Source organism: Cottoperca gobio, chromosome 18 (assembly GCF_900634415.1).
Source record: "Cottoperca gobio chromosome 18, fCotGob3.1, whole genome shotgun sequence".
Taxonomy (NCBI): Eukaryota; Metazoa; Chordata; class Actinopteri; order Perciformes; family Bovichtidae; genus Cottoperca; species Cottoperca gobio.
In genome coordinates this window covers 12813821-12885909 of record NC_041372.1, presented here as the reverse complement: position 1 = coordinate 12885909, position 72089 = coordinate 12813821, and the positions used below count along the sequence as shown (strand labels likewise).

General features: G+C 40.1%; 4 protein-coding genes and 2 pseudogenes across 4 annotated transcripts; all 6 read left to right on the top strand.

Moving 5' to 3' along the window:
* Positions 1-8791: 8791 nt before the first annotated feature.
* LOC115024028 (E3 ubiquitin-protein ligase TRIM21-like) lies at positions 8792-13713 on the top strand. Its single transcript, XM_029455406.1, has 9 exons — positions 8792-9018; positions 9126-9492; positions 9598-9693; positions 10381-10614; positions 10744-10891; positions 11156-11182; positions 12431-12495; positions 12595-12717; positions 13339-13713. Exons 1-9 carry the CDS (start codon positions 8792-8794, stop codon positions 13711-13713), a joined length of 1662 nt encoding a protein of 553 aa, XP_029311266.1.
* Positions 13714-29320: 15607 nt separating this feature from the next.
* LOC115023662 (E3 ubiquitin-protein ligase TRIM39-like) lies at positions 29321-32637 on the top strand. The gene is made up of 9 exons (XM_029454848.1): positions 29321-29550; positions 29639-30002; positions 30123-30218; positions 30305-30538; positions 30628-30775; positions 30870-30896; positions 31005-31069; positions 31282-31404; positions 31984-32637. Exons 1-9 carry the CDS (start codon positions 29321-29323, stop codon positions 32383-32385), a joined length of 1689 nt encoding a protein of 562 aa, XP_029310708.1. The 3' UTR covers positions 32386-32637.
* Positions 32638-42702: 10065 nt separating this feature from the next.
* LOC115024027 (E3 ubiquitin-protein ligase TRIM39-like) lies at positions 42703-46495 on the top strand (annotated as a pseudogene).
* Positions 46496-51066: 4571 nt separating this feature from the next.
* LOC115023640 (nuclear factor 7, brain-like) lies at positions 51067-55004 on the top strand (annotated as a pseudogene).
* An 8347-nt stretch (positions 55005-63351) lies between these two features.
* On the top strand, positions 63352-66518 carry LOC115023641 (nuclear factor 7, brain-like). The gene is made up of 9 exons (XM_029454821.1): positions 63352-63581; positions 63670-64033; positions 64154-64249; positions 64336-64569; positions 64659-64806; positions 64901-64927; positions 65036-65100; positions 65319-65441; positions 66021-66518. Exons 1-9 carry the CDS (start codon positions 63352-63354, stop codon positions 66420-66422), a joined length of 1689 nt encoding a protein of 562 aa, XP_029310681.1. The 3' UTR covers positions 66423-66518.
* A 1038-nt stretch (positions 66519-67556) lies between these two features.
* LOC115023657 (cerebellin-1) lies at positions 67557-71821 on the top strand. The gene is made up of 4 exons (XM_029454842.1): positions 67557-67667; positions 68486-69136; positions 70181-70300; positions 71111-71821. The coding sequence occupies exons 2-4, from the start codon at positions 68831-68833 to the stop codon at positions 71306-71308; spliced, it is 624 nt and encodes a 207-aa protein (XP_029310702.1). The 5' UTR covers positions 67557-67667; positions 68486-68830; the 3' UTR covers positions 71309-71821.
* Positions 71822-72089: the final 268 nt, after the last annotated feature.

Genomic DNA, 72089 nt, shown 5'->3' with positions numbered 1-72089 from the left:
GGAAAGAAACTCTAATAGTAATGCTAAAGTTAAAAATAATGTTATTATGATTGCTTGCTTACAAAAATAAATCCTCTTGTGAGAATATAAATATCTGGATTTGGTTGTACTAGTTATTTGTAAATCAATTACTAAATTTGTGTGTAAAGTTCTTTATAGTTAATAAAAGCAAGTGAGTCACTAAGTCAGGTCACGAGTAAAACTTAAGAAACACATTAGCAATAAACAAATTGTTAGACAACATTTTGTACGTAAACACGAAGCATCACAAGCTGTGACTTAACTGACAAAAATGGTTTAAGGTGATTTAACAACATATTAAACTTAACTTACCATCCTTTGTTTTTATTCACATATGCATTTCAGAGTTGATAGCATGTATTTTAGAAAGAGAGGGAAATATCCACTATGCTAACGTAGCCGACACTGTTGATTCATTACATTATTAGCATTTGATGTGCGTTTCCTTTTTGTCTTCTCATCGTAGGTAATTAAACAGCATTTTGTGGAACAGGTCAGATATGTCTCTTTATCTTGTCAATCTAAGCAGGCCCTATATTAGCATGCTAACATAACTTTTGTCAGTTGGCTACAAATAACTGTCCGCTCAATATGAAGCTACTATTTACAGTCAGCAGCTGGCTAGCTTAGCTTAGCATAAAGACTGGAAGGGGGGGGGGGAAATAGCTAGCCTGGCTCTGTCCGAAAGAAAAGGAAATCCTTCTACTGTACCAGCGTCTCTAAAACTCACTGATTAACATGTTTTATCTTCCTTTTTTAAATACTAAAATAACCAGGAAATATGATTCTCACAGTCACATCAGTGTAACTATTGGTTCAAAACTGCTATAGATGAAGAAAAACAGCACAAAATAAAGTAAAACTCTAAATCTCCTTTAAACCACACTGAATGTTAAGTAACATTTCAAAAACAACATACGTTTCAACCGACAGTTTACACTTTCATTCACCTGATCAGAATATTTCACAACAAAACATCTCTTATTGAATATTTGTTATACATACAGCTGCTTCTCTTTGGTGGAGCTGGTCAGTCACACTTCTGTCCTCAGTGACAGAACAGGTGACTCTCCAGCTGTATGAATGAGTATGACTACATTACAGGGCTAGCTGTGAAACAGGAAAAAGTAACGTCAACACAGTTATTCATCAGCCCCAACCCTCCCTCTGCTGAGCTCAGCACTGGTTTCTCTGTCTGCATGTCTGTAACTACCTAATCCTACAAAAAACAGCATTTACGGCACAACCCACTATTAGTTACTGTTTCCATTATACTCACAAGTTGTGGCATGACATTTGTGTACATCTGTGTGAGCATATGTGATCATGGGAATACATAATATCAGCTCTCATACAGAAAAGTTGTGTGTTTGCCTCATGGGTGTGGTGGTGTTTGAGTCCAATGGTTAACATTTTCCACTTTTGACACACCTGAAACGCATACAGTTGAAACCTCAGTCTAATCCGAGGAATGCTGCAGCTCTGTAGTTACAAGTTAAATACTTCCTTATTTACGCTTGAATGAAGGCCAAGAAGAAGAACACAATGGTTAATAACAAAGGCCTTTAACCATATAATTTAATAAAGGAGGAGTGTTTGTGAGACACCCAGGTGTTTTCGGACTAGTGGCTCATTTACAGATTCCAGACCATGTGACAGGAGTGTGACGGGACCTTTAACAAGCACATAAAGTACAGGATGTGCTATAATTGACTTTAGTACAAGACAACAACACACATTTAATTACAAAGGTCATTCCAGAATTGGAGGACATTTCATGTCCCACATATAAAAAAATCTAATAATCCATGCCCAAAAAGTTAAACCATGCACTTGTTGTGTTAAATATACTTGTCTTGAGACAAAATGTATATAAAGTTTTATATATTATTTAAAATATCAAACACCCTACAAACACCCCTAAAATAGCATTTTTCTCTTGGTGACCAACTTGCATGTCAAATATAACATTTAATATAGGGTTTTTATTTACTTTTTATGCCATTATTCTATTGATATGTCTCTTGTAATGGTGAAATATTATTTTAAAATCATAAACATTTTAAATAACAGTAATTCTACACCGTTAACGCCACAGTTTTGTCTCCATTCACTTTAAGCTACAGGCGCCCGCACTGTTGATTCTGAAGGCCTCAGGGCAGATTTCTTGGACCCTGGCAACACATCATGGCTGAAATATGATTGAATAAAAGCTCTAACATAAAGGCCAGCCCTCCAAATCTCTATCTGAGGCTGGAAGCAAGCGCAACCAAGAGGAAAGCTATGAAATGAAGAGAATAGACTATGGGGAATAATTTAATACATATTTGTGGAAAGAATATATCAAAATTACATTTATATTCTGATGATGTTTAGGCCAGCAGAGAAGGCCTTAATGTTCCTGACGGCCCACCACTGCTGAAAGTGTGTCCCACAACATGCGTGCTACCCTGTTACCGAAACCTTTTTAGCTTGACAGAGGAAGTGAAAACACTGTTAGTCACATGACACAGAGGAAATTACATCAGCAAGTCATGTGCTACTGCCATGGGTAGACCAAAGTTAAGTCCTCCCTTTTATTTTTTATATATCTTTTCACTCTTGATGGAGTGTGGCACTCACATTATGAGACTAAAACAAATTAATTTCAAACATATTTTTCTTTAGTTAGATATCTAAGTGTGCCCATTCCTTGACAGTAGCATTACATTGTGCAGCTAGCATCAATTCCTGAGGTAAAAGCTAAAATTAGCATTGATTTGCAACCCTGTTACTATAATTAGAGTAACAGGGTTGACATTCAGTAACAGGGTTGCATTTCCTTCAGTTTACTCTATTTATAGTAAAATGTCATGTGTTTGTATAATTTGGCATAATATAATGTTTTAAAGGGTTAGGGTTAGGGTTAGTATTACTGGGTTAGGGTTAGGGTTGTATTACTGTATTTTCCATCTATCCATCGTCTACCACTTATCCGGGGTCGGGCCACAGGGACAGCCGCTACAGTAAGGAACCCCAAACACCTTTTCCGGGCCACATCCACCAGCTCCGACTGGGGGATCCTGAGGAATTCCCAGGTCAGTGAGGAGATATAATCTTTCAACCGAGTCCTGGGTTTTGCCAAGGGTTTCCTCCCAGCTGGACGTGCCTGGAACACCTCCCTAGGGAGGCGCCCAGGTGGAATCCTTACTAGATGCCCGAACCACCTCAACTGGCTCCTTTCAACGCAAATGAGCAGCGGCTCTACACGGATGGCTGAGCTTCTCATCCCTATCTCTAAGGGATACGCCAGCCACCCGTCTGAGAATTTTGGCCGCTTTTACCCGCAATCTCGTTCTTTCGGTCATGACCCAGCCTTCATGACCATAGGTGAGGGTAGGAACGAAGATCAACCGGTAGATTGAGAGCTCTGCCTTCTGACTCAGCTCTCTTTTCGTCACAATGGTGCGGTAAAGCGAATGCAATACCGCCCCCGCTGCTCAGATTCTCCGGCCGATCTCTCGCTCCATTGTCCCCTCACTCACGAACAAGACCCCGAGGTACTTGAACTCCTTCACTTGGGGTAATGGCTCATTCCCTACTCGGAGTAGGCAATCCACCGGTTTCCTGCTGAGAGCCCTGGCCTCAGATTACGAGGTGCTGATCCTCATCCCAACCGCTTCACACTCGGCTGCAAACCGATTCAGTGACTGCTGAAGGTCACAGACCGATGATGCCATCAGGACCACATCATCTGCAAAGAGCAGAGATGAGATCCTCAGGCCACCGAACTGCAACCCCTGTCCTCCACGACTACGCCTCGATATCCTGGCCATGAATATCACAAACAGGATTGGTGATAAAGCGCAGCCCTGTCGGAGGCCAACATGCCACCCCCTAGGTACTGTTCCAGACTTTCACACAATGTTGACGAGGCGTGTACACCAAGACAGCCCCTCCACACCCAAAGCCTTCAGCATTTCTGGATGCATCTCATCAACCCCTGGGGCCTTTCCTCTGTGGAGTTGTTTGACTACCTCAATGACTTCCATGTTTTACATTTGTCCAGTATATATTATTATATCCAGTTTGTAGTTGTGTTGACATGTTTGTTATGTATCAGTGATACTCTTCCTGTTCATCCTTCATTCAAAAATATATATAGAATATTATCAAACAACATTTCTGTGGTCCTGAGTATTTATTTGTCACATTTATGTCATGATCGCTGAGTGTGTTTCAGGAAGTGACAGTTAAAGTAATGTAGCCATTCAACCCTGTTACTTTACGCAACCCTGTTACTATATAATATTCTGTTAAAATAACCTTAAATAATTTTCTGAGCTCACAAAAGTTTAAACTAATGTCCTTGTTTGAATAATTATATGCATAATGTATTTGAGCAAATATTTCAAATTAAATACTGAAATTGGTAAAAAGAAACGTGTGACAATTGGAAAGGTGGGCAAGATCGATTTAAAAAGTTACTTTAAATGCGCAGTTGTGCATAAGAGCCAGGTTGATGTCTGACAAAGTCAAGATGGTTTTGGGCAAGGTTAGAAAGGTCTTGTGAGAGTTTTCGCAAAGTTTTGCACTTACAGCGTCACCATCTAAACACGACCCTCGTTCAGCGACCGAACCCAGTAGCACAAAGTACACCCACTTCTAATCGGAACGAGTACAAACCCAAACTGAGTCGTGAAGACACTAGGTGCGTTATCATGGAACCTAATATTCCACTTTTAATCGGAACAAGGCAAAGTTGCTCAAGAATAGGTCCAATGCGACAATAAACCCGAGCTGTTTGACAATTAGACAAGCCAAACATATTTGGAAGAGAAAGTGAACATTAGAATAATTTTTCACACTGTCCATTGTAAACATAAACAGTTTACAGACCTTCCAGGTTCAAGTTTGAATTTTGAAATGGAGGAAATACCAATGTACAGTCATGTGCTGTGTATGAATGTGCAGTATCACACACAAACTACACACACAAAGTGAACATGTTGTACTCAGTTTATGGCATGCGAACAGTATGGCTTAAAGCCTTTTGTCATTATACAAAAAGTACAACGAGATTCAGAGTGCCACTCTGTCTCAGTGTGCAAAAAATACAAAGACATACATAACATTAAAAACACGGCAGTAAGACAGACAACATAAGCAATCATTCGGGGAATAAATAGTTAAAAATATTGATCTAAAAATAGTTTATACTTTTTAAAAGTGCATTCAGGGTGTGTATATGTGTGAAGATGGTTGTGGTTATTGCATTAGGTGTGGTGGTTAAGCAGCCTGACGGCCCAGGGGTAGACACTGTTTTAAAGAGCTGTGTACATATATCAATTAAACCATGCTTGACTGTGAAAGAAAAGCAAAAAAGCAACACAAATCTACACGGGAATGTCATCACTTGAAATTATTTTATTGAAAATTATCAAAAGAATAAAGAAGTTGCTCGATCCTCTGGATGAAGGATATAATTATTGTACATCTAGTCATAGCATGTGATGAGAGCACAGATGCCACAGATACCGTACAGCTGTTAATTTTTTTGCGGGGAGTTGATGATAACTTTTACGTTACGGAAGAGCTGCTTGGTCTTATGAGTCTAAAGGGCACAACATAATTCGAGCACGAGGACTTTACCACAGAGAATTTCAAGCTTTCCTGTCTGATGTCGATGCTGAATACGGGGACGTGCTCCACAGTTCTGTGCTGGCTGAGTTGCGGCTCCGTGCTGCAGCGGTTTTAATCCCTGAGATCAGAAATTAACATGATTTTGAAAGAGAAGGACCGACCTCTAGAGCCGAGTGACCCTCCATGGTTGGCAGACCTGGCATTTTTAGTTGATCTTACTGGTCATCTCAACACTGAACAAGAGCCCACTGCGCTCATGAAAGCATTCTGTGTGAAGCTCCATCTCTTTGAGACACAACCTCAATGTTGCACACTTCCCCACGCTGTCCGAAATCAAATGTGCTTTTCCAAAGGCCAACTTTTCTGATAACAAGGGGAAATATGTGTCTGTGATCACGTCTCTCATCTCATGTCACATCTCATGACAGAATTCAGTCAGCACTTCCAAGATTTTTCTATCATTGAGAAAGAAATCGAGCTGTTCGATAATTCCCTGAAGAATCAACATCAGCTTCTCTCCCTCCCCGACTTCTACTGGAGCTTGGAAAAGTTTCCTCTGATGAGACGTCACACACAAAGAATGATGAGTCTGTTCGGCTCAACATCTGAGCAAACATTTTCTCTGTTAACAAAAGCAGATTGAGAACCAAAATGACCGACAGCATCTCTGTGATGTCCTTCGTATCTCAAACATCAAACTTACTCCTAACCTGCAGCATCCTTCAGTCCAAAGCGCAGCATCACTGCTCCCACTGAGTGCAACGCTGCTCCCATTATAGGAGAGTTAACACATATATTACACAGTATTTATGTAAGGTACATTTTTCAATAAATTCAGTCAATTAAAGTTGATAAAATGTTCTAACTAACGTTAGTTGAAGTGTTAACAAGCACAATAACTTATTTGTGCAACAAGCTTGAGATACACCCCCCTATATACAGGGCTGTGAAGGGGATCACCATCCTGACTAAGAAGCAATCTGATGCTTCTGTTTTGAGAATGAGCTGCAAACCCTTATTGTAACAAATTAAATGAAACCTCATTAATAGAAAGCTGTGATGGAGGCTGCTTAACCCCCCCCCATTCCTTGAGCATATTCAATTATCAAGCATAATCTACCTACATTTGATATATATTTTTTAAGGCAATATACCTCACCTCGAGCGAGTGGCCCAGCCCTTCGTATATTTTTCTGTATGTGGCCTTCAGTGAAAAAAGTTAGGACACCCCTGGTTTACACAGAAGGGAAAACGTCCCACTCTGCAGCAATGTTTTGCTCACAGTAGTTAAGTTATAACGTAAGTAGGGATGATGTTACCGAACAAAGTGGTCAAACTAACTAGTTACAACGTGGCACACTCGAATATATAGTAACATCCATTTGCAAACAACAGACCAAACCCTGACACAGTATGTGTAGGAATATATATATATATATATATATATATATATATATATATATATATATATATATATATATATATGCGTTCAATGCAAAGGTGCTGTGCCAACACAGGAAGAAGAGAGCCCTTCAAATAGTACGTTTGGAGCGGTGGATGCTTGTGTAGTGAGTCAGTGTGCTTATTGATGAAACTGCAGTTCACACACACTACAATTAACTTTAATTAAATGACATACCCATATAAAATCTTAACCATAGTTTAATTACCATAATTATGTATTTTCCTGACCTTAACCTACCTTCAGTTGCTATGTGCAGATATTGTAAGAACTTTAGCATTGGACATTAAAAGAAACCTTTTCATTTAATGTTTCACAACACTTCCTTTACCCAACAGATGATAATTAACACCATGATCTTCAAATACAAATCATTCTGAAGATGCTGTTAGTCAACTATAGTTGACACTTATGTAAGTGTCTTCTACGACTGACGTGGAGAACCAGAAATACCCGTTTTGACAATGGGAGGAACTTTCAATTTTTATAAGGAGTCATTATTGAAAACACTCATTCAACTGCTGTCAACACACAAGGAGTATCCGTCTGTCGACCTACACAGGTAAAGCATTATTTCTATATCGCAGATAGTGTACAGAGTAAGAACATATACATTGAGATATCAGTAGTCTATGCTTCAAGTTAAACTGACTTCTGCCATGAATGTTAACACTGTCATATAATGGAAATTGCATGTAAGATGTAATCAGATTTTATGTGAAGCAAAATATTTTAAATTAAATCAAAAATGCCCTTTTAACCAGTGTATGGGACAAATAATACAGGACCAGAAATGTACCAAACAGCTATTTGGTATGTAAAGCTATAGTGAAGTAATGGCTGAGCATAGAATGAAGTTGCGCTCACTCTGTGTGTTGAAATCGCCTCATGCCTAGCTAATAGCCACCGCTCTGCACTTTCTGAGATTGATGGGAAGGCATATTACAGCCTGGATAGCAGTTTTGGATGATTTCTTTTTTGGTTGACACATAAAGCAGATTGTCGTCTGCATATCAGAATACAGAGACGTTTTATTTGGACTTATAGCAAATTCTTTTCAAAGGCTTTTTTACATTATAATATGTACAAGAAACCCATACTGTTATGAACGTGACACAATAGGTTGAACTCAAAAGCAACAACTCAAGACGAGGTTTCAAAAGTAAAAAGGTCTTTACTCAAGATCGTTTAAAGACAAAAAACAAAAAAATCCCTTACTGAGGAAAAAACATAGAAAAAAGGAATTGCAAAAAACATGAACAAAACTAAACTTGACTAAGGCAAAATTCTTCAATGGTTCTGGATTCAAAAACGATGGCTCTCTTGGTGACAAGACACAAGAAGAACAGGACAGAAGGAGACAAGGACTATTTATACACACACGAGGTAATGGGGAACAGGTGGCAACAATCAAACAGGCGGGAAAACTCAAACAGGAAGTGCTCTGAAACGAGAAGAACAGGTAATTACTAAATAAAACAGGAAGTGCAATGACAGACAGTGCATGACGAGACTAGACATGAGTGACTGTAACATAAGTGAGCAATGAGACAAGACTAAACATGGACTATAAACTAAACATGAAACATATAACATAAATACATTAACACACATGATGGGACGTTACACACACAATTGTTGCATATGCATGTGTAAGTAAATTAATGTTATTCTTCTGTCAGAAACATGGCCTTTAAGTTGTCTGAAGACCAGTTTCGGTGCAGCATCTGTCTGGATATCTTCCACAACCCTGTGTCCATCCCATGTGGACACAACTATTGCCTGGGATGCATCAAACGCTTCTGGGACACGAGACGTAACTCGGAGTGTCCGCTGTGCAAAGAAGCCTTCGAAACCCGTCCAAATCTCAGGGTCAACCTCGGCTTAAAAGACATCACCGACCAATTTAAAAAGTATGTATACATTTTTAAACAATGTCTGGTAAAATCAAATGCATCTTTTTTAGCACAATTTTTTCTATGTTTGACTTTAATTAATCAGATCTGTATTAAATCAAAAGGTCTCTAAATGGCCGGCCACAACACAAGCCAGCCCCACCAAAGAGATCTGTGGAGGGACGATCTTTTGATGAGGTTACCTGTGACATCTGCACGGGAAATAATGTAATAGCAGACAAGTCATGCCTCGTGTGCCAGGTGTCTTACTGTGAAATTCACCTGACGCCTCATCTGAAGGATCCAGTATTGACGCAGCACAGCCTGATGGATCCGGCCACCTTCGTCACCAGTCACCTCTGCAGAAGTCACAACAAGCTCCTGGATATGTTTTGCAAGACGGAACAGACACCGATTTGTGTGAAATGCAGAGAGCGAGACCACAGACACCATGAGATCGTTCCAATAGAGAAGGAGAGCAAGAGGGTCAGGGTAAGGACACTTAAGTACATTATTCTTTTACCCAAAGATTTCATAATAATGCTGCTGAGTCTGCATTCTTGATGATGTATTTGCGTTCACCTTCAACTTTTGCAGACTCAGATGAAGAAGATCCAAACAGACTATCATCACATGGTCCAGGACAGAGTCAGAAAGGTTAAGGAGATCAACACTTCAGTGGAGTTAAGCACAGTAAGTTTGTTTTTACAATTAGAAACATGAACATTTATGAGACAGAAACTTGTATGTCCCCACTAGATGTTAACAAGAGCTGTCATTGTTGTCTCCTTGCACTTTGATTATCTCAACCTGTTTAAGAATAAAGAAACCAAAACCCCATTCCCATCTGCCCCCTTTCCTATGCTCTGGCATAAAGCTGGAGTTGTAGGAACAAAAACAATAGTTTTAGGTAAAGCACACAAAGGTTACTACAATGATGACATTTTTGTTCGATGTCGGATATCAGGCCTGTTTGTCCATCACTTTGGACACACCGATTGTTTGATATATGGTGTATGACCAAAAACATGCATAATCATAATGGCATTACCCTGAGCCTCAGCTGCACTGTGTGTTTAGAACTGACTGGTAAGATGGAACATGGAAAACATTGTACCCAATGAACGTCAGCATGTTAGCATGCTGGGGTTAGCATTCAAAGTACAGCTTCACATTGCTGTAAACTCTTTTTAATAAAACCCAACAAGATCTCTGAAGCTACATTAGTAAATCTATTTTGTGCTGCCCAACAGTGTCACTAAAAGTAAAAGAGGACCCTAACCCTAACCCCCCTAACCCTAACCCTACTTTAGAGTATTAATGTGAACTGGCAATGCCAGTAATCCAACCAAACGATAAACTCTGGTTTAACATCTGCAGATAAATAAAGAAAGGCAGATACAAGAAAGCATTCATGTTGTCACCACGATGATAAGCGTCATTGAGAAAAACCAGTCTTCGCTCATCGAGGAGATGGAGCAGAAGCAAGGAGCAGCTGAGAGGACAGAGGAGGAGCTTCTCAAAGAGCTCAGGCAGGAAATCAACGAACTGCAGAGAAGACGAAGTGAGCTGCAGCACCTGGAGCACACCAAGGACCATCTTCATCTCCTACAGGTGAGAATGTGCCGTGGAAATTACCTCTATTGATGATTTCATCCATGCTATCCAAAGTATCAAATAAATACAATCCCTGATACGTTTCAGTATTCACAAGCTTTGTCTGACACTGTCTTCTTGTTTTAGAGTTTCCCCTCTCTGAGTGCTGCACTGCCCACCAGGGACTGGTCCCAGATCAGAGTCCACTCGGACAACTACATAGGGACAGTGCGGAGATCTTTCACCAAGCTGGTGGACGTGTGCCATACACTTGAAAATAAACTGTCTGCAGATGGTCAGTAACTTTAGTTGTGATATCGTTGTTGTTTTGCTTGTTTGAGATTAATACCCTCAAGAAATGCTCAGTTAAATCCTCATATATATATATACATCTTATAACTGTCTACCAATAAGCATATCCTATTTTATTATCTGTACATCTCAAAATGATCTGTTAAAACCACAATAAATCAACAGTACATATACATAATTTAGAAGCAGGAATGTTTCATGAAGCAAAATCAAAAAACTAACAATTGTTTTTCTTCTTTTTTTGTAGAGATGAGAAAGACAAGTCAATATGCAGGTATGCTTCTGAAAATATATAATCATTAGCTTGTCACTGTTGTCTAATCTAGTTTGTAGCTAATTCGTAGTTAATGTCATCCTCCTCCATAGAAACAGAAGTGCCTTGGTAATGGAGAGAAAGTAACCATAAAATGATTTCGCATACAACGTAATCCAGAGTGCATATACATTAAAATGCCCATGTAAACATATCAGTTACGAAACCGATTTAAGTTCTGTAGGCCAGTGGTCCCCAACCACCGGTCCGTGGACTGGTATTGGTCTGTGTCATTTGATACCGGGCCGCACAGAAAGATTGAATAAAAAAATATTTTATTTTGATAGAGGTTTTATTTTGAAATATCACCGGATACATCCGTCTGTATGTCCGTGTCTCGTGACACATGTCAAGACCATAGGTCAAGATGCTCGTCTGTCACGTGATACTTCAAAAATGAAGCCCACAAGCAACAATGAGTGGAAAACAAACGTCTTTAAAGAGCTTTTTTAGAAAAGGGAAAAGACCCAATGAGGAGACATTTAAAAGACAATATCAGGAGTCACTTAAAATACGTGTTTATCGCTACAGGTGATTCTCATGCGCCGCTCTGCATAATATACAGGCTCGCAAATGAGGCAACGTAGCCTTCATAACGGCTTCACCGGCAATAAAAGACAAGCCCTTGAAAGAAAAAAACATGAACAAGAAGGACATAAACAATTATTGATGGTCACCACTTCAACACAATGCGAATGCACGGAGAGCGTCATACTTAGTGACTAACTGTATTGCTAAGAGAAGAAACCTTTTACTATTGGTGAAGAATTTATACTCCTATATTGGACCGGCTCGTTGCAGAGACACAAGCTCAGGGCTCCCACTAACTCAGCGTAATGGTGAGTTTTCTTATGCACTTTATATTTGTTTTTATGCCGGTCGTATACTTTTATTTCGTCCTATTTATCCCCCCCCCCCCCCCCCACACACTTTGAAGGGCGGTCCGTGAAGATATTGTCTTACATGAAACCGGTCCGTGGCGCTAAAAAGGTTGGGGACCGCTGCTGTAGGCTACCACTTCTAAACAGCTCACCAAAAAGACGCTTTTGCTATTTTCTGGATTCATTTTGTTTTGACTGAAAAGTTGATGTGTGTATATGCAAAGAGGGCTCCAGAATATTTAGGAAATAACAAGAGAAATAGTGAAATTTTAAAGCCATCCTTTAATTATATCTCACTCACTCATAACTTCTTTATTTCCGTCTCCAGTGGATGTGACTCTGGATCCAGTGACGGCTTCAGCTTGGCTGTCTCTGTCCCCTGATGGGAAACAGGTGACGACTTGATCACTGACTGAAATATGAGACAAATTTGGGATATATATTTTAGATAGTGTTGTGGTAGTAACTGATGTTGCTGTTGTTGATCCACAGGTGAGCCTCAGCGTCCAGCAGAAGAAACCCTGTACCCCTAACGACCCCCGCAGGTTCGACTCCTGTGTCTCCGTTCTGGGGAAACAAAGCTTCACCTCCGGGAGACATTACTGGGTGGTTCAGGTAAGAGCTCAGACAATCAGTTACACTTTTGACTCAACATCAGCTCATCCATCCTTGTGCTGTGCTTACATACATTATTAAAATCTTAAAAAAATTTTTAATTAAAGTTTCCCAAAACGTCATACTGAATCAGAACAGGTTTATTGCCAAGTGTAATCTACCTTGATGTTTTGGTGTTTAACAATAAACAAATGTACAATCAAAATATGTACAATACAATCAAGCGTCGAAAGTTACAATAATGTTTTTCTACTTGGATGGATTAGCTGTATATCAAAGTGAAGGTGGCCAATGGAAGTCATCTAAAAAATAAAAGAAATATCACCTGCAGATCTACTTTATTCGCCCTTGATTTGAAGAAATTACTCTTAGACACCCCCTTGTGGCTGTAAGGATGTTCTTGGTAAATTACAGGTAAAGTCCAACAGTGACAGGAATACATTTAGATCCAACCTTGTCGTCAATTTCCAATTTTGCAGGAAGACCAACGTTATGTCCTGTTAAAGCTTCTGTGTCTTTTGTTTACAGGCCGTGGTGAGCTTGTATTTAGGCAAAGTGAGCATTGTTGCATCATTAATTTGCTTATTTGTCCAATTCTCTATTCTGTACATTGGGTTTCAGGTTGGAGATAAAACAGACTGGGATCTTGGCGTGGCTAGGGAGTCTATCAACAGGAAAGGGGCCATCACGGTGCGTCCTGACAGCGGTTACTGGGCCATCTGCCGGCGGAAAGGCAGCAGTCTCAGCGCCTGCACCGGCCCCTCCAGCACCCTCTCCTTCCTAGAACCTCCCCAGAAAGTCGCTGTGTTCCTGAACTACGAGGAAGGGTCGGTGTCCTTCTACAACGCAGATGCGAAGACCCACATTTACACTTACACCGAGTGTCTATTCACCGAGCCTCTATACCCATACTTAAACCCCTGTCTTCATGACAACGGGAAGAACACCGCCCCGTTGATTATCTGTCCTGTTGAGGTTGGGGATGATGCAGATTGATTATCTGTCCTTGTTTTGATTGGGAGACTCAGGGCACACTTGTTTAGACGGCAAAGTCTGTGTATATTTTCTTATCCATCATGAGAAAGTTTAAATTAGCACCACATACTAGTAAATAAGGTCTTAACAGTGCTTTTATAGGCTACATGTTATTGCTGCACCCCATCACAGTCGTCCACACGTCACTCAGAAACCCTCCTTCCCTGACAGCCCACTAAACAAAAGTGCCGTCTTGCTGAGACTTAACCTCCAGGTCTGGAAAGTGAAACCAATGTGGAAGTGCCTAAAACCTGCATTCTTTCAAATTTCCAGCAGGTGTTGACACCTCTAGTTGCAAAAAGAAGTCCTGTTGTATAGAAGTCTGTGAGAAAATGACCCTTCTTCTCACTTGTTGTTTTAAATTAGGGAACTTTTTCCGGATGAGTGTGAAAATGTTCATTTTGTAAATGATGTTCCCATTTAGAGTAAAATACCTTTAATTTGACTACCACTATGTTTTACAATTTGGGTGTTTTCGTATTTTCGTCTTAGAACGTTAACTCTTTCACAGTGTGTTTTCAGATCATGAAAGTTAATTGTAACATTTCGGTCGTCCAAAGATGTCTTGTTTAGTGTCCGGTTGTACTTTGCTCCACCCTCTGGTTGTTACGACCAAGACATAGCCATGACAAAGAGAACTCGACGCTTCAGAACCGTAGTCCACAAACCCATGGGTGACGTCACAGTGACAGTGTCCACTTCTATACTAAGACACCATTCACATCCCCACCAATCTGCTCATTGTCTTCTTTAAATGTACTCTTCCTGATGTTGGTTGTACCTACTTGTACATACTTGATTATATATATATATATTATACTGTTCTGGAATATGGGGAACTGTTCATTTTATTTCTTTATCCATTTGTAAAAGAATCCTTACTTTATCTTCAATCACTTTAATGCACTACACATATTTGTAGTTTTTTAAAATAAATATATATATAATTTTCCACACTATTCTGCATGAAATTGACTGCAATGCATTTCCAGTTTGGGAACAGATAATTGGGCTTCTTTGGATGGTCATCTGTTGATTGCCAGACCTCAGTCATAGCTGACAGGTGCTGCTAATTAACAATCCTCTTAATATAAAACAGCGGTGAAGGATTGTTTGTCATTGTAATAAAGTTACTTCAGAGTTCAAGTCTGTATCTGAGGTTTCATAGATTATTTCTTATATTGAACCCCTTGTATATGTAAAAGTGACAGTTTCTTACATATTTGTACAACACGTGACAGGGTGTGGGTCTATATCTTTGGCATTTATTATTTAAAGGTTTATTGTTTTTTGCTTTGGGATCGAGGGTGTGCGCCGAACGGAGGATCACAGATCACTGAGCCAGCAACGCTAATTATCGGCGACTCTACTGTATCAGGCATTAACATTAACGGTAAGAAAGTGTGAAGTAAATAAACTCCTGATTGTATTGTGTCACATTTAATGATTATCACATGTACTCGTCCACCTCAATCAAATGTATTATTGCACAACATGTATTTCTGCACAAATGTATAATGAGCACTATATTAGTTATGAATGTGAAGCACTGTAGGTTCTCTTCAAAGAGTTTCAGGTCTACCTCCATCTCGCCACAACAAGACTGCCCACCAAGGGGCATAACCGCGCCAACATGGACCAATGAGGGACGACGACACCCTTCTGTAGAGAATATAGCAAAATGTTTATGATGTTTTTGTACCACTTTCACTTTTACCAACAGACAGCTAACTGGCTCTTTATTGATTCGGACTGTGGACTTGGTGTGTGAAAGTGTCCTCGGCTGAGGGTATTTTTGAAATGCTGTCATCATCACTTTAAATAAATAAGTATCTTGATCAACTAGAAGTTTACTGGATTCATTTGAAAGACAATCACAGCGCCCTTTGGGCTTCAAAACCCAACAAAAGATACCAAAACATACTGCTTCCCTGATGAAATGATATGTGACATAACAGAAAAACTTCCAGAAATGCTGTCTGTCCACAAATATGTGAACAAGGTTATTATTCATGCGGGGAATAATGATATCTCAAGGGGAGAAACGGAAACACTAAAACGTGACTTTACTGAACTGCTAAAAGTTGTAGGCTCTAAAGACATACATCAGTGGTCCCATCCCACCAGCCAGGTCAGGAGTGAATCGTTTTAGCAGAATTTTGGGGCTCAGCAGGTGGCTATCAGTGGCCTGTCCCCTGCACAAAGTTAACTTTATTGACAACTTCAATCTGTTCTGGCAGCGTAGAGGCCTTTTTTGGAAGAAATGGACTTTCTCTCAACAGATCTGGAGAAAAACTGTTCGCTTCCAATATAGATCATGCCATTAGCCACCCGAATTTGGCTAAATGCAAGGAGACATCATCCCCCACACCACCAGATAACCACCATGATGACGTCCAAACAACTGGAGCGAGTGACCTTGCTGCAGTACCAACCACAACAAGCCTGCACACCATGGACCCCAGTCCCTCAACTCATGCCATGGATGAAGTTGAAATTTTGTGGAGTAGCATTGAGACACCCTCCCCCTCTTCCTCATCTTCCTCTCCCTTCCTCCTTTTTAACGACAGGATGAACACATAGGTGAAAGGTGGTCTTAAACTGACACCTCAAATAACCCCCCGCTCTAAACCATCATGCCCCACCATCATCCCCCATTCTTCTCCACCCTCCTGCACCTCCCCCTCGGCTTATACCATAAGCCTGCTCATCTCATGGACTCAAGGACATCACCCCCCCCCCGAACTAGTCATGCCGTTCCTGTCTTGACTACTACCAGACTAAATAATCAGCGCTCAGCACGCACTGCGTCTGGTTATCTTAGATATATATATATATATATATATATATATATATATATATATATATATATATATATATATATATAGTGCATAGCCAGGACCGGCTTTGACTCCTGTCGCAGACTCCCTGCAGCTGAAAGTGGCTCTTCTGAATGTCAGATCACTGGCTACCAAATCTTTTTTGATTAATGATATGATAGTTCAAAAGAACTTGCACTGTATATTTCTAGTTGAGACCTGGTCAAACAATATTACTGGTGTGGCAACACTGACTGAGACGTGTTCTCCAAACTATAAATACTATCAGGCAGTCAGGCAAAATAGGAAAGGTGGAGGGATTGCCGCTATCTTATCAGCGTCGCTTGTATGTAATGAGATTGACCTGGGTGAATTTACATCATTTGAATATCTTGCTATTGAGCTCAAAGCTGAATTATCTTTGCTCATCATCACATTGTACAGGCCACCTAAATGTTCAGCACTATTTCTACAGGAATTCTCAGAGCTGATTTCACTCAGCATCACTAGATGTGAAAGAATAATCCTGCATGGAGACCTAAATATTCACGTAAATAAGAAGAATGATCCCAAGACTATTGAACTTGAAAAGTTACTAGACAGCAATGATCTAAAACAAAATATCAGTGAACCCACTCATCAGCATGGTAACACGCTAGACTTAGTGATAATGACAAGGCTGGACATCGATAAGGTCTCAGTAATCGAATTACCAATATCTGACCATCACTGTGTTTTTTGATGCTAGCCTACTCTTAACAAAGAACAAAAGAGAGACAGTGGTCAAAAAAAGAATACTAGATGACACAGCAGAGGAAACATTCTCTAACATCATGAGATCATTTGAGCCATGCTCAGACTGCTCCTTAAATCTCATGGTTGAAAATCTAAACAACACCTTGTCATCTACCCTGGATAATGTTGTTATGTTATAATGTTGCTCCATTAAAGGTAAAAAAGAAATTCACTGACAGAATCTCCCCATGGTTAAACAACAGCAATGTTACTCAGACTAAGAGGACTTGTAGAGCAGCTGAACGAAGATGGAGGAAAACGAAGCTCACAGTTAACTATGATATCTACAAAGAATCCATGGATGCCTATGGTAAAGCAATGCAGTTGTCAAGAAAGGATTACTTTTCTAAGATTATCACAGAGAATGTTGGAAATTCTAGAATACTATTCTCGACTATTAACCAACTACTGAACACAGCCCCCACCCCTCTGCAGTCCTCTGCATCAAAGTGTGAAGAACTAGCATTATTCCTCAATAATAAAATAACTTCATTCAGAGCCAGCATCACTTACGATGCAGACACAGAGAACATCTGCAAACATTGTGATGTAACCATGGGAACATTCACCTGCATCACATTAACTGAGCTTCATAAAACTGTGATGGCATGTAACTCCTCCACCTCTTGTGTTGACCTGATACCTACAGCATTCTTTAAGCGGATATTCGACAGCATTTCAATTCACGTCCTACATATTATAAACACGTCTCTAACAGGCATCTTCCCAGACGTCTTCAAAACAGCCGTTATAAAACCCTTGCTAAAGAAACCTACAGGTCAATATCTAACCTTCCATTCATCAGCATAATACTAGAAAAAATAGTCTATATACTATATATATATATACACCAAAATTGTTATATATTGTATAATTGTATATATATAGTTTTACACACATATATATATATATATATATATATATATATATATATATATAGTTTTATATATATATATATATATATATATATATATATATATATATATATATCCATCCATCCATCCATCGTCTACCGCTTATCCGGGATCGGGTCGCGGGGGCAGCAGCTCCAGTAAGGAACCCCAATCTTCCCTTCTCCGGGCCACTTCCTCCAGCTCCGACTGGGGGATCCTGAGGCGTTCCCAGTGAGGAGATATAATCTCTCCACCGAGTCCTGGGTCTTCCCCGGGGTCTCCTCCCAGCTGGACGTGCCTGGAACACCTCCCTAGGGAAGCGCCCAGGTGGCATCCTTACTAGATGCCCGAACCACCTCAACTGGCTCCTTTCAACGTAAAGACATAACGTATATATATATATATATATATATATATATATATATATATGTATATAGTTTTAATATATACCGATTTGTGCAGATAAATAAAGACAAGCAGATACAAGAAAGCATTCATGTTGTCACCACATTAATATATATATATATATATATATATATATATATAACACTATATATATAAAACTATATATATATATATATATAAATATATATTTATATATATATATATATATATAGTTATTATATATATATATTATATATATATATATATATATTTTATTTATATATATATAACTATATATATAGTTTACAGATACAAGAAGCATTCATGTTGTCACCACATAATATATACAACTATAATGTATATATATATATATTATAATATATATATATATTATAAATAAATAAATAACTATATATATAAATAACTATATATATATAAATAAAACTATATCTATATATATAAATACAACTATATATATATATAAATAAAACTATATATACATATATATAAAAGTTTCAATCATTTAAACACTTTTTTAGAAACTAGCTTAATTTTCTCAGAACTCTAAACCCAAAAAGGACCATATCTAATCTACAGGGTGTAGGGTGTATCAGGCCAGTGCTTTCCAGGTGAACACAGTGTGTTAAATCATCAGAGTTATAGCCATACCTTTGCATAAATGTTGTGTGACAAATGGTGTTTAGCAGTCTGGATCTTTGTTGTTAAGACATGAGCTCCTGGTTCACAATTGTATGCATAATACAATTTGTGTGTATTCAATGGAGACAAACTAAGAACCTAATAAATTACACTAAGGGTGTATTTATTTTTATTTTTTTAGATGACCACTAGGAGCCACTAAAGTCAGAGGTTTCTGTTTAAACTTTACAACCAACGTGTCTGAACTGAAGCTGCTTTTAATCAAAACCCCCACCAGGTGGTGTGTGTCATTACTAAATGTTAGCCATTTAAAGTGAACGTGCCCGAAGCTTTTACGGCTGCACTCACTCTGCTGAAGTATGTGGGTGAGGCCGGGAACCAGCTGTGCAGCATTAACACGGGAGCCTTGTGCTGTCAGTGCTTCATGATTTATTGCATTTGTAGCTCTTGTCCAAACATTGAGCATCTTGACACCTTGAACAACATGTTGGATTTCATTTCTAAATGACAGGGAGTTTCATCTTAACTGCACCTATTTCCATCCTGTGTGACATGTGATATACTTACTTTACGAGTTGACATGGATCACCAGACTGCACACAATACATTGTAAGTTACTGAGGGCTGCAAACTGACACATCTGATGTGATAAATTTGGACAAAAGACGGCTGCATTTGGAGGGGCCGTTGAAATAGGACAGGCCTCATGAGACCCTGAATTTGGATGTATCTTGATTAGCCAGGATGCAAGTCCAGGCTGGCATCACTTATGAAAACATTTGTGTTGTACAGGAGCTGTTGAGGTACAAAGCACAAATATACAGAACTATAAATATGCTTCAATTTTTAGCCATGCTGCGTTCAGGGATGGCAGTGTCGGCCTGCTGACCACTTTAGTACAGATTTAAATATCTCAACATCCATTCGATGTTATATATATATATATATATATATATATATATATATATATATATATATATATATATATATATATATAGAAAGAAAGATAAGAATACCCAGCAAACATATACAGCAAACTCTCAATAAACAACAAAGCTAAGTATTCTAATGTTTTTTCTTTTTCTTTTTTTACATGTTTGAAATAAAATCTAAAAATAAAGGTTTTGCATTTTGACGATCACCATCTTGTTTTTTTGGAACCAGCAGTGGCACGAGAGGGTGGAGCAAAGAACGACTGAACGCTGGACAAGACTTCTTTAGGCAACCAAAATGTTACAATTAACTTTGATTATAAGTAGGGCTGTCAAGCGATTAAAAATGTAATCTAATTAATTACAAGGTTGGGCTGTCAGAGCTCCGTGCTCCGTGCTGTCGGACCAAAAGTCAGGGGCATCTAGGAGCCGGATTAATCTGCGTTAATATTTTCTGCAAGTAATTAATCGAAATTAACGTGTTAATTCGACAGCCCTAATTATAAGTTATATATGAACTGAAAAACGCTGAGAAAGGGTTAAAGTTCAAAGCCAAACCTGACAACACTGCGTTGGCTACTTTTCAGTCACAAGCAGCCCCGCCCTAATGCATACGCTGCTTTAACGTCTATTTTACTCTAAATGCGACCATAATTCACTGCTCTGTGTCCTCCCCACATCAGGCTCTTTGTCAGCTCCAGACTGCTTTTAACATTGTAGAATGTAATTTGTGTGATTTGAAACTTGTTTTAAATGCTGGAAAGACGAAGCTCATGATGATCTCGAAAGCAAAACCCAAACACTTGAACCGCCCTCCTGTCACCACTTCACAGGGTTCTGAGATTGAATCTGTGTCTCAGTTCAGATATCTTGTTATTATCATTGACGATTCTCTTTCTTTTAAACCTCACATTTTAGAACTTTTGAAAAAATTAAGAAATAAATGAGGTTTTTATTTTAGAAAGAAGTCCTGTTTCTCTGCAACGTTTCTGTCTGTGCTGGACTATGGAGATGTTGTTTATATGAATGCATCGTCTCAGAGCCTCAGCTCTCTGGAGACCGTCTACCACGGGGCACTGAGATTCATAACAAACCTCAAAACCCTGACGCACCACTGCACCTTATATGCTCGTGTTGGATGGTCTTCCCTGACCACCCGTAGACTGAAACACTGGCACATCCTTATTTATAAAGCTATTCTGGGTACTCTTCCACAATACCTAAGGATCTACATTAGTAGGAAATGTAGTGAACCGTATCGGCTTCGCTCCGAGGACTTGTTTCTTTTAACTGTCCCAAAAGTCCGTACACTTTTAGTTACGCTGCTCCGGCTGCCTGGAACCAGCTGCAGAATGAGCTGAAGCTCAGAGAGCTGGTCTCTCTGAACAGACTTAAAGCAACTCTTAAAGACATTGAAGCAGACCGCTGTGTCTGTAAATGTTTTAATTAATGTTGTGATTGTGATTGTTTTTTTTGTCTGTAACTGTGCTGCTGCCTATCTCGGCCAGGACACTCTTGAAAAATAGATTTTTAATCTCAATGAGGCCATATTCTGGTTAAGTAAGGGTTATAAATAAATAAATAAATGTAACAAATTTGCAGATAAAAATGTACATACAAAATACATGATAAGCTTATAAAATATGATGCACTATTACGATCATGAGATCGGAATGTAGTACGACAGGGCGTCAGTCTCAATGCGTCTCTGATCACCTACAATGAGGCAAAACTAATTTGGCGCTCTTCTTTCTATACTATGCAGGTTATGTTTTGTGCAATACAAACCTTTCCTCTGACATGTAACACTTCTTTGTGTGAAGTGTCTATTGTTCATTCTTCTAAAATAAAAATAAAACAGGTTTGTCTTCCTTGAAAGACTTTTGTTATTCCTCAGTTCTTCTTTCAATTTACTGAAAATGAGAAAAAGTTTCATCTGGCCTACCCAGCGCAGTTTACTCTGCAGCCCGAGAACTGACCAGGACGAGAAGAAGAGAACACATTCCTCCGGTTTTAAAGTCCTTACATTGGCTACTTGTTTTTAAAGTACTTTATGGTCTTGTTTTGACGTATGTCTCACATTCTTACAGTGTATGAACCGGTGCTGTCCTCTGGCACGAGTCTGTCACTTGCTCCAAAGTGCCGGACTAAAGCCTTATTTCTTTAAACCCCAAGCTGCTAGAAGTGTTGAAATCTTTAAACGTAACTTTAAAACCTACCTATTCAGTCAGCCCTTTGATTAAGAATGGTATATTCATCTACATTATTCACATTATTTTATTCATGTATTTATTGTAGTTATAATATTTTATTCTATTTAAATGTTATTGTATTAATCACTTCTTTTATCATATTTAAGATGTAGATATTTATTCAATTTTATTGTTTTTTTAAGAAGCACATTTTTATTTTACGCTGTTAAACTTCTATTACTGTTATTATAGCTTTTAACTCTATTTTATTTATTTTTTATTTGCTATACAAACAAAGTTTGATTGACTGATTGTTTGATTGTTTTATTCTTCCACTGCTAAGGCGTATCTGGACAATAACATACATGAGATGCATGCGCTTATATTTATATCTTAAAAAACAACAACAACAAAACAGACTTACTGGCATCTGTGAATCATAGGTTTTGCAGTTACATCTTGTTTACCTACAAGCCCAAGATCATGAGTTGCAGGGTTACTTGTAGTTCCTAGAGTCTCTAAGAGCACAATGGGAACCAGAGCCTTCAGCTATCAAGCTCCTCTCTGGTGGAACCAGCTTCCAGTTTGTGTTCGGGAGGCAGACACACTCTCCACATTTAAGAGCAGGCTAAAGACTTTCCTTTTTGATAAAGCTTATAGTTAGGGCTGGCTCAGGTTTGCCTTGGATCAGCCCCTAGTTATGCTGCTATAGGCTTAGACTGCTGGGGGACACCTCCCTGCTCTCCTTCTCTTCCTCTCTCCTCCCCTCCCTCTCTTCTTCTCCCTCTCTATCTGTATGCATTTATGTAAATGTATGTTACTAACTCATCATCCGGGGCATCATCCCCGGAGTTTCTGTGTCTCTCATGTGGCAGGTTGCCACTGATAAAGTTTACGTCAGGATCAGGAATCGTGGCTGCGCCTGCTGCCCTGGTCCTGCTGGACACCGGGAAGCCTATTTGACATTTTCCTGGATTCATCCAAACTTTCTTTTTTTCAACACAACATCATTTCTGACAAATGTATAAATTGTGATATTGGGCTATATAAATAAATTTGATTTGATTTGATGAGTTGCACAGTTGGGAGCTGGCATTGTGCCTCAGTCTGTTGAACCAGATTCAACAATGATTGTGTGAGTGCTGTGGGGTTTTGGGGAGAGTTGAGTTCTGCTTTCTTGTGTTTGATAGAAACTATGATGATTGAAAGCATCCTGACACGAGGGAACCTTGACTGGAAGTCATCAACGCACATCTGCTAACTCCCCTCACGGCGCCCATCTCTTGTTTGTCCTTCTGCCCTCAGGAAAGCGAAAGGTCCATCAAAGACTTACCAACAGTTTCTCCACTAAGCCGTCACCACACTGAACTCTTATTAATATTTATACTGTACAATACTCTGTGCAACACTAATGTATTTATTCTAGGGCTGTCAAATTAATAGTTAATAGTTAATTTCGATTAATTAATCACAGAAAAAATTCTGTCTGGACTATGGAACAGTTGTTTATATGAATGCATCGTCTCAGAGCCTCAGCTCTCTGGATACCGTCTACCACGGGGCACTGAGATATATAAAAAACCTCAAAACCCTGACGCACCACTGCACCTTATATGCTCGTGTTGGATGGTCTTCCCTGACCACCCGTAGACTGAAACACTGGCACATCCTTATTTATAAAGCTATTCTGGGTACTCTTCCACAATACCTAAGGATCTACATTAGTAGGAAATGTAGTGGACCGTATCGGCTTCGCTCCGAGGACTTGTTTCTTTTAACTGTCCCAGAAGTCCGTACAGAACTTGGGAAAAGGGCTTTTAGTTGCTCTGCTCCGGCTGCCTGGAACCAGCTGCAGAATGAGTTGAAGCTCAGAGAACTGGTCTCTCTGAACAGACTTAAAGCAACTCTTAAAGACATTGAAGCAGACCGCTGTGTCTGTAAATGTTTTAATTAATGTTGTGATTGTGATTGTTTTTTTTGTCTGTAACTGTGCTGCTGCCTATCTCGGCCAGGACACTCTTGAAAAATAGATTTTTAATCTCAATGAGGCCATATTCTGGTTAAATAAGGGTTATAAATAAATAAATAAATGTAACAAATTTGCAGATAAAAATGTACATACAAAATACATGATAAGCTTATAAAATATGATGCACTATTACGATCATGAGATCGGAATGTAGTACGACAGGGCGTCAGTCTCAATGCGTCTCTGATCACCTACAATGAGGCAAAACTAATTTGGCGCTCTTCTTTCTATACTATGCAGGTTATGTTTTGTGCAATACAAACCTTTCCTCTGACATGTAACACTTCTTTGTGTGAAGTGTCTATTGTTCATTCTTCTAAAATAAAAATAAAACAGGTTTGTCTTCCTTGAAAGACTTTTTGTTATTCCTCAGTTCTTCTTTCAATTTACTGAAAATGAGAAAAAGTTTCATCTGGCCTACCCAGCGCAGTTTACTCTGCAGCCCGAGAACTGACCAGGACGAGAAGAAGAGAACACATTCCTCCGGTTTTAAAGTCCTTACATTGGCTACTTGTTTTTAAAGCACTTTATGGTCTTGTTTTGACGTATGTCTCACATTCTTACAGTGTATGAACGGGTGCTGTCCTCTGGCACGAGTCTGTCACTTGCTCCAAAGTGCCGGACTAAAGCCTTATTTCTTTAAACCCCAAGCTGCTAGAAGTGTTGAAATCTTTAAACGTAACTTTCAAACCTACCTATTCAGTCAGCCCTTTGATTAAGAATGGTATATTTATCTACATTATTTACATTATTTTATTCATGTATTTATTGTAGTTGTAATATTTTATTCTATTTAAATGTTATTGTATTAATCACTTCTTTTATCATATTTAAGATGTAGATATTTATTCAATTTTATTGTTTTTTTAAGAAGCACATTTTTATTTTACGCTGTTAAACTTCTATTACTGTTATTATAGCTTTTAACTCTATTTTATTTATTTTTTATTTGCTATACAAACAAAGTTTGATTGACTGATTGTTTGATTGTTTTATTCTTCCACTGCTAAGGCGTATCTGGACAATAACATACATGAGATGCATGCGCTTATATTTATATCTTAAAAAACAACAACAACAAAACAGACTTACTGGCATCTGTGCATCATAGGTTTTGCAGTTACATCTTGTTTACCTACAAGCCCAAGATCATGAGTTGCAGGGTTACTTGTAGTTCCTAGAGTCTCTAAGAGCACAATGGGAACCAGAGCCTTCAGCTATCAAGCTCCTCTCCAGTGGAACCAGCTTCCAGTTTGTGTTCGGGAGGCAGACACACTCTCCACATTTAAGAGTAGGCTAAAGACTTTCCTTTTTGATAAAGCTTATAGTTAGGGCTTGCTCAGGTTTGCCTTGGATCAGCCCCTAGTTATGCTGCTATAGGCTTAGACTGCTGGGGGACACCTCCCTGCTCTCCTTCTCTTCCTCTCTCCTCCCCTCCCTCTCTTCTTCTCCCTCTCTATCTGTATACATTTATGTAAATGTATGTTACTAACTCATCATCCGGGACATCATCCCCGGAGTTTCTGTGTCTCTCATGTGGCAGGTTGCCACATGATAAAGTTTACGTCAGGATCAGGAATCGTGGCTGCGCCTGCTGCCCTGGTCCTGCTGGACACCAGGGAAGCCTTTTTGACATTTCCTGGATTCATCCAAACTTTCTCTTTTTCAACACAACATCACTTCTGTCAAATGTTGTATTTGTACTGTGTTGTTTATCCTGTACACACGACATCTATTGCACGTCTGTCCTGTCCTGGGAGAGGGATCCCTCCTCAGTCTCTCCCTGAGGTTTCTTACATTTTTCCCCCTTTAATTTTAGGGTTTCTTTTAGGAAGTTTTTCCTTGTGCGATGCGAGGGTCTAAAGACAGAGGGTGTCGTAACCTGTACAGTCTGTAAAGCACACTGAGACAAATGTATAAATTGTGATATTGGGCTATATAAATAAATTTGATTTGATGAGTTGCACAGTTGGGAGCTGGCATTGTGCCTCAGGCTGTTGAACCAGATTCAACAATGATTGTGTGAGTGCTGTGGGGTTTTGGGGGGAGTTGAGTTCTGCTTTCTTGTGTATGATAGAAACTATGATGATTGAAAGCATCCTGACACGAGGGAACCTTGACTGGAAGTCATCAACGCACATCTGCTAACTCCCCTCACGGCGCCCATCTCTTGTTTGTCCTTCTGCCCTCAGGAAAGCGAAAGGTCCATCAAAGACTTACCAACAGTTTCTCCACTTAGCCGTCACCACACATACTCTTATTAATATTTATACTGTACAATACTCTGTGCAACACTAATGTATTTATTCTAGGGCTGTCAAATTAATAGTTAATAGTTAATTTCGATTAATTAATCACAGAAAAAATTCTGTCTGTGCTGGACTATGGAAATGTTGTTTATATGAATGCATCGTCTCAGAGCCTCAGCTCTCTGGAGACCGTCTACCACGGGGCACTGAGATTCATAACAAACCTCAAAACCCTGACGCACCACTGCACCTTATATGCTCGTGTTGGATGGTCTTCCCTGACCACCCGTAGACTGAAACACTGGCACATCCTTATTTATAAAGCTATTCTGGGTACTCTTCCACAATACCGAAGGATCTACATTAGTAGGAAATGTAGTGGACCGTATCGGCTTCGCTCCGAGGACTTGTTTCTTTTAACTGTCCCAGAAGTCCGTACAGAACTTGGGAAAAGGGCTTTTAGTTGCTCTGCTCCGGCTGCCTGGAACCAGCTGCAGAATGAGCTGAAGCTCAGAGAGCTGGTCTCTCTGAACAGACTTAAAGCAACTCTTAAAGACATTGAAGCAGACCGCTGTGTCTGTAAATGTTTTAATTAATGTTGTGATTGTGATTGTTTTTTTTGTCTATAACTGTGCTGCTGCCCGGCCAGGACACTCTTGAAAAATAGATTTTTAATCTCAATGAGGCCATATTCTGGTTAAATAAGGGTTATAAATAAATGTAACAAATTTGCAGATAAAAATGTACATACAAAATACATGATAAGCTTATAAAATATGATGCACTATTACGATCATGAGATCGGAACGTAGTACGACAGGGCGTCAGTCGGCCTTCGTCTCAATGCGTCTCTGATCACCTATATATATCTATATGATGGCAAAGGTTATGTTTTGTGCAATACATAAACAAACCTTTCCTCTGACGTGTAACTCTTCTTATGTGAAGTGTCTATTGTTCATTCTTCTAAAAGAAAAGGAAAACAGGTTTGTCTTCCTTGAAAGATTGTGGCACACCTTTTTTTATTCCTCAGTTTCTCTTTCAATTAACTGGAAATGAGAAAAGGTTTCATCTGGCCTACCCAGCGCAGTTTACTCTGCAGCCCGAGAGCTGACCAGGACGAGAAGAAGAGAACACATTCCTCTGGTTTTAAAGTCCTTACATTTGCTACTTGTTTTTAAAGCACATATGGTCTTGTTTTGACCTGTATCGAATTAGCTCGTTCATTTCGATTAATTAATCACAGAAAAAATAACGCGACAAAAAAATGTTGACAGTTTATAATGATACTCATTGATTCACTCATCTTCCAAAATCCATTTGAATATTTTGAAATGCTTCTCACAGCAAATATTGATCTTTGCGATTAATTTAGATTAATTAATCACAAAGCTTAGATAGATAAAAAAATATAATTGCTTGACAGCCCTAATCTATTCATAATATTTATTTTTAGAAAACTTACTCTGAATTGTTATTCAATAACTATCTAAATAAGGTTTAGAGATGCTGTACAAACAATTTATTAACCATTTAATAATGTATTATATTCATCAGTTGCAACTTTATAATAGCAATCCAAATATTTTTATAGACGGTTTACAAACCAATTATTACCCATTAACAAAATGTTACAAATATGTGGTCCATATGTATGTGTGTGTGTGTGTGTGTGTGTGTGTGTGTGTGTGCGTGTGTGTATGTGTGTGTGTGTGTGTGTGTGTGTGTATATGTGTGTGCGTGTGCGTGCGTGTGTGTGTGTGTGTGTGCGTGTGCGTGTGCGTGCGATAAAAACTTAATTAATTAATTAATATAGATATGGATATGGACACATTTTCTGCATATTATTATTATCTCAGGTGATTTTCTACATTTTATTTTTACACACACACACACACACACACAATCACATTTATTCTCCTTAGTATGACATGTTCAGCCAACTCTTGCACGAGTGTTACGTAACATGTACGATTTGTTAGAACAAAAGAACTAAATTTTAGCCTCAGAACCAGAATTACCAGAATATTTGATTGTTGTGGGAAATGAATACATCTTGAGGGTAGGAACTGGAATCTGACTGAGACTGACGAATCCTTGTGCAGACAGGGAGGGACTGTGGAGCGTATTTAAACACCTGCACACTGCGTCCTGCACTAAACGCTGCATCTAGCTATCTGCATCACAACGCGACATGACAACACAAAAAGGTAAGAGGATATCATGTTGTGAATTTAAAATAAGTTAATATGTTAAAGAAAAAGTTTGAAGTAGACAAACTTATTTATTTTAAATGCATTTCACTAATTAATGTTTAATTTATCAACACTAATAATCAGAAAGATTCAGAAGTAAATTATCAAACCAAAAACATTTGATTGAAAATAAAATTAGAAAAATTATCAAAGATGTACTTAACAGGGATGTGACCGATATATAATGTACAAAAGCACTTACTTGCAGTATTTTAAATTATTCAATGGCCCGACAATCTCAGATTTGACTTCTCTTTTAGAAGCAATAATCTTGTGCACAATATAAAACTATGTGTGCAAGAATTTCCTCCCATATGCACCTGTAAGTAATAAAATTTGGGGTTTTTTCCAGGCACAAACATGGCCCTTTCTGTGTCGCTTGAGGAGCAGTTCAAGTGCTGCATCTGTCTGGACAGCTACACCAAACCCACCTCCATCCCATGTGGACATAACTTTTGCCTGGACTGCATCGAAAACTTTTGGGACACTAAGGACCATTTTGAGTGTCCACTGTGCAAAGAGACATACAGCGAGCGTCCGCAACTCAGGATCAACCGAGCATATGCTGACATCATTGATTTCTACAGAAGGTATGTTTTGAAAATTGTCCCTTTTTTAATTTCTTTCTAAATATTTGTATTTATTTGAGATTTAACAGAATTGAATTCAAATCAAAAGGTCACAAGAGGAGGATGTGGACCCTGTGGTGTCACCAGGAAGCAGGAGACAATCCCTAAACACCGAAGAAGTTCCATGTGACATCTGCCAAGGAGACAAGTCGACATCGGTCAAGTCGTGCCACACATGCCAGGTGTCTTATTGTGAACTTCACCTCACACCACACCAGAGGGATCCAGCGCTGCAGAGACACCGGCTGAAGGATCCTTCCATCTTCACCAGCAGTCACCTCTGCAGAGACCACAACCAGCTGCTGACCAAGTTCTGCACGAAAGACCAGATGCCTGTTTGTGAGCAATGCATCGAGAAGGACCACAAACACCACAATACTGTATGCATGGACAAGGAGAGGAAGAGGGTCAAGGTGAAGAAACGTTTATTCTATTGATCATCTTCCTTTGAACTCAGCTTAAAATAAATGTGTACAAAGAGTCTACAACTGCACATTATACTCAACATGTATTATTCTTTACACATTTTGCAGACTTGTTTGAAGGACACGAAGGCCAGCATTAAACAGATGATCCATGCAAGACTGATAAAAATGAAGGAGATCCAACATTCAGTGGATCTGAGCAAAGTAAGTTGACGTTTGGATGCATGTTTTAAAAGGGTTTGTCTGCTTTTATCTGTAAATTTACACATTTGTATCATTTCAATTGACAGAAAACCACAGATAAGGAGATACAGAGCAGCGTTCAGTTCTGCAGCATGCTGATTACAGCCATCGAGAGACACCAGGTGGAGCTGGTGGAGGAGCTGGAGGAGAAGCAGCAAGAAGCTGAGAGGAGAGCCTACGATATGTTCGAGGACCTGGCGCGGGAGGTCAATGAGCTGCAGGCGAAAGGCAGAGAGCTGCTGAGTCTGGTGCACACTCAGAACCCACTTTACCTCCTACAGGTTAGAAACCTGAACTGCATTTCAACATGTCTGTGCTGCGTCAACACTTCAAGACTCATGAGTAACCTGTGTGTCTTTCGCCATTTCAGAGTTTCCCTTCTGTAAGTCGACTCCCATCCACGAGAGACTGGTCTGAGGTCACAATCTACTCAGATAACTGCATGAGCACGGTGACGAGAGCCGTCTCCAAGCTTGTGGACGTCTGCCAGGAACTTGCAAACAAATTTACTTCAGATGGTCAGTAAACCTTCGGCAGAAAAAGATCATCTACTTCACAAAATGACCAAAGATTGTTCATGAAAATAACCTTTTTTATTCTCTCTTTTTGCAGAAACTGACAAGATGAATCAATATGCAGGTATGTTCACAATCACACATCCATTGCTTATTTCAATAACCTAGTTTAACCTTGATTAGTTCCCCTTTTTATTACCGGACTCACTGTTTTTCTTCTTTGTTTCTGCAGTCAATATCACACTGGATCCTGAGACTGCTTGCGGCTGGCTGGTCCTGTCTCCGGACAGAAAGAAGGTAACGTCTGAGTGTATGATGATTACATTAACTGTGTGAAGTTCTTCAGAATAGATTGGATTTCTCCAATTTAGTAACATATTCTCACATTAGTGAGAATCTGGTGCGATGGGGCTCAAAATGAAACTAAAATGCTTTGTTCATGAAATTAATAAAGTAATGTTTAATGTGATGAAGATGATGATGGTAACCATGATTATGTTGATCCACAGGTAAGCGTCAGCAGCCAGAAGAAGAGTGCCGCACTCCCAGACAATCCTCAGAGGTTTAACTCCTGCGTCTGCGTTTTGGGTAAACAAAGCTTCACATCTGGAAGAGGCTACTGGGTTGTTCAGGTAAGGAGCTCAGAAACAAGAAAAACACGCTTTAAGCTGGCAGTGTACACAAACAAGTCAAATGTCATGTGTTCTGCCATCACAGATCAGCATCTTTAGACAGGTGACACTCAATTAAACTTAAGTGAAACTTTGTATTTTTAGTTATATGTGACATACTGTGTGCAGGCATATTTTAGTGATGATAAATAAAGGTTGTGCTCAAGTTTTTAGATTTTTACAGTTGAAATAACCCTTTTTATTATGACCAACAGTATATCAAAAAAAGAAAAGTCCCTAATGTGACTCCATACTGGGTGTTCGCACAAATGAGAGTCAAGTCATTAAAATTCTTCACACACAAGTTTACTCTATTTTTGTACTTATTTAGAGTAACATTAACAACACAACATTATTTAATTAATTCATACACATATCACAAGACATTGGTTATAATACAACCTCTAATTTGAGTTCTACATGTAGTGAATTGATACACAATCGTCCTTAAGTGAATGACAAATGTCATTTCATTATTGGAAAGCAAGATTTAAAGCAAGCATGCATGTCTGACTGTGTATTCTGTACATTGGGTTTCAGGTTGGGGATAAAACAGACTGGGATCTGGGCGTGGCTAGGGAGTCCATCAACAGAAAGGGGGCCATCACGGTTCGTCCTGACAGCGGTTTCTGGGCCATCTGCAAGCGTAAAGGCGGCAGTCTCATCGCCTGCGCCAAACCCTCTATCACCCTCAACCTGAAGGAATCCCCCCTGAATGTAGGCGTCTTCCTGGACTATGAGGAAGGGTCAGTGTCCTTCTTCGACGCAGATGCAAAGACCCACATTTACACTTACGGCGGGTGTGACTTTACTGAGGCCCTCTACCCATACTTTAACCCCTGTGTTCAAGATAATGGGAAGAACACCGCCCCGTTGATTATCTGTCCTGTTGAGGGAAGAGTTAGGGAAGGACGGGACATAACTATTGAGTCAGCTGTTTGAAGGATGATGTGAACTGATGTCACAATATTTAAGTTCACATATATATTATATTATGTCCTTTGTACTTTAACAGTATTTGACAAACACTGGCTTGCAACAGGCCAACATTTATGAGTTGTTTGTTTTCAATAACACATGACAAACTCAATGCAAGGTTTTCACTATTTCTTATATTATGAATTGTTTTCCTGGTTTATCATTTAAATGATATATATATGTATATAAAATGCTTTAAATGCAGTTGGATGCACTGTGAAACTGTATATACTGTATATAAATGGAAAAAATACATATTTAATTACAATTGTGAAAAATAAATAATTATGAAATTGTTCATTTACGGCCTATTTATTTGTTGATTTAACGTTCTTGCTTTAATTATTTTATACATTTTATTAATATTATTATTTTATATCTGTAATTTACTTTGACTTTATCATTTAGTAATTTGTATCGTTTACGTATTTTACCAAGAATTCTCGGTTTGTTGGGGATCTTCTTTCTATGCCTTTTCACGAGGGGTCCCTCAGGGTTCAATGCTGGGTCCCATCCTTTTCTCAATCGACTACAATCATTTCAAAAGGTTTGGACAAAGTCATTTTCTTTCAAGTCACATGTAAACTCAACTCTACGCTCAAAATTTAAGACCACAAGCCATTATATTTCTGTCAAAATAAATTTGCAGTTGCAAATTAGTAGCATATAAACATAATTTCGATAAGACAGGTTTGAGTTTTCACAACACAATTGGGTGTAGTTATTGATACAGAGTTCTAATTTCAAAATCAAGATGAACCGACCCTTTGCATGAGAAGAGCTTTGTTTTCCACACCTGAGACACCTGCATGAAAGTTTGGACTCTTCAGGAGGGAGTTTGATCACTTAGCCCCCTCTTTTCAAGAAATTACCCCAACAGAAAGGATGTACAGCAATTTGTGACGCTGTCTTTCGGTTCTGCCATCCATCCCGTGATACCTGAAATAAAAGAGAGGGAGGAAGAGGGAGGGGAAACAAGTACAGTAGGGGGTCGAGGACCCGTGAGAACAGAAGGACCGCGATGCTCATGATGTGAATAAAAGTTGGTTGAGAACCAGTGTCGTCAGCATAGCAGTGAAAGTGGATGCCATGCCTCTTGGGATGTTCTAACTTTACTGAAGAAAGCTGGTTTCTGTGTGTCGCTGCAGAGCCAACGCTTAGAGTTAGAGGTGGGTATTTTATCGGTCAATATCTTTTGAACAAACCATAATATCTTTATACATGTTGCAAGGTTTTTTTTAAACGTTATCTACGCAGTACATTTTTGTCTCTGCCTCTTCCTAAGATTTGTTTTAAAGATAATAAAATTATATATCATGCTTTCCTAAACTAAGGTGTCTTCCTGACTTCTCTTGCAACTCCTTTTATTCATATGTTCTCACATCTATACAATGACTTGTTTAAGAACACTTGCTGGCGTCGCTCCAACAAACGTCAGATAGCGTTCCAGGCGTTGGCAATCGTCAAGAAACGTATGAAGGAGGACATGAAACCAATTAGTTTTCTAAGAAAGGAAGCATCCTGTTGCTCCAGGTTTTGATGCTGAGTTGTCTGTACCTGGCTGTCGCGGGTTTAAACCTTGTTCAAGTCAAATTTGCTAGGGTATCACTGTTCACTGTTTGAGCAGGTACTGGACAGTATCAAAAGGCAAAATGAATGACATTCACCATCAGCCTCACTAAACAATGTTTTGCTCATTAGCAAACATTAACCTGAAAACACACTAACTTAAGATGGTGAACTTGGTTAACATTATACTTGCTAAATCATAATTGTGCTGTGAGAATGTTCTAGCTGTGTCTAGTTGCACAATGTTGTATCTGATTCTTTGTGAAACGTGACAGTTGGCATTGACAATGTGGATGATGAACTGTGTAGGAATCTGTTTGGCGATGACATTGTTTTGAAACATAGTCTTATCGCGGTTGAACATGAATGTGAAGCATCTGTGATTCCGGTTTTCTGCAGTTGTGTGTGTGTGTGTCTTCCCAAATTGTACGTTAGGACATGATGTGTGGAATCACAAGAACTGTGTGGAACCTTGGGGTTACATAATTACCAATGTAATTAAGTACATGTACTCAATTATAATTGTGTCACGGTCATTGTGTTTATTTCTCTTGCTGTTGCTCTGTTTTCTGTTTCCTGCTGTGGAGTTCAAGACACATCTGGGCACGGTGTACACGGGCACATTTATAAAAAGATATATAAATATTAATATGGAGTTTTATAAACATTAAAGCAGATAAGATTATCTCCTGTCATGTGTCTTTTTTCCCCTAAGGAGGGGGAAGCGGGGAACCATCCAAGCTGTGTACAGCAAGGGTTGGACCCTGCTGACTTTGACTGAGAAGGTTATCGGGCGGTGGGAGGATCACTTTGAGGAACTCCTGAATCCGACTAACACGCCCTCTATGGTAGTGGCAGAGCTGGAAGCTGATGGGGGATCATCGTCAATTTCCCTGACGGAAGTCACTGAGGTAGTTAAACAACTCCACAGTGGCAAAGCCGCATGGGTTGATGAGATCCGACCAGAAATGCTGAAGGCTTTGGGTGTTGAGGGGCTGTCTTGGTTGACGCGCCTCGTCAACATTGCGTGGAAGTCTGGGACAGTGCCTAGGGGGTGGCAGACCGGGGTGGTGGTTCCCCTATTTAAAAAGGGGGACCAGAGAGTGTGTGCCAAGTACAGGGGTATTACACTTCTCAGCCTCCCTGGTAAAGTCTACTCCAAGGTACTGGAAAGGAGGGTTCGGCCGGTAGTCGAACCTCTGATTGAAGAGGAACAATGCCGATACTGTCCTAGTCGTGGAACAACGGACCAACTCTTTACTCTCGCAAGGATCCTGGAGGGGGCCTGGGAGTACACCCATCCGGTCTACATGTGTTTTGTGGATCTGGAGAAGGCGTATGACCGGGTCCCCCGGGTGATACCGTAGGAGGTGCTGCGGGAGTATGGGGTGAGGGGGTCACTTCTGAGGGCCATCCAATCCCTGTACGCCCAAAGCGAGAGTTGTGTCCGGATACTCAGCAGTAAGTCGGACTCGTTGTTGAATGTTGGCCTCCGCCAGGGCTGCCTTTTATCCTGTCCGTGAAAATCACGAACAGGATATCGAGGCGTAGTCGTGGAGGAGAGGGGTTGCAGTTTGGTGGCCTGAGGATCTCATTGCTGCTCTTTGCAGATGATGTGGTCCTTATGGCATCATCCGTCTGTGACCTTCAACAGTCACTTGATCGGTACGCAGCGGAGTGTGAATCAGTTGGGATGAGGATCAGCACTTCAAAATCTGAGGCCAGGGCTCTCAGCAGGAAACCGGTGGATTGCCTACTCCGGGTAGGGAATGAGCCCTTACCCCAAGTAAAGGAGTTCAAGTACCTCGGGGTCTTGTTCGCAAGTGAGGGGACGATGGAGCGAGAGATTGGAGCAGCGGGGACGGTACTGCAGTCGCTTTACTCCACCAATGTGACGAAAAGAGAGGTGAGCCAGAAGGCAAAGCTCTCAATCTACCGGTCGATCTTCGTTCCTAGCTTCATCTTTGGTCATGAAGGCTAGGTCACGACCGAAAGAACGAGATCACAGGTATAAGCGGCCAAAATGGGTTTTCTCAGACGGGTGGCTGGCGTCTCCCTTAGAGATAAGGTGAAAAGCTCAGCCATCTGTGAGAGACTCGGAGTAGAGCCGCTGCTCCTTTATGTTGAAAGGAGCCAGTTGAGGTGGTTCGGGCATCTAGTAAGGAAGCCACCTGGGCACCTCCCTAGGGAGCTGTTCCAGGCACGTCCAGCTGGGAGATTATGTCTCCTCACTGGCCTGGGAATGCCTTGGGATCCCTCAGTTGGAGCTGGAGGATGTGGCCCGAAGAAGGGAAGATTGGGGTTCCTTTCTGGAGCTGCTACCCCCGCGACTCGACCCCAGATAAGCGGTAGACGATGGATGGATGGATGGACTCTTTATTTTACAGCTTCACATTTACATTTACATTTCAAATAAAAATGTACAAAATACATGATAAGCTTATAAAATATGATGCACTATTACACACATTGATACCAAAAAGTATATATAATACAACATTGAAATGCTTCACACACATAAATGCGTAATCTTTCTGCATTATGACTTTTACTTTTGATACTTTCAGTAGATTTTGCGAGTAATACTTTTGTTTGAGTGTCATTTCCAAGGCATGTCTTTACCTTTTGTTTTAGTGTTTTTATAATGCATTATTGCTTTTTTTTCTCAAGTAAAAGATCGGAACGTAGTACGACGTCAGTCGGCCTTCAACTCAATGCATCTTTGATCGCCTGCAAAGAGGCAAAACAAATTTAGCACTCTTCTTTCTGTCCTATGCAGGCTATGTTTTGTTAATAAGAATGCAATGCATGAACAAACTTTTGCTCTGACGTGTAACTCTTCTTTGTGTGAAGTGTCTCTTGTTCATTCTTCTAAAGAAAAGGAAAACAGGTTTTTCTTCCTTGAAAGACTTTTTTTTATTCCTCAGTTCTTCTTTCAATTTACTGATAATGAGAAAAGGTTTCATCTGGCCTACCCAAAGCAGTTTACTCTGCAGCCCGAGAGCTGACCAGGACCAGAAGAAGAGAACACATTCCTCCGGTTTTAAAGTCCTTACATTGGCTACTTGTTTTTAAAGCACTTTATGGTCTTGTTTTGACATATGTCTCACATTCTTACAGTGTATGAATCGGTGCTGTCCTCTGGCACGAGTCTGTTACTTGTTCCAAAGTGCTTGACTAAAGCATTATATTTTTATAGCTGCTAGAAGTGTTGAAATATTAAACTTAAAACTTATCAATTCAGTCAGCCCTTTGATTAAGAATGGTATATTTATGGACATTATTTACATTCTTCTATTCACGTATTTATTGCAGTTGTAATATTTTATTCTATTTAAATGCTATTATATTAATCACTTCTTTTATCATATTTAAGATGTAGATTTTATTCAATTGTACTATTATACTACTATTACTGTTATTATAGCTTTTAATTATATTTTAATTTGCATTTTTATAATTGTATCTCATGTGCATTGGTTTCCATCCATCCATCTACCCCTAACCCTAACCCGCAGCAGCTCCAGTAAGGAACCCCAAACTTCCCTTCTCCGGCCACATCCTCCAGCTACGACTGGGGGATCCTGAGGCGTTCCCAGGCCAGTGAGGAGATATAATCTCTCCACCGAGTCCTGGGTCTTCCCCGGGGTTTCCTCTTAGCTGGACATGCCTGGAACACCTCCCGAGGGAGGCACCCAGGTGGCAACCTTACTAGATGCCCGTACCACCTCAACTGGCTCCTTTCAACGTAAAGGAGCAGCTAACCACCTCAACTGGCTCCTTTCAACGTAAAAGGAGCAGCAGCTCTACTCCGAGTCGCTCACAGATGGCTGAGCTTCTCACCCTATCTCTAAGGGAGACGGCAGCCAACCGTCTGAGAAAACCCATTTCGGCCGCTTGTACCCGTGATCTCATTCTTTCGGTCATGACCCAGCCTCCATGACCATAGGTGAGAGTAGGACTGGAGATCGACCGGTAGATTGAGAGCTTTGCCTTCTGGCTCTGCTCTCTTTTCGTTACAACGGTGCGGTAAAACAACTGCAGTACCGCTCCAATTCTCCGGTCAATCTCTCGCTCCATCGTCCCCTCACTAGCGAACAAGATCCCGAGGTACTTGAACTCCTTCACTTGGGGTAAGGGCTCATTCCCTACCCGAGTAGGCAATCCACCGGTTTCCTGCTGAGATCCATGGCCTCAGATTTTGAGGAGCTGATCCTCATCAAACCGCTTCACACTCGGCTGCGAATGCCATAAGGACCACATCATCTGCAAAGAGAAGCGATGAGATCCTCAGGCCACAGAACTGCAACCCCTCTCCTCCACGACTACGCCTCGATATCCTGGCCATGAATATCACAAACAGGATTGGTGATAAAGCGCAGCCCTGGCGGAGGCCAACATTCACTTAGAACAAATCCGACTTACTGCAGAATATCCGGACACAACTCTCGCTTTGGGCGTACAGGGATTGGATGGCCCTCAGAAGTGACCCAATACTCCCGCAGCAACTCCCACAGTATCACCCGGGGGACCCGGTCATACGCCTTCATCTGATCCACAAAACACATGTAGACCGGATGGGCGTACTCCCAGGCCCCCTCCAGGATCCTTGTGAGAGTGAAGAGTTGGTCCATTGTTCCACGACCAGGGTGGAATCCGCATTGTTCCTCTTCAATCAGAGGTTCGACTATCGGCCGAACCCTCCTTTTCAGTGCCTTGGAGTAGACATTACCGGGGAGGCTGAGAAGTGTGATACCCCTGTAGTTGGCACACACTCTCTGGTCCCCCTTTTTCAATAGGGGAATCACCACCCCGGTCTGCCACCCCCTAGGCACTGTCCCAGACTTCCACGCAATGTTGACGAGGCGTGTCAACCAAGACAGCCCCTCAACACCCAAAGCCTTCAGCATTTCTGGACGGATCTCATCAACCCCTGCGGCTTTGCCACTGTGGAGTTTTTTACTACCTCAGTGACTTCCGTCAGGGAAATTGACGATGATCCCCCATCAGCTTCCAGCTCTGTCTCTACCATAGAGGGCGTGTTAGTCGGATTCAGGAGTTCCTCAAAGTGCTCCTTCCACCGCCCGATAACCTTCTCAGTCGAAGTCAGCAGGGTCCCACCCTTGCTGTACACAGCTTGGATGGTTCCCCGCTTCCCCTTCCTGAGGTATGGTGTGTTCCCAAATTGTACTTTAGGACATGATGTGTGGAATCACAACAACAGTCTTGAACCTTGAGGTTACATAATTTCAAGTGTAATTAAGTGCATGTACTCAATTATAATTGTGTCTCGGTTATTGTGTTTAGTTCTCTTGCTGTTCCTCTGTTTTCTGTTTCCTGCTGTGGAATTTGATAAATTCGGTGAAGCTGGTACTGTGTTGTTACTTAAGCCTCATTACGCACGAGGGTTGCAGACGCGACTAACATGTTGTTGGCTAATGTTGTTAGACAGAAGGCCGGGTCATGTGAGAATCTGCTCTTTGTTTTAGTGACATAGATTTATGACAGCTCAGCCGACTGCATGGCATTGTCACACATGTAGGTCAAAGCTTAATTAAACATGAATACTGAGTCATATCAATGTTCATCCAACCTTTTACTGCATATGGATTTAAAAAGAGGAACGTATTTTGTTAATGCTTGATGGTATTTTGCAAACCAGTTTCATGACTTATTAATGACTTGATTATTTCTGTAAAGTGTGCAACAGAGCTCAGTATCTAAATTAAGGATGGACAAAAAAATGATCACACTATGAACAAAACTAGATTCACACCTGATGACATCAGCACATTTATGGATCTCAAATATTGTTTGGATGACCTATTAGTAGTGATGGCGAGATGAAGCTTCATGAAACATTGAAGCTGTCCATCCAATTGGTTTGCACATGGGTCGAAGCTTCATGGTGCTTCATTTGCTCTACTGTGCCATCAAGTGGACAATAAATGTCAAACCGGCAGAGTAATTACAGCTTTGGTGTGTGAAGCTTTGAATTTAATAAATGAATGAATGATGAGATGAATGAAATGAGTGAACCTTGACAGGAAGTCATCAACGCACATCTGCTAACTCCCCCCATGGCGCCCATCTCTTGTTTGTCCTTCTGCCCTCAGGAAAGCGAAAGGTCCATCAAAGACTTACCAACAGTTTCTCCGCTAAGCCGTCACCACACTGAACTGTTATTAATATTTATACTGTCCAATACTCTGAGCAACACTAATGTATTTATTTTAGGGCTGTAAAATTAGCGGGTTAATTCAGATTAATTAATCACAGAAAAAATAACGCGACAAAATTTTTTACGCAGAATAATCGCGGTCTTAGATGCCCCTTGATCCTTTACGCCACCTCACGCCGCCAACTTTTAAAGATATTGTTAATTGTTCAATGAAAGATGTTATGCCAATTTTAAATTGTACTTTATATCTCGTCTGTGTTGTCTAATATTATTGTGGCAAACAAGATATTGGAGAAAGAGTATTGAAATAAAAGACATGACAGTTTATAATGATACTCATTGATTCACTCATCTTCCAAATCTGTACAAACTATTTATTAACCATTTAATAATGTATTATATTATATATATATATATATATATATATATATATATATATATATATATATATATATATATATATACAGTATATCTCAAAAGTGAGTACACCCTTTAGATTTTTGCAAATATTCTGTTATATCCTTTCAGGGGATAACATTATCCTACTGAAACTTTGATATAACTTAAAGTAGTCAGTGTGCTGCTTGAATAACAGTATAGATTTATTGTCCTTTGAAAATTACTCAGTACACAGCTGTTAATGTCTAAACAGCTGGCAACAAAAGTGAGTACACCCCATAGTGAACATGTCCTAATTATGCCCAAAGTGTCAATATTTTGTGTGACCACCATTGTTATCTAGCACTGCTTTAACCCTCCTGGGCATGGAATTCACCAGAGCTGCACAGGTTGCTTCTGGAATCTTCTTCCACTCCTCCACGACGACATCACGGAGCGCACGGATGTTGGACACCTTGCACTCCTCCACCTTCCTCTTGAGGATGCCCCACATGTGCTCAATTGGGTTTAGGTCTGGAGACATACTTGGCCAGTCCATCACCTTAACCTTCAGCTTCTTCAGCAAGGCCGTTGTCATCTTGGAGGTGTGTTTAGGGTCATTATCATGTTGGAAAACTGCCCTACGGCCCAGTTTCCGAAGAGAGGGGATCATGCTCTGCTGCAGGATGTCACAGTATATATTGGAATTCATGTGTCCCTCAATGAAATGCAGCTCCCCAGTGCCGGCAGCACTCATGCAGCCCCAGACCATGATGCTGCCACCACCATGCTTGACTGTAGGCAAAACACATTTGTCTTGGTACTCCTCACCAGGGTGCCGCCACACACGCCGGACACCATCTGACCCAAACAGGTTTATTTTGGTCTCATCAGACCACAGGACATGGTTCCAGTAACTCATGTTCTTGGATTCATTGTCTTCAGCAAACTGTTTGCGGGCTTTCTTATGCATCGGTTTCAGAAGGGGCTTCTGTCTGGGGCGACGGCCATACAAACCGATTTGATGCAGTGTGCGGCGTATGGTCTGGGCACTGACAGGCTGACATCCCACTTCTGCAACCTCTGCAGCAATGCTGGAAGCACTCGCACGTCTATTTTTGGAAACCAACCTCTGGATATGACGCTGAGCACGTGGACTCAACTTCTTTGGTCGACCCTGGCGAGGCCTGTTCCGAGTGGAACCTGTCCTGGAAAACCGCTGTATGATCTTAGCCACTGTGCTGCAACTCATTTTCATGGTGTTGGCAATCTTCTTATAGCCAAGGCCATCTTTGTGAAGCGCAATAATCCTTTTTTTCAGCCGCTCAGAGAGTTCCTTGCCATGAGGTGCCACGTTGTCCAGCATTCAGAGAGAATTGTGCCCAAAACACCAAATTTAACAGCCCTGCTTATCATTTACACCTGAATCCTTGTAACACTAACGAGTCACATGACACCAGGGCGGGAAAACAACATCATTGGGCACAATTAGGACATGTTCACTATGGGGTGTACTCACTTTTGTTGCCAGCTGTTTAGACATTAACAGCTGTGTACTGAGTAATTTTCAAAGGACAATAAATCTATACTGTTATTCAAGCAGCACACTGGCTACTTTAAGTTATATCAAAGTTTCAGTAGGATAATGTTATCCCCTGAAAGGATATAACAGAATATTTGCAAAAATCTAAAGGGTGTACTCACTTTTGAGATATACTGTATATATATATTATATATTATATATACTATTATATATATATATATCAGTTGCACCTTTATAATAGCAATCCAAATATTTTTTATAGACGCTCTACAAACCAATTATTACCCATTAACAAAAAGTTATAAAAATGTGGTCTACCTACGGCATCTGTACTGTACTGTATTATCTGTACTGGTACTGTACTGGTGTGTGTGTGTGTGTGTGTGTGTGTGTGTGTGTGTGTGTGTGTGTGTGTGTGTGTGTGTGTGTGTAATAAAATTGAATGCATTAATTAATATAGATCTGGATTGGTGGAATAATGTAAGTTTTAATACACTTACGTATATGGTTCGCAAAGAATTGCAAATGGCACATTTTCTGCATATTATTATTATCTCAGGTGATTTTGTACATTTTATTTTTACACACACACACACACACACACATTTATTCTCCTTAGTATGACATGTTCACTCTGTGGCTGCTCAATCACACACATAAGTACTGAACATTGTGTTCCAGTGTGTAAATAGATTACACTTTCCGGCATGACCTGCATCTGAGAGCCAAGTCTTGCACGAGTGTACATGTACATGTACGATTTGTTAGAACAAAAGACATCACCGAAAGCCTCAGAACCAGAATTACCAGAATGTTTGAGTGTTGTTGGAAATGAATACATCTGAGAGTGACGAATCCTTGTGCAGACAGGGAGGGACTGTGGAGCGTATTTAAACACCTGCACACTGCGTCCTGCACTAAACGCTGCATCTAGCTATCTGCATCACAACGCGACATGACAACACAAAAAGGTAAGAGGATATCATGTTGTGAATTTAAAATAAGTTAATATGTTAAAGAAAAAGTTTGAAGTAGACAAACTTACTTATTTTAAATGCATTTCACTATTTAATGTTTAATTTATCAACACTAATAATCAGAAAGATTCAGAAGTAAATTATCAAACAAAAAACATTTGATTGAAAATAAAATTAGAAAAATTATCAAAGATGTATAATGTACAAAAGCCTTATTGCAGTATTTTAAATTATTTAATGGCCCGACAATCTCAGATTTGACTTCTCTTTTAGAAGCAATAATCTTGTGCACAATATAAAACTATGTGTGCAAGAATTTCCTCCCATATGCACCTGTACGTTTTTTAATTTGGGGTTTTTTCCAGGCACAAACATGGCCCTTTCTGTGTCGCTTGAGGAGCAGTTCAAGTGCTGCATCTGTCTGGACATCTACACCAAACCCACCTCCATCCCATGTGGACATAACTTTTGCCTGGACTGCATTGAAGACTTTTGGGACACTAAGGACCATTTTGAGTGTCCACTGTGCAAAGAGACATTCAGCGAGCGTCCGCAACTCAGGATCAACCGAGCATTTGCTGAAATCATTGATTTCTACAGAAGGTTTGTTTTGAAAATTATTCCTTTTTTCATTTCTTTCTAAATATTTGTATTTATTTGAGATTTAACAGAATTGAATTCAAATCAAAAGGTCACAAGAGGAGGATGTGGACCCTGTGGTGTCACCAGGAAGCAGGAGACAATCCCTAAACACCGAAGAAGTTCCATGTGACATCTGCCAAGGAGACAAGTCGACATCGGTCAAGTCGTGCCACACATGCCAGGTGTCTTATTGTGAACTTCACCTCACACCACACCAGAGGGATCCAGCGCTGCAGAGACACCGGCTGAAGGATCCTTCCACCTTCACCAGCAGTCACCTCTGCAGAAACCACAACCAGCTGCTGACCAAGTTCTGCACGAAAGACCAGATACCTGTTTGTGAGCAATGCATCAAGAAGGACCACAAACACCACAATACTGTATGCATGGACAAGGAGAGGAAGAGGGTCAAGGTGAAGAAACGTTTATTCTATTGATCATCTTCCTTTGAACTCAGCTTAAAATAAATGTGTACAAAGAGTCTACTACTGCACATTATACTCAACATGTATTATTCTTTACACATTTTGCAGACTTGTTTGAAGGACACGAAGGCCAGCATTAAACAGATGATCCATGCAAGACTGATAAAATGAAGGAGATCCAACATTCAGTGGATCTGAGCAAAGTAAGTTGCTGTTTGGATGCATGTTTTAAAAGGGTTTGTCTGCTTTTATCTGTAAATTTACACATTTGTATCATTTCAATTGACAGAAAACCACAGATAAGGAGATACAGAGCAGCGTTCAGTTCTGCAGCATGCTGATTACAGCCATCAAGAGACACCAGGTGGAGAGCTGGTGGAGGAGCTGGAGGAGAAGCAGCAAGAAGCTGAGAGGAGAGCCTACGATATGTTCGAGGACCTGGCGCGGGAGGTCAATGAGCTGCAGGCGAAAGGCAGAGAGCTGCTGAGTCTGGTGCACACTCAGAACCCACTTTACCTCCTACAGGTTAGAAACCTGAACTGCATTTCAACATGTCTGTGCTGCGTCAACACTTCAAGACTCATGAGTAACCTGTGTGTCTTTCGCCATTTCAGAGTTTCCCTTCTGTAAGTCGACTCCCATCCACGAGAGACTGGTCTGAGGTCACAAACAGTTCAGATAACTGCATGAGCACGGTGACGAGAGCCGTTTCCAAGCTTGTGGACGTCTGCCAGGAACTTGCAAACAAATTTACTTCAGATGGTCAGTAAACCTTCGGCAGAAAAAGATCATCTACTTCACAAAATGACCAAAGATTGTTCATGAAAATAATCTTTTTTATTCTCTCTTTTTGCAGAAGCTGACAAGATGAATCAATATGCAGGTATGTTCACAATCACACATCCATTGCTTATTTCAATAACCTAGTTTAACCTTGATTAGTTCCCCTTTTTATTACCGGACTCACTGTTTTTCTTCTTTGTTTCTGCAGTCAATATCACACTGGATCCTGAGACTGCTTCCGGCTGGCTGGTCCTGTCTCTGGACAGAAAGAAGGTAACGTCTGAGTGTATGATGATTACATTAACTGTGTGAAGTTCTTCAGAATAGATTGGATTTCTCCCATTTAGCTACATATTCTCACATCCGTGAGAATCTGGTGCGATGGGGCTCAAAATGAAGCTAAAGTGCTTTGTTCATGCAATTAATAAAGTAATGTTTAATGTGATGAAGATGATGATGGTAACCATGATTATGTTGATCCACAGGTAAGCGTCAGCAGCCAGAAGAAGAGTGCCGCACTCCCAGACAATCCTCAGCGGTTTAATTCCTGCGTCTGCGTTTTGGGTAAACAAAGCTTCACATCTGGAAGAAGCTACTGGGTTGTTCAGGTAAGGAGCTCAGAAACAAGAAAAACACGCTTTAAGCTTGCAGTGTACACAAACAAGTCAAATGTCATGTGTTCTGTCACCACAGATCAGCATCTTTAGACAGGTGACACTCAATTAAACTTAAGTGAAACTTTGTATTTTTAGTTATATGTGACATACTGTGTGCAGGCATATTTTAGTGATGATAAATAAAGGTTGTGCTCAAGTTTTTTGATTTTTACAGTTGAAATAACCCTTTTTATTATGACCAGCAGTATATAAAAAAAGAAAAGTCCCTAATGTGACTCCATACAGGGTGTTTGCACAAATGAGAGTCAAGCCATTAAAATTCTTCACACACAAGTTTACTCTATTTTTGTACTTATTTAGAGTAACATTAACAACACAACATTATTTAATTAATTCCTACACATATCACAAGACATTGGTTATAATACAACCTCTAATTGGAGTTCTACATGTAGTGAATTGATACACAATCGTCCTTAAGTGAATGACAAATGTAATTTCATTATTGGAAAGCAAGATTTAAAGCATGCATGCATGTCTGACTGTGTATTCTTTACATTGGGTTTCAGGTTGGGGATAAAACCGACTGGGATCTGGGCGTGGCTAGGGAGTCCATCAACAGGAAGGGGGCCATCACGGTGCGTCCTGAGAGCGGTTTCTGGGCCATCTGCAAGCGTAAAGGCGGCATTCTCAGAGCCTGTGCCAACCCCTCCATCAACCTCAACCTGCAGGAATCCCCCCTGAATGTAGGCGTCTTCCTGGACTATGAGGAAGGGTCGGTGTCCTTCTTCGACGCAGATGCAAAGACCCACATTTACACTTACGGCGGGTGTGACTTTACTGAAGCCCTCTACCCGTACTTTAACCCCTGTGTTCAAGATAATGGGAAGAACACCGCCCCGTTGATTATCTGTCCTGTTGAGGGAAGAGTTAGGGAAGGACGAGACATAACCTATTGAGTCAGCTGTTTGAAGGATGATGTGAACTGATGTCACAATATTTAAGTTCACATATATATTATATTATGTCCTTTGTACTGTAACAGTATTTGACTAACACTGGCTTGCAACAGGCCAACATTTATGAGATGTTTGTTTTCAATAACACATGACAAACTTAATGCAAGGTTTTCACTATTTCTTATATTATGAATTGTTTTCCTGGTTTATCATTTAAATGATATATATATGTATATAAAATGCTTTAAATGCAGTTGGATGCACTGTGAAACTGTATATACTGTATATAAATGGAAAAAATACATATTTAATTACAATTGTGAAAAATAAAAAATTGTGAAATTGTTCATTTACGGCCTATTTATTTGTTGATTTAACGTACTTGCTTTAATTATTTTATATATTTTATTATTATTATTTTATATCTTTAATCTACTTTGACTTTATCATTTAGTAATCTGTATAGTTTACGTATTTTACCAAGAATTCTCGTTTTGTTGGGGATCTTCTTTCTATGCCTTTTCACGAGGGGTCCCTCAGGGTTCAATGCTGGGTCCCATCCTTTTCTCAATCGACTACAATCATTTCAAAAGGTTTGGACAAAGTCATTTTCTTTCAAGTCACATGGAAATCTCAAGTCTAGACCCAAAACGTAAGACCACAAGCCATTATATTTCTGTCCAAATAAATTTGCAGTTGCGAATTTGTAGCATATAAACATCATTTCTATAAGACAGGTTTGAGTTTTCACAACACAATTGGGTGTAGTTATTGATACAGAGTTCTAATTTAAAAATCAAGATGAACCGACCCTTTGCATGAGAAGAGTTTTGTTTTCCACACCTGAGACACCTGCATGAAAGTTTGGACTCTTCAGGAGGGAGTTTGATCACTAGGCCCCCTCCTTGCAAGAAATTACCCCAACAGAAAGGATGTACAGCAATTTGTGACGCTGCCTTTCGGTTCTGCCATCCATCCCGTGATACCTGAAATAAAAGAGAGGGAGGAAGAGGGAGGGGAAACAAGTACAGTAGGGGGTCGAGGACCCGTGAGAACAGAAGGACCGCGATGCTCATGATGTGAATAAACGTCTGCTCGAACAAGGGGGTTTTCTGGAACAGAGAGAGAGAGAGAGAGAGAGAGAGAGAGAGAGAGAGAGAGAGAGAGACGGGGAACAGAGAGGGTGAGGGAGAGAGAAAGCTGAAGGTAACAGGGAACGAGGCTCTTGGGATGTTCTAACGTTACTGAAGAAAGCTTGTTTCTATATGCCGCTGCTGAGCCAACGCTTAGAGTTAGAGGTGGGTGTTTTATCCGTCAAATTATTTTTAACAAACCATAATATCTTTATACATGTTGCAAGGTTGTTTTTAAACGTTATCTACGCAGTTTTTATTATTTGTTTCTTTTAATGTTTAGTGGTCTAATTCTGAATATTTTGTATTTTATTATATAATGTATTTTTAAACTACAGTACTTATGTTCATCGTAATCAAGGAACACATTTATTTTTATAGTCAAACAGACAACAAGCAAAACTACAAAGAATAAATAAAAGTAATCAGATAATTACTTATCTATAAGAATAAGTCTTGGCTTAGCTTCAGATCTTGCTTCTGAACATTAAATGATTTCACCTTGCTTCACGTTTTTTTTACATTTTACATGGTAGATACAGAAATGATCAAAACAAAATTATAAATAAGCAAAAGGTGCTTTCCCCTGACCTCACTAGTTCAAATAGGTGTGGTGCTAGTTAAGAACGCGGTGTACTCTGGATTGCATTCTTGCTGTCAGAACGTTCTGTTATCAGAAGCTTTGAGACGTGACAGTTGGCATTGATAATGTGGATGAGATCTGTGTAACAATCTGTTTTGATGACTACATGAAGGAAACTTAGTCTTATCACGTTTGAACGTGAATGTGAAGCAACTGTGATTCCGGTTTTCATCAGGTGTGTGTGTGTGTTCCCAAATTGTACTTTAGGACATGATGTGTGGAATCACAACAACAGTCTTGAACCTTGAGGTTGCATAATTGCCAGTGTAATTAAGTACATGTACTCAATTATAATTTTGTCTCGGTTATTGTGTTTAGTTCTCTTGCTGTTCCTCTGTTTTCTGTTTCCTGCTGTGGAATTTGCAGAATTCGGTGAAGCTGGTACTGTGTTATTACTTAAGCCTCATTATGCAGAAGGGTTGCAGACGCGACTAACATGTTGTAGGCTAATGTTGTTAGACAGAAGGCCGGGTCATGTGAGAATCTGCTCTTTGTTTTAGTGACATAGATTCATGACAGCTCAGCCGACTGCATGGCATTGTCACACATGTAGGTCAAAGCTTAATTAAACATGAATACTGAGTCATACCAATGTTCATCCAACCTTTTACTGCATATGGATTTAAAAAGGAGAACGTTTTTTGTTAATGCTTGATGGTATTTTGCAAAACAGGTTTCATGACTTATTAATGACTTGATTATTTCTGTAAAGTGTGCAACAGAGCTCAGTATCTAAATTAAGGATGGACAAAAAAATGATCACACTATGAATCAGATTCACAACTGATGACATCAGCACATTTATGGATCTCAAATATTGTTTGGATGACCTATTAGTTGTGATGGCGAGATGAAGCTTCATGAAACATTGAAGCTTTCCATCCAATTGGTTTGCACATGGGTCGAAGCTTCATGGTGCTTCATTTGCTCTACTGTGCCATCAAGTAAATGAATGAATGATGAGATGAATGAAATGAGTGAACCTTGACAGGAAGTCATCAACGCACATCCGCTAACTCCCCCCATGGCGCCCATCTCTTGTTTGTCCTTCTGCCCTCAGGAAAGCGAAAGGTCCATCAAAGACTTACCAACAGTTTCTCCGCTAAGCTGTCACCACACTGAACTCTTATTAATATTTATACTGTACAATACTCTGAGCAACACTAATGTATTTATTCTAGGGCTGTAAAATTAGCGCTTTAATTCAGATTAATTAATCACAGAAAAAATAACGCGACAAAAAAATTAACGCAGAATAATCGCGGTCTTAGATGCCCCTTGATCCTTTACGTCACCTCACGCCGCCAACTTTTAAAGATATTGTTAATTGTTCAATGAAAGATGTTATGCCAATTTTAAATTGTACTTTATATCTCGTCTGTGTTGTCTAATATAATTGTGGCAAACAAGATATTGGAGAAAGAGTATTGAAATAAAAGACATGACAGTTTATAATGATACTCATTGATTCACTCATCTTCCAAATCCATTTGAATATTTTGAAATGCTTCTCACAGCAAATATTGATCTTTGCGATTAATTTAGATTAATTAATCACAAAGCTTGTAATTAATTAGATAAAAAAGTGTAATCGCTTGACAGCCCTAATTTAATCAATATTTATTTTTATAAAACTTACTCTGTGCAATATCTTATATTCAGGAATTGTTATTCAATATCATAAGGGTGCATACGTCTGCAGGTAACACTTTATAAAAAGCATCATTAATAAATGGTAAATTAATAGTTACTTACATTTAAGTTCGTAGTTATTTTACCCTTAACAAACAATACAATTAGCGTTTATTTATTATAAATAATGCCATTATTTATGTTATTTTATAATTAGTTTGTGTAATGTAAAGTAATTAGTATATTTTATAATAGCTGATAAGAGGCGATAACGATGACATTCTGATTACATTAGTAAACTATTAACAGTTTATCGTGCACACTTAGCATTTTATGAACTATATTATGTATTTGTTAATAGTTTCCAAAATATTTCTAAAACTACAAACCATTGACAAAGTGTTAACTATCTAAATAAGGTTTAGAGATGCTGTACAAACTATTTATTAACCATTTAATAATGTATTATATTATATATATATATATATATATATATATATATATATATATATATATATATATATATATATATATATATTATATATAATATTATATATATATATCAGTTGCACCTTTATAATAGCAATCCAAATATTTTTTATAGACGCTCTACAAACCAATTATTACCCATTAACAAAAAGTTATAAAAATGCGGTCTACCTGTACTGTATTATCTGTACTGGTACTGTACTGGTGTGTGTGTGTGTGTGTGTGTGTGTGTGTGTGTGTGTGTGTGTGTGTGTGTGTGTGTGTGTGTAATAAAATTGAATGCATTAATTAATATAGATCTGGATTGGTGGAATAATGTAAGTTTTAATACACTTACGTATATGGTTCGCAAAGAATTGCAAATGGCACATTTTCTGCATATTATTATTATCTCAGGTGATTTTGTACATTTTATTTTTACACACACACACACACACACATTTATTCTCCTTAGTATGACATGTTCACTCTGTGGCTGCTCAATCACACACATAAGTACTGAACATTGTGTTCCAGTGTGTAAATAGATTACACTTTCCGGCATGACCTGCATCTGAGAGCCAAGTCTTGCACGAGTGTACATGTACATGTACGATTTGTTAGAACAAAAGACATCAATGAAAGCCTCAGAACCAGAATTACCAGAATGTTTGAGTGTTGTTGGAAATGAATACATCTGAGAGTGACGAATCCTTGTGCAGACAGGGAGGGACTGTGGAGCGTATTTAAACACCTGCACACTGCGTCCTGCACTAAACGCTGCATCTAGCTATCTGCATCACAACGCGACATGACAACACAAAAAGGTAAGAGGATATCATGTTGTGAATTTAAAATAAGCTAATATGTTAAAGAAAAAGTTTGAAGTAGACAAACTTACTTATTTTAAATGCATTTCACTATTTAATGTTTAATTTATCAACACTAATAATCAGAAAGATTCAGAAGATAATTATCAAACCAAAAACATTTGATTGAAAATAAAATTAGAAAAATTATCAAAGATGTACTTAACAGGGATGTGACCGATGTATAATGTACAAAAGCCTTATTGCAGTATTTTAAATTATTCAATGGCCCGACAATCTCAGATTTGACTTCTCTTTTAGAAGCAATAATCTTGTGCACAATATAAAACTATGTGTGCAAGAATTTCCTCCCATATGCACCTGTACGTTTTTTAATTTGGGGTTTTTTCCAGGCACAAACATGGCCCTTTCTGTGTCGCTTGAGGAGCAGTTCAAGTGCTGCATCTGTCTGGACATCTACACCAAACCCACCTCCATCCCATGTGGACATAACTTTTGCCTGGACTGCATTGAAGACTTTTGGGACACTAAGGACCATTTTGAGTGTCCACTGTGCAAAGAGACATTCAGCGAGCGTCCGCAACTCAGGATCAACCGAGCATTTGCTGAAATCATTGATTTCTACAGAAGGTTTGTTTTGAAAATTATTCCTTTTTTCATTTCTTTCTAAATATTTGTATTTATTTGAGATTTAACAGAATTGAATTCAAATCAAAAGGTCACAAGAGGAGGATGTGGACCCTGTGGTGTCACCAGGAAGCAGGAGACAATCCCTAAACACCGAAGAAGTTCCATGTGACATCTGCCAAGGAGACAAGTCGACATCGGTCAAGTCGTGCCACACATGCCAGGTGTCTTATTGTGAACTTCACCTCACACCACACCAGAGGGATCCAGCGCTGCAGAGACACCGGCTGAAGGATCCTTCCATCCTTCACCAGCAGTCACCTCTGCAGAAACCACAACCAGCTGCTGACCAAGTTCTGCACGAAAGACCAGATGCCTGTTTGTGAGCAATGCATCAAGAAGGACCACAAACACCACAATACTGTATGCATGGACAAGGAGAGGAAGAGGGTCAAGGTGAAGAAACGTTTATTCTATTGATCATCTTCCTTTGAACTCATCTTAAAATAAATGTGTACAAAGAGTCTACTACTGCACATTATACTCAACATGTATTATTCTTTACACATTTTGCAGACTTGTTTGAAGGACACGAAGGCCAGCATTAAACAGATGATCCATGCAAGACTGATAAAAATGAAGGAGATCCAACATTCAGTGGATCTGAGCAAAGTAAGTTGCTGTTTGGATGCATGTTTTAAAAGGGTTTGTCTGCTTTTATCTGTAAATTTACACATTTGTATCATTTCAATTGACAGAAAACCACAGATAAGGAGATACAGAGCAGCGTTCAGTTCTGCAGCATGCTGATTACAGCCATCAAGAGACACCAGGTGGAGCTGGTGGAGGAGCTGGAGGAGAAGCAGCAAGAAGCTGAGAGGAGAGCCTACGATATGTTGGAGGACCTGGCGCAGGAGGTCAATGAGCTGCAGGCGAAAGGCAGAGAGCTGCTGAGTCTGGTGCACACTCAGAACCCACTTTACCTCCTACAGGTTAGAAACCTGAACTACATTTCAACATGTCTGTGCTGCGTCAACACTTCAAGACTCATGAGTAACCTGTGTGTCTTTCGCCATTTCAGAGTTTCCCTTCTGTAAGTCGACTCCCATCCACGAGAGACTGGTCTGAGGTCACAAACAGTTCAGATAACTGCATGAGCACGGTGACGAGAGCCGTTTCCAAGCTTGTGGACGTCTGCCAGGAACTTGCAAACAAATTTACTTCAGATGGTCAGTAAACCTTCGGCAGAAAAAGATCATCTACTTCACAAAATGACCAAAGATTGTTCATGAAAATAACCTTTTTTATTCTCTCTTTTTGCAGAAGCTGACAAGATGAATCAATATGCAGGTATGTTCACAATCACACATCCATTGCTTATTTCAATAACCTAGTTTAACCTTGATTAGTTCCCCTTTTTATTACCGGACTCACTGTTTTTCTTCTTTGTTTCTGCAGTCAATATCACACTGGATCCTGAGACTGCTTCCGGCTGGCTGGTCCTGTCTCCGGACAGAAAGAAGGTAACGTCTGAGTGTATGATGATTACATTAACTGTGTGAAGTTCTTCAGAATAGATTGGATTTCTCCCATTTAGCAACATATTCTCACATTAGTGAGAATCTGGTGCGATGGGGCTCAAAATGAAGCTAAAATGCTTTGTTCATGCAATTAATAAAGTAATGTTTAATGTGATGAAGATGATGATGGTAACCATGATTATGTTGATCCACAGGTAAGCGTCAGCAGCCAGAAGAAGAGTGCCGCACTCCCAGACAATCCTCAGCGGTTTGATTCCTGCGTCTGCATTTTGGGTAAACAAAGCTTCACATCTGGAAGAGGCTACTGGGTTGTTCAGGTAAGGAGCTCAGAAACAAGAAAAACACGCTTTAAGCTTGCAGTGTACACAAACAAGTCAAATGTCATGTGTTCTGCCACCACAGATCAGCATCTTTAGACAGGTGACACTCAATTAAACTTAAGTGAAACTTTGTATTTTTAGTTATATGTGACATACTGTGTGCAGGCATATTTTAGTGATGATAAATAAAGGTTGTGCTCAAGTTTTTAGATTTTTACAGTTGAAATAACCCTTTTTATTATGACCAGCAGTATATAAAAAAAGAAAAGTCCCTAATGTGACACCATACTGGGTGTTTGCACAAATGAGAGTCAAGCCATTAAAATTCTTCACACACAAGTTTACTCTATTTTTGTACTTATTTAGAGTAACATTAACAACACAACATTATTTAATTAATTCCTACACATATCACAAGACATTGGTTATAATACAACCTCTAATTGGAGTTCTACATGTAGTGAATTGATACACAATCGTCCTTAAGTGAATGACAAATGTCATTTCATTATTGGAAAGCAAGATTTAAAGCAAGCATGCATGTCTGACTGTGTATTCTGTACATTGGGTTTCAGGTTGGGGATAAAACAGACTGGGATCTGGGCGTGGCTAGGGAGTCCATCAACAGGAAGGGGGCCATCACAGGTGCGTCCTGAGAGCGGTTTCTGGGCCAGTCTGCAAGCGTAAAGGCAGCATTCTCAGAGCCTGTGCCAACCCCTCCATCAACCTCAACCTGCAGGAATCCCCCCTGAATGTAGGCGTCTTCCTGGACTATGAGGAAGGGTCGGTGTCCTTCTTCGACGCAGATGCAAAGACCCACATTTACACTTACGGCGGGTGTGACTTTACTGAAGCTCTCTACCCGTACTTTAACCCCTGTGTTCAAGATAATGGGAAGAACACCGCCCCGTTGATTATCTGTCCTGTTGAGGGAAGAGTTAGGGAAGGACGGGACATAACTATTGAGTCAGCTGTTTGAAGGATGATGTGAACTGATGTCACAATATTTAAGTTCACATATATATTATATTATGTCCTTTGTACTGTAACAGTATTTGACTAACACTGGCTTGCAACAGGCCAACATTTATGAGTTGTTTGTTTTCAATAACACATGACAAACTCAATGCAAGGTTTTCACTATTTCTTATATTATGAATTGTTTTCCTGGTTTATCATTTAAATGATATATATATGTATATGAAATGCTTTAAATGCAGTTGGATGCACTGTGAAACTGTATATACTGTATATAAATGGAAAAAATACATATTTAATTACAATTGTGAAAAATAAAAAATTGTGAAATTGTTCATTTACGGCCTATTTATTTGTTGTTTTAACGTACCTGCTTTAATTATTTTATACATTTTATTATTATTATTATTATTTTATATCTGTAATCTACTTTGACTTCATCATTTAGTAATCTGTATAGTTTACGTATTTTACCAAGAATTCTCGGTTTGTTGGGGATCTTCTTTCTATGCCTTTTCACGAGGGGTCCCTCAGGGTTCAATGCTGGGTCCCATCCTTTTCTCAATCAACTACAATCATTTCAAAAGGTTTGGACAAAGTCATTTTCTTTCAAGTCACATGTAAATCTCAACTCTAGACCCAAAACTTAAGACCACAAGCCATTATATTTCTGTCAAAAGAAATTTGCTGTTGCAAATTAGTAGCATATAAACATCATTTCTATAAGACAGGTTTGAGTTTTCACAACACAATTGTGTGTAGTTGTAGAGTGTAGAGTTGTAATTTCAAAATCAAGATGAAATCCATATGAAGAGTTTTGTTTTCCACACCTTTGCAAGAAATTACCCCAACAGAAAGGATGTACAGCAATTTGTGACGCTGTCTTTCGGTTCTGCCATCCATCCCGTGATACCTGAGAGAGATGTACGAAGAGGGAAGGGAAACAAGTACAGTAGGGGGTCGAGGAGCCGTGAGAACAGAAGGACCGCGATGCTGTGACTAGACCCAAAACTTAAGACCACAAGCCATTATATTTCTGTCAAAATAAATTTGCAGTTGCAAATTAGTAGCATATAAACATAATTTCTATAAGACAGGTTTGAGTTTTCACAACACAATTGGGTGTAGTTATTGATACAGACATCTCATTTCAAAATCAAGATGAACCGACCCTTTGCATAAGAAGAGCTTTGTTTTCCACACCTGAGACACCTGCATGAAAGTTTGGACTCTTCAGGAGGGAGTTTGATCACTTAGCCCCCTCTTTTCAAGAAATTACCCCAACATAAATGATGTACAGCAATTTGTGATGCTGTCTTTCGGTTCTGCCATCCATCCCGTGATACCTGAGGTAAAAGAGAGGGAGGAAGAGGGAGGGGAAACAAGCACAGTATGGGGTTGAGGAGCCGTGAGAATAGAAGGACCGCGAAGCTCATGATGTGAATAAACGTTGGTTGAGATCCAGTGTCGTCAGCATAGCAGTGAAAGTGGATGCCATGCCTCTTGGGATGTTCTAACTTTACTGAAGAAAGCTGGTTTCTGTGTGTCGCTGCAGAGCCAACGCTTAGAGTTAGAGGTGGGTATTTTATCCGTCAATATCTTTTGAACAAACCATAATATCTTTATACATGTTGCAAGGTTGTTTTTAAACGTTATCTACGGAGTACATTTTTGTCTCTGCCTCTCCCTAAGATTTGTTTTAAAGATAATAAAATTATATATCATGCTTTTCTAAACTAAGGTGTCTTCCTGACTTCTCACGCAACTCCTTTTATTCATATGTTCTCACATCTATACAATGACTTGTTTAAGAACACTTGCTGGCGTCGCTCCAACAAACTTTTTATGTATTAAGAGAGACTGCACTTGGGGACAAAGTTGCAAACATTTATAAAAAGTTATATAAAAGTTAAAATGGAGTTATAAAAACATAAAAGCAGATAAGATTATCTCATGTCATGTGTCTCTTTGTCCCGGTCTAGAGCAGGCGTTGGCAATCGTCAAGAAACGTATGAAGGAGGACATGAAACCAATTAGTTTTCTAAGAAAGGAAGCATCCTGTTGCTCCAGGTTTTGATGCTGAGTTGTCTGTACCTGGCGTCGCGGGTTTAAACCTTGTTCAAGTCAAATTTGCTAGGGTATCACTGTTCACTGTTTGAGCAGGTACTGGACAGTATCAAAAGGCAAAATGAATGACATTCACCATCAGCCTCACCAAACAATGTGTTGCTAATTAGCAAACATTAGCCTGCAAACACACTAACTTAAGATGGTGAACTTGGTTAACATTATACTTGCTAAATCATAATTGTGCTGTGAGAATGTTCTAGCTGTGTCCAGTTGCACAATGTTGTATCTGATTCATTGTGAGACGTGACAGTTGGCATTGACAATGTGGATGATGAACTGTGTAGGAATCTGTTTGGCGATGGCATTGTTTTGAAACATAGTCTTATCGCGGTTGAACATGAATGTGAAGCATCTGTGATTCCGGTTTTCTGCTGTTGTGTGTGTGTGTTCCCAAATTGTACTTTAGGACATGATGTGTGGAATCACAAGAACTGTGTGGAACCTTGAGGTTACATAATTACCAGTGTAATTAAGTACATGTACTCAATTATAATTGTGTCACGGTCATTGTGTTTAGTTCTCTTGCTGTTACTCTGTTTTCTGTTTCCTGCTGTGGAGTTCAAGACACATCTGGGCACGGTGTACACGGGCACATTTATAAAAAGATATATAAAAGTTAATATGGAGTTATAAAAACATAAAAGCAGATAAGATTATCTCCTGTCATGTGTCTTTTTTCCCCGGTCTAGAGCAGGCGTTGACAATCGTCAAACGTATGAAGGAGGACATGAAACCAATTAGTTTTCTAAGAAAGGAACCATCCTGGTGCTCCAGGTTTTGATGTTGAGTTATTTATTATTTAGTGTGTCTTTTTGTCCATCATGTCAAATTTGGTAAGGATATCACTGTTCACCGTTTGAGCAGGTACTGGACAATATAGATTGGCGTACATTGATGATGCACAGCTTTAGTGTGACTTCATCAACGCTGTACGGCTCTTAAAGTTAAAACTTGTGCAATCAAATGGTTTTGGAGCAATTCAAAAATTCTCTGCAGAGCAATGTTGCAATCTGAGCAACTGCTGCTGAGGCTGTTGCACTTATAGACAAGTATGTCCTGATTTTGAGTCCGGTGTCTGTGATGCTGATGTTTACGTGCGAAGTGTGTACTTGTTGTAAGGAAAGGCTGCACTGGGAAGCTGGGAAGTGGAAAGTCAGATAGTTTCCTGTCCTTTGGTTGGTAGGGAGTTCTGTAAGGGTGCAGGTTACGAAGGGGACATTGGTTCCTTAGATTGTTGTTGTTTTTTGTCCTCAGTTCTGCCGTTTAGCCAGGAGCTGTTAACTACACGTTTTTCCAGTTGCACTGCATAAGTTGTGTTGGTGTAGTGATTCGGTGAAGCTGGTACTGTGTTGTTACTTAAGCCTCATTACGCACAAGTGTTGCAGACGCGACTTAATATGTTGTAGGCTAATGTTGTTAGACAGAAGGCCGGGTCATGTGAGAATCTGCTCTTTGTTTTAGTGAGGTAGATTCATGACAGCTCAGCCGACTGCATGGCATTGTCACACATGTAGGTCAAAGCTTAATTAAACATGAATACTGAGTCATACCAATGTTCATCCAACCTTTTACTGCATATGGATTTAAAAAGGGGAAAGTTTTTTTGCAAAACAGGTTTAATAACTTCATTATTACTGTAAATAATAATAATGTTGTGTGCAACAGAGCTCAGTATCTAAATTAAGGAAGGAAAATGATCACACTATGAATCAGATTCACACCTGATGACATATCAGCACACTTATGGATCTCAAATATTGTTTGGATGACCTATTAGTACTCAGACTGTTTCCTGGTGCGGACGTCACAAAAACGTTTTTTCTTTTAGCATGTGCCAGAAAACTGTTAGGAAACATTTCCTATGAAGAACATTTGTAGGGTTGCAGGCTGTGTTCTTTAGCAACGATTTAAAATCAATTCAAACACTTATATTTTGGTTAAATAACGAGATCGCGGGTACACGCAGCCGAAATGGGTTTTCTCAGACTCGGAGTATAGCCGCTGCTCCTTTGCGTTGAAAGGAGCCAGTTGAGGTGTTCCAGGCACGTCCAGCTGGGAGGAGACCCCGGGGAAGACCCAGGACTCAGTGGAGAGATTATATCGCCTCACTGGCCTGGGAACGCCTTGGGATCCCCCAGTCGGAGTTGGCGGATGTGGCCCGGAGAAGGGGAGATTGGGGTTCCTTAGCGGTACACGATGGATGGATGGATGGATGGATGGATGGATGGATGTTGTTTTCCAAACAAATATTGAAACTTTTGTGAACTTAAAGACCCTTTAATCACATATAATAACATTGTACCATATTACAAGGTAACAAGGTTGCTCGTAGTGATGAAGAGAATTAGTTGAAACTACGTGAATATTGTACTTACATACATCAGGTGGACAGAAACACTTCCGTAACTCCAGGAAGTGTAAATAAAAGCAATTGCTTGCTCACGAGTTTGCTGGAGATCAACTTAAAAATGAAATGTCAATGTTGAATTCAAAACTCTTTTCCATTCCCAAAAAACTGTTATTGCAGATTTAATTACCATTTTGAGGTATTTGTACTTTGCTTAGTGTAAGTATTTCCTTTATACATCTACTTCAGTACAATTCAGTGCGATACTCTTTATTTCACAGCTTTAACAAATTTGCAGATCCAAATTTACATACAAAATACATGATAAACTTAAAAAATATGATGCACTATTACGATCATGAGATCTGAAGTAGTACGACAGAGCGTCAGTCGGCCTTCGTCTCAATGCGTCTCTGATCACCTGCAAAGAGGCCAAACTAATTTGGCACTCTTCTTTTTGTACTATGCAGGCTATGTTTTGTTAAAAAAAAATGCCATACATAAACAACCCTTTCCTCTGATGTGTAACTCTTCTTTGTGTGAAGTATCTATTGTTCATTCTTCTAAAATAAAAATAAAACAGGTTTGTCTTCCTTGAAAGACTTTTTGTTATTCCTCAGTTCTTCTTTCAATTTACTGATAATGAGAAAAGGTTTCATCTGGCTTACCCAAAGCAGTTTACTCTGCAGCCCGAGAACTGACCAGGACGAGAAGAAGAGAACACATTCCTCCGGTTTTAAAGTCCTTACATTGGCTACTTGTTTTTAAAGCACTTTATGGTCTTGTTTTGACATATGTCTCACATTCTTATAGTGTATGAACCGGTGCTGTCCTCTGGCACGAGTCTGTTACTTGTTCCAAAGTGCCGGACTAAAGCATTATATTTTTACACCCCAAGCTGCTAGAAGTGAAGAACTTTGATTAAGAATGGTATATTTATGGACATTATTAACATTCTTCTATTCACGTATTTATTTTAGTTGTAATATTTTATTCTATTTAAATGTTATTTTATTAATCGCTTCTTTTATCATATTTAAGATGTAGATTTTATTCAATTGTATTGTTTTTTTATGAATGTAATTTTTATTTCATACTATTATACTACTATTACTGTTATTATAGCTTTTAATTATATTTTATTTTACATTTTTATAATTGTATCTCATGTGCATTGGTTTCCATCCATCCATCGTCTATCGCTTATCCGGGGTCACGGGGGCAGCAGCTCCAGTAAGGAACCCCAAAAATCCCTTCTCTGGCCACATCCTCCAGCTACGACTGGGGGATCCCGAGGCGTTCCCAGGCCAGTGAGGAGATATAATCTCTCCACCGAGTCCTGGGTCTTCCCCGGGGTCTCCTCCCAGCTGGACGTGCCTGGAACACCTCCCGAGGTAGGCACCCAGGTGGCATCCTTACTAGATGCCCGAACCACCTCAACTGGCTCCTTTCAATGTAAAGGAGCAGCGGCTCTACTTCGAGTCTCTCAAAGATGGCTGAGCTTCTCACCCTATCTCTAAAGGAGACGCAAGCCACCTGTCTGAGAAAACCCATTTCGGCCCATAGGTGAGGATAGGATCGAAGATCGACCGGTAGATTGAAAACTTTGCCTTCTGGCTCAGCTCTCTTTTCGTCACAATGGTGCGGTAAAGCGACTGCAGTACCGCTCCGATTCTCCGGCCAATCTCTCGCTCCATCGTCCCCTCACTCGCGAACAAGATCCCGAGGTACTTGAACTCCTTCACTTGGGGTAAGGGCTCATTCCCTACCCGGAGTAGGCAATCCACAGGTTTCCTGCTGAGATCCATGGCCTCAGATTTTGAGGTGCTGATCCTCATCAAACTGCTTCACACTCGGCTGCGAACCAATCCAGTGACTGTTGAAGGTCACAGACCGATGATGTCATAAGGACCACATCATCTGCAAAGAGCAGCGATGAGATCCTCAGGCCACCAAACTGCAACCCCTCTCCTCCACGACTACGCCTCGATATCCTGTCTATGAATATCACAAACAGGATTGGTGATAAAGCGCAGCCCTGGCGGAGGCCAACATTCACTTAGAACGAATCCGACTTACTGCCGAGTATCTGGACACAACTCTCGCTTTGGGCGTACAGGGATTGGATGGCCCTCAGAAGTGACCCTCTCACCCCATACTCCCGCAGCACCTCCCACAGTATCACCCGGGGGACCCGGTCATACGCCTTCTCCAGATCCACAAAACACATGTAGACCGGATGGGCGTACTCCCAGGTGCCGGATGGTTTTCCAGAAGCACCTTGGTGCCGACCGAAAGTCCTTCTCCATAGCTTCTCCGAACTTCTCCCACACCCGCTGCTTTGCCTCTGCCACGGCAAAGGCTGCCTCCCTTCTAGTCCTTCGATACCCTACAACTGTTTCCGGAGTCCTCCCGGATAACATAACCCGGAAGGACTCCTTCTTTAGTCAGACGGCTTCCCTGACCACCGGGGAACCACCACGGTGTTCGAGGGTTACCGCACCTTGAGGCACCTAAGACCTTGAGACCACAGCTCCTCACCGCAGCTTCAGCAATAGAGGTTTTGAACATCGCCCAATCAGGTTCAATGCCCCCAACCTCCACAGGGATGTCTGAAAAGCTCCGCCGGAGGTGTGAGTTGAAGATCTCCAGGACAGGGACTTCCTCCAGATGTTCCCATTTCACCCGCACTACCCGTTTGGGCATACCAGGTCTGTCCTGAGTCTTCCCCCACACCTTGATCCAACTCACCACCAGATGGTGATCAGTTGACAGCTCCGCCCCTCTCTTCACCCTTCACTCTGTCCAAAACATTAGGCCTCAGATCAGATGATACGATTACAAAATCGATCATTGACCTTTGGCCTAGGGTGCTCTGGTACCACGTACACTTATGAGCATCCTTATGTTCGAACATGGTGTTTGTTATGGCCATTCCATGACTAGCACAGAAGTCCAACAACAAACGACCGCTCGACTTTAGATCAGGGAGGCCGTTCATCCCAATCACGCCTCTCTAGGTGTCTCCATCGTTTCCCACGTGTGCGTTGAAGTCTCCCAGCAAGACTACGGAGTTCCCAACTGGAGCCCCCTTCAAGAAGGCCGAATACTCCGAACTGCGGTTTGGGGCTTAGGCACAAACAACAGTCAGAGTTTTCCTCCCCATAACCCGAAGGCGTAGGGAGGCGACCCTCTCATCCACCGGGGTGAACTCCAACGTAGCGGCGCTCAGCCGGGTACTTGTGAGTATCTCCACACCGGCCCAACGCCTCACACCTTGGGCAACTCCGGAGAAGAATAGAGTCCAACCCCTATCCAGGAGTACAGTTCCAGAGCCAAGCGTAGATATAAGCCCCACCAGATCCAACTGGTGGCGCTCCACCTCCCGCACTAGTTCCGGCTCCGTTCCACGTCCCCAGAGCGAGAGAGTGTGTGTGTATGTGTGTGTGTGTGTGTGTGTGCGTGCGTGCGTGCGTGCTTGCGTGCGTAAGTGTGTGTGATAAAAACTGAATTAATTCATTAATATAGATATGGATTGGTGGTTTTATCACACTTACGTATATGATTCGCAAAAAAATTGCACATGGAACATTTTCTGCATATTATTATTATCTCAGGTGATTTTGTACATTTTATTTTTACACACACACACACACATTTATTCTCCTTAGTATGACATGTTTACTCTGTGGCTGCTTAATCACACACATTAGCACTGAACATTGTGTTCCAGTGTGTAAATAGATTACACTTTCCGGCATGACCTGCACCTGAGAGCCAACTCTTGCACGCGTGTTACGTAACATGTACGATTTGTTAGAACAAAAGACATCAATTAAAGCCTCAGAACCAGAATTACCAGAATATTTGATTGTTGTGGAAATGAATACATCATGAGGGTAGGAACTGGAATCTGACTGAGAGTGACGAATCCTTGTGCAGACAGGGAGGGACTGTGGAGCGTATTTAAACACCTGCACACTGCGTCCTGCACTAAACGCTGCATCTAGCTATCTGCATCACAACGCGACCTGACAACACAAAAAGGTAAGAGGATATCATGTTGTGAATTTAAAATAAGCTAATATGATTTGACTTCTCTTTTAGAAGCAATAATCTTGTGCACAATATAAAACTATGTGTGCAAGAATTTCCTCCCATATGCACCTGTAAGTTTTTTAATTTGGGGTTTTTTCCAGGCACAAACATGGCCCTTTCTGTGTCGCTTGAGGAGCAGTTCGAGTGCTGCATCTGTCTGGACATCTACACCAAACCCACCACCATCCCATGTGGACATAACTTTTGCCTGGACTGCATTGAAGACTTTTGGGACACTAAGGACCATTTTGAGTGTCCACTGTGCAAAGAGACATTCAGCGAGCGTCCGCAACTCAGGATCAACCGAGCATTTGATGAAATCATTGATAGCTACAGAAGGTTTGTTTTGAAAATTATTCCTTTTTTCATTTCTTTCTAAATATTTGTATTTATTTGAGATTTAACAGAATTGAATTCAAATCAAAAGGTCACAAGAGGAGGATGTGGACCCTGTGGTGTCACCAGGAAGCAGGAGACAATCCCTAAACACCGAAGAAGTTCCATGTGACATCTGCCAAGGAGACAAGTCGACATCGGTCAAGTCGTGCCACACATGCCAGGTGTCTTATTGTGAACTTCACCTCACACCACACCAGAGGGATCCAGCGCTGCAGAGACACCGGCTGAAGGATCCTTCCATCTTCACCAGCAGTCACCTCTGCAGAAACCACAACCAGCTGCTGACCAAGTTCTGCACGAAAGACCAGATGCCTGTTTGTGAGCAATGCATCAAGAAGGACCACAAACACCACAATACTGTATGCATGGACAAGGAGAGGAAGAGGGTCAAGGTGAAGAAACGTTTATTCTATTGTTCATCTTCCTTTGAACTCAGCTTAAAATAAATGTGTACAAAGAGTCTACTACTGCACATTATACTCAACATGTATTATTCTTTACACATTTTGCAGACTTGTTTGAAGGACACGAAGGCCATGTTTAAACAGATGATCCATGCAAGACTGATAAAAATGAAGGAGATCCAACATTCAGTGGATCTGAGCAAAGTAAGTTGACGTTTGGATGCATGTTTTAAAAGGGTTTGTCTGCTTTTATCTGTAAATTTACACATTTGTATCATTTCAATTGACAGAAAACCACAGATAAGGAGATACAGAGCAGCGTTCAGTTCTGCAGCATGCTGATTACAGCCATCAAGAGACACCAGGTGGAGCTGGTGGAGGAGCTGGAGGAGAACCAGCAAGAAGCTGAGAGGAGAGCCTACGATATGTTCGAGGACCTGGCGCGGGAGGTCAATGAGCTGCAGGCGAAAGGCAGAGAGCTGCTGAGTCTGGTGCACACTCAGAACCCACTTTACCTCCTACAGGTTAGAAACCTGAACTACATTTCAACATGTCTGTGCTGCGTCAACACTTCAAGACTCATGAGTAACCTGTGTGTCTTTCGCCATTTCAGAGTTTCCCTTCTGTAAGTCGACTCCCATCCACGAGAGACTGGTCTGAGGTCACAATCTACTCAGATAACTGCATGAGCACGGTGACGAGAGCCGTCTCCAAGCTTGTGGACGTCTGCCAGGAACTTGCAAACAAATTTACTTCAGATGGTCAGTAAACCTTCGGCAGAAAAAGATCATCTACTTCACAAAATGACCAAAGATTGTTCATGAAAATAACCTTTTTTATTCTCTCTTTTTGCAGAAGCTGACAAGATGAATCAATATGCAGGTATGTTCACAATCACACATCCATTGCTTATTTCAATAACCTAGTTTAACCTTGATTAGTTCCCCTTTTTATTACCGGACTCACTGTTTTTCTTCTTTGTTTCTGCAGTCAATATCACACTGGATCCTGAGACTGCTTCCGGCTGGCTGGTCCTGTCTCCGGACAGAAAGAAGGTAACGTCTGAGTGTATGATGATTACATTAACTGTGTGAAGTTCTTCAGAATAGATTGGATTTCTCCCATTTAGCTACATATTCTCACATTAGTGAGAATCTGGTGCGATGGGGCTCAAAATGAAGCTAAAGTGCTTTGTTCATGCAATTAATAAAGTAATGTTTAATGTGATGAAGATGAAGATGATGATGGTAACCATGATTATGTTGATCCACAGGTAAGCGTCAGCAGCCAGAAGAAGAGTGCCGCACTCCCAGACAATCCTCAGCGGTTTAACTCCTGCGTCTGCGTTTTGGGGAAACAAAGCTTCACATCTGGAAGAAGCTACTGGGTTGTTCAGGTAAGGAGCTCAGAAACAAGAAAAACACGCTTTAAGCTTGCAGTGTACACAAACAAGTCAAATGTCATGTGTTCTGCCACCACAGATCAGCATCTTTAGACAGGTGACACTCAATTAAACTTAAGTGAAACTTTGTATTTTTAGTTATATGTGACATACTGTGTGCAGGCATATTTTAGTGATGATAAATAAAGGTTGTGCTCAAGTTTTTTAGATTTTTACAGTTGAAATAACCCTTTTTATTATGACCAGCAGTATATAAAAAAAGAAAAGTCCCTAATGTGACACCATACTGGGTGTTTTCACAAATGAGAGTCAAGCCATTAAAATTCTTCACACACAAGTTTACTCTATTTTTGTACTTATTTAGAGTAACATTAACAACACAACATTATTTAATTAATTCCTACACATATCACAAGACATTGGTTATAATACAACCTCTAATTTGAGTTCTACATGTAGTGAATTGATACACAATTATCCTTAAGTGAATGACAAATGTCATTTCATTATTGGAAAGCAAGATTTAAAGCAAGCATGCATGTCTGACTGTGTATTCTGTACATTGGGTTTCAGGTTGGGGATAAAACAGACTGGGATCTGGGCGTGGCCAGGGAGTCCATCAACAGGAAGGGGGCCATCACAGTGCGTCCTGAGAGCGGTTTCTGGGCCGTCTGCAAGCGTAAAGGCGGCATTCTCAGAGCCTGTGCCAACCCCTCCATCAACCTCAACCTGCAGGAATCCCCCCTGAATGTAGGCGTCTTCCTGGACTATGAGGAAGGGTCGGTGTCCTTCTTCGACGCAGATGCAAAGACCCACATTTACACTTACGGCGGGTGTGACTTTACTGAAGCCATCTACCCGTACTTTAACCCCTGTGTTCAAGATAATGGGAAGAACACCGCCCCGTTGATTATCTGTCCTGTTGAGGGAAGAGTTAGGGAAGGACGGGACATAACCATTGAGTCAGCTGTTTGAAGGATGATGTGAACTGATGTCACAATATTTAAGTTCACATATATACTATATTATGTCCTTTGTACTGTAACAGTATTTGACTAACACTGGCTTGCAACAGGCCAACATTTATGAGATTGTTTGTTTTCAATAACACATGACAAACTCAATGCAAGGTTTTCACTATTTCTTATATTATGAATTGTTTTCCTGGTTTATCATTTAAATGATATATATGTATATAAAATGCTTTAAATGCAGTTGGATGCACTGTGAAACTGTATGTACTGTATATAAATGGAAAAAATACATATTTAATTACAATTGTGAAAAATAAAAAATTGTGAAATTGTTCATTTACGGCCTATTTATTTGTTGATTTAACGTACTTGCTTTAATTATTTTATATATTTTATTATTATTATTTTATATCTTTAATCTACTTTGACTTTATCATTTAGTAATTTGTATAGTTTACGTATTTTTCCAAGAATTCTCGTTTTGTTGGGGATCTTCTTTCTATGCCTTTTCACGAGGGGTCCCTCAGGGTTCAATGCTGGGTCCCATCCTTTTCTCAATCAACTACAATCATTTCAAAAGGTTTGGACAAAGTCATTTTCTTTCAAGTCACATGTAAATCTCAACTCTAGACCCAAAACTTAAGACCACAAGCCATTATATTTCTGTCAAAAGAAATTTGCTGTTGCAAATTAGTAGCATATAAACATCATTTCTATAAGACAGGTTTGAGTTTTCACAACACAATTGGGTGTAGTTGTAGAGTGTAGAGTTGTAATTTCAAAATCAAGATGAAATCCATATGAAGAGTTTTGTTTTCCACACCTTTGCAAGAAATTACCCCAACAGAAAGGATGTACAGCAATTTGTGACGCTGTCTTTCGGTTCTGCCATCCATCCCGTGATACCTGAGAGAGATGTACGAAGAGGGAAGGGAAACAAGTACAGTAGGGGGTCGAGGAGCCGTGAGAACAGAAGGACCGCGATGCTGTGATGTGTGACATGATGTGAATAAACGTCTGCTCGAACACGGGGGTTTCCTGGAACAGAGAGAGAGCGAGAGAGAGAAAGCGAGAGAGAGAGAGAGAGAGAGAGAGAGAGAGAGAGAGAGAGAGAGATGGGGAAAAGAGAGGGTGAGGGAAAGAGAAAGCTGAAGGTAACAGGGAACGAGGCTCTTGGGATGTTCTAACTTTACTGAAGAAAGCTGGTTTCTGTGTGCCGCTGCAGAGCCAACACTTAGAGTTAGAGGTGGGTGTTTTGTCCGTCAATATTTTTGAACAAACCATAATATCTTTATACATGTTGCAAGGTTTTATTTTGTGAAAATGCTTGTACTGTTTATTGTTGGGTGTGCTGTTTAGGCAATAATTGTGCGGATTCGTCTAACTCTGCAAAATGAAATCAGATTCCCTCATTTTTCACTTAACTCTTTTATCGTAGCAGATCTTAACTTTTTAAAACATATGTTTTAGCATTTATCCAAGGACAATTATTTCCTGCAGTGCATGAAGAATCATCTCCTTATGGTAATTTACTGATCAAATCTGACACTCGGATAATGCTATAGCTAGTTCTGTAATCTTTGTATTTATAGCAGGTGTTCATGGGTGTTTGTTTTAAAGAATGCAAGCGCAGAGAATGGGATTTAATTGGAATGGTGCAGGTGGAGAAAGAGTGGGAATGTTTAGCCACAGATGGCCTCTCATGGTGGGATTGTGATAGTCCGCTGTACCCCCCTCCTGTGTCCAGCTGGCACTCATGCGGCTTCTTCCCGGCCAAAACATTACCTCATCAATTATTTTCCTCTTCAGCATATTTCCTTTTCCTTGTAAATATCTACTGCCATTCTCTTTCTCATCTTCATGTGTCGCCTGTCTGTTTTAAATTCCATTTCTCAAATGAGATTCAAGAACAAGTGTACTTTGGATGGTAGTTTTAAATCAACAACTCTTTTTTAAACATAGAAAAGCATCTTAAAGAAGCCAAGCTTAAGTTGTAATTTCTTTCTTATTACAGAAAATGTGTAACATTTTTACATGCAAAATTGTGTCTACTCCCTCAAACAGATCTGAAGCCTTGACAGACTCCAAACCAGTTTGTTTGGCTGATGTCCATTTTTGCAGTGGTGTGACGAACTGGATTTCTCTCAACTCTATTTATAAGGACTCCTTCTCTACTGTTATGGGAATCCGCCATCTTGGTGCCAACTAGTCGTCTTCCCGGAGAGACTCCATCTCCACCCCTGAATCATTTCATGTCCCATGATATGCAAGTGTTCTTTTCAGGCGAAATTATGATCCTGTTGCTGAAGTGAGGTGTTCTTCAAGAAGACACATTCTTATTGAAGAATTGTGGTGGCCATATTGTCACTGTGCCCCAGAAACAACCAAAGCTCACGTTCATTTGTAGCTATGCCCCGTCTGTCTCCTCCCTCTCCGCCCTGCCTTTCTCCTCGCTCAGTCTTTTTTGTTGGACTGCTGCTCCTGATCCATTGGGGGCCCTCAGAGGTCAAGTGTCAGAATGACACAGAGCCAATCGTGTTAGAGGGAAAGTGTCTTGTGGTGTGCGACTCCACTCCCTCTGCGGAGCCATCGGGTAACGCTCTGGGCATGTCGGTGAGGTCAGGAACCGGTCGGGTGGCGTTTTCAGCCATCCGAAACACCAACCACGAACCCTCCGAGATGAGCAACCGCACCATGACCATCTACTTTGATCAGGTAGGTTTTTGGAGTATACCATGACTCCAAAATTGGTCGGACAACCATTTGAGAAGCAGGAAGTGGAAGGTTTACCAGTCCATACAGCAAATTGACCAACAAATATTATTATTTTGAGGTTGATATGCTTCTTGTTAGTCAGCAACACTGATTTGCCAGAAGTCCACTTGCTAAATTTTCAACAGTTCCAGAAAAGAAGGATTAAGTTACATATATTGGATATTTAAGTTCTAAAATGTATAAACACATGACTGTATTAATGGGATCACTAAGTATCACTAAGTCTTTAAACTTGGGAAAAAAAGAGGTGACTACCAGGCAGGGAGACTGTGGTTTTGTGGTTGTTGTAGTGGCGTTTTTGTTTGATAACATTGACAGCGTTCTTGCTAACTCTAGCTACCGGCAACCTTCTGCTCAGGATTTCGTTTTTGTCCCAATCTTGGCATTTTGGTTCATCCAAGGGGTGTAGTAGTCATGACAAAGTGACTGGGGGATTTGTACAACAAGAAAAAGAATGTGGGCTTATATTTGACCTCTTTTACAACAGTTTGGATAAACATGCGGCCTACTGGTCTGTGATTGGTCTTTGCTTCAATGATCACACTGTACACAGAGAAAGTATTACTGAGTAATTTTCCAGAGCGTTATCATAATCGAGTGACAAACACTGCGCCGCATGTGTCATGACTTAATTAGTTTGTACAAGAAAGCATTGCTCAATACTGATACTTCAGCGGTGATGCTTAGTCTTTGTAAGCAGTGTCTGGGAACCGGGAAAGAAGACTAATACGAATGAATGATGCAACAATCAGACAAATAATGATTTAGTATGTCTGTTGTGTCCTGCAGGTGGTGTACTCAAATGTCCTGCCAGGACACCTTGTTCATATCCTTTCTTCTTCTCCTGGCAATGATTTAGCGCTGAACTTCCCAAAATTACAGATTTTTGATCAGCTATTCCTAAACTTTAATACACTATTAGTAACTTGGCTCAGGGCCTGGTTGTATTATTTATCCTCTTCTCTCATCTCCTCTTCTTCTTAGATCCTAGTAAATGTTGGCAGCCATTTTGACCCGGCGAGAAGTATCTTTGTGGCCCCTAGAAAAGGAGTCTACAGTTTCAGCTTTCATGTTGTCAAAGTGTACAACCGGCAGACGATACAAGTAAGAACACCAGCGTACAGGAAATGTGATCAAATGTAAATGTTTCAACACTAGAGGTTACATTGAGTAAAACAGCAAATCATTCGCCTCTACATACATCTGTAATACTGGACCCAGGATGGCACATGGGTAAGACAACCCAAAAACAACAAAACTGAAAGGAATCTAAATAAAATATATTTGTTCATACAAAAAAAGCAAAAGAAAATCAATGAGTTTCACACATGCTATTTCACAGTCTGAGTTATATAACTTAATTGAACTTTCTCCAGTGCCTTGGACAAGTTGTCAATTGTATTTGCTTTCACAGCGTTGGTTCAAACTATAAAGAGTTTTTAGTTTTTTTCCCAGTTATTTGCAGTTAGTGAATTAAAGATATAAAATAAAAAGGTATACAAATAAAAATGTATGAAAGAATTAAAGCAAGTATGTTTTAACTTTGTTTTAAGCGAAAACAACAAATAAATAGCTCGTAAATGAACTTGCAGTTACTCAAACTTGACATGTGTTTGTTCTAGTTGGCTCACCCACGGCGCTGTTATGGCAGCTGTTCAAACCTAACATAACATTTATTTGTTAACAATGCTGACATTTAAATGAAGATTCTCTAGCCAATGGGCACACAAAATCTTTCTACAACTGCAGTGTAAGTACATAAACTCAAATATACCCGTTGGTCAAGCTCCAAACTAAAAAATGTGATGAAATTCAAGGCTTTTACGTATATAATCCATTTTCCTGACCCTCGTTTTACTGCAAATGTCTTACCCCTCTGCTCACCTGCTCTTTCTGCTCACCCATCTTTCACAGGTGAGTTTGGTTCTCAACGGCTGGCCGGTGATTTCAGCCTTCGCAGGTGATCAGGACGTGACTAGGGAAGCTGCCACCAATGCCGGCCTGGTGATGATGGAGGGAGGGGACAAGACTTACCTCAAACTGGAGAGGGGGAATCTAATGGGAGGCTGGAAGTACTCCACTTTCTCCGGGTTTCTGGTGTTCCCCTTGTAGATCAGGGTTGAGGTAGGATTATGTTCTTGGGTTCAGGGGTTTGGAGGAGTTTGACAGGAAAGGGGGAAGCATTAATGGAGAAACGTTGAATTCAATCAAACTGTTTTGATGCATATGTCAGATGAATGGGTGAGATCACTCAGAAAGTAATTTTCCATTTCCATCGCACTTCTATGGCTAACTGTTGTCTGACCACTGTAATGTGTCGTATATGCTTGCTTACCAGAGGTGTCAGCCTGTCAGAGGTTTATGATTTTCTTTTAATGCATGAAATACAGGATAGCAAATCTTTGTGGCAATAAAGAAAATGATTGTGTCGATTCTCTGCCTCGTTTGGCACAAACGTCCACTTGAACTTAAGGATGAACTGATTTGATTTTGGTGGACAAAGGTCAATGTCACTGTGACCTCACAAAACACGTGTTTGGCCATTTCAAGAATTTCAAACAAATGTCTAATAGGATAAAATGATGAAGTGAGGACATTTTGGATGGACATGGATGTAGAAGAAGTAAGAATGAATTAAGTTTTAATGTATTTTATCTATCTTTAACTAAATTGTAATAATGAAAGAATATAAAAAGTGTGTTGCTGTTTTTTTTACCAACTGATTCAAGGCTGAAGGAAAAGTATAATGGTTTGTATTTCTTATGTTAGAATTTGATTTGTGACATATATGATGACTTTTGCTACATTTTGTCATTTAAAAACTTATTTTGAAATCATTGGTATTATCACACTTTAAAAGAAAAGCCCACCCTAGCTTCTTACCTAACCTTCT

What these genes read in the sequence shown, in the direction of transcription:
- LOC115024028 (XM_029455406.1), top strand. Translation starts at nt 8,792, where the DNA reads ATGGCCTTTAAGTTGTCTGAAGACCAGTTTCGGTGCAGCATCTGTCTG. An exon ending in ATCACCGACCAATTTAAAAA is followed by an intron (nt 9,019 to 9,125) that starts GTATGTATACAT and finishes TTAAATCAAAAG; the next exon opens with GTCTCTAAATGGCCGGCCAC. An exon ending in AGGAGAGCAAGAGGGTCAGG is followed by an intron (nt 9,493 to 9,597) that starts GTAAGGACACTT and finishes CAACTTTTGCAG; the next exon opens with ACTCAGATGAAGAAGATCCA.
- LOC115023662 (XM_029454848.1), top strand. Translation starts at nt 29,321, where the DNA reads ATGGCCCTTTCTGTGTCGCTTGAGGAGCAGTTCAAGTGCTGCATCTGT. An exon ending in TGTCTCCGGACAGAAAGAAG is followed by an intron (nt 31,070 to 31,281) that starts GTAACGTCTGAG and finishes GTTGATCCACAG; the next exon opens with GTAAGCGTCAGCAGCCAGAA. An exon ending in GAGGCTACTGGGTTGTTCAG is followed by an intron (nt 31,405 to 31,983) that starts GTAAGGAGCTCA and finishes ATTGGGTTTCAG; the next exon opens with GTTGGGGATAAAACAGACTG.
- LOC115023641 (XM_029454821.1), top strand. Translation starts at nt 63,352, where the DNA reads ATGGCCCTTTCTGTGTCGCTTGAGGAGCAGTTCGAGTGCTGCATCTGT. An exon ending in ATCATTGATAGCTACAGAAG is followed by an intron (nt 63,582 to 63,669) that starts GTTTGTTTTGAA and finishes TCAAATCAAAAG; the next exon opens with GTCACAAGAGGAGGATGTGG. An exon ending in AGGAGAGGAAGAGGGTCAAG is followed by an intron (nt 64,034 to 64,153) that starts GTGAAGAAACGT and finishes CACATTTTGCAG; the next exon opens with ACTTGTTTGAAGGACACGAA.
- LOC115023657 (XM_029454842.1), top strand. Translation starts at nt 68,831, where the DNA reads ATGCCCCGTCTGTCTCCTCCCTCTCCGCCCTGCCTTTCTCCTCGCTCA. An exon ending in TGACCATCTACTTTGATCAG is followed by an intron (nt 69,137 to 70,180) that starts GTAGGTTTTTGG and finishes TCTTCTTCTTAG; the next exon opens with ATCCTAGTAAATGTTGGCAG. An exon ending in ACAACCGGCAGACGATACAA is followed by an intron (nt 70,301 to 71,110) that starts GTAAGAACACCA and finishes CATCTTTCACAG; the next exon opens with GTGAGTTTGGTTCTCAACGG.